Source organism: Babylonia areolata, chromosome 1 (genome assembly GCF_041734735.1).
Source record: "Babylonia areolata isolate BAREFJ2019XMU chromosome 1, ASM4173473v1, whole genome shotgun sequence".
Classification (NCBI taxonomy): domain Eukaryota; kingdom Metazoa; phylum Mollusca; class Gastropoda; order Neogastropoda; family Buccinidae; genus Babylonia; species Babylonia areolata.
In genome coordinates, this window is record NC_134876.1 from 3,063,660 (window position 1) to 3,135,748 (window position 72,089).

At 39.0% G+C, this 72,089-nt stretch overlaps 3 protein-coding genes across 8 annotated transcripts in view; 1 reads left to right on the forward strand and 2 right to left on the reverse strand.

Moving 5' to 3' along the window:
* Positions 1-4,211: 4,211 nt before the first annotated feature.
* On the reverse strand, positions 4,212-11,893 carry LOC143290883 (caspase-3-like). Its single transcript, XM_076600431.1, has 6 exons — positions 11,627-11,893; positions 9,950-10,004; positions 8,423-8,670; positions 6,994-7,220; positions 5,771-5,927; positions 4,212-4,478 (listed from the first exon to the last, which is right to left on the reverse strand). The coding sequence occupies exons 1-6, from the start codon at positions 11,643-11,645 to the stop codon at positions 4,213-4,215; spliced, it is 972 nt and encodes a 323-aa protein (XP_076456546.1). The 5' UTR covers positions 11,646-11,893; the 3' UTR covers position 4,212.
* A 269-nt stretch (positions 11,894-12,162) lies between these two features.
* Positions 12,163-33,712, forward strand: LOC143297172 (caspase-3-like). The gene is made up of 7 exons (XM_076609402.1): positions 12,163-12,291; positions 19,186-19,289; positions 20,717-20,801; positions 25,742-26,007; positions 28,699-28,874; positions 31,214-31,364; positions 33,422-33,712. The coding sequence occupies exons 2-7, from the start codon at positions 19,286-19,288 to the stop codon at positions 33,655-33,657; spliced, it is 918 nt and encodes a 305-aa protein (XP_076465517.1). The 5' UTR covers positions 12,163-12,291; positions 19,186-19,285; the 3' UTR covers positions 33,658-33,712.
* Positions 33,713-40,539: 6,827 nt separating this feature from the next.
* The window catches only part of LOC143296862 (protein transport protein Sec31A-like), a 34,174-nt gene continuing 2,624 nt past the window's right edge, over positions 40,540-72,089 (reverse strand). For 2 of the 6 annotated variants that reach the window (XM_076608956.1, XM_076608868.1), the window contains exons 3-26: positions 71,150-71,239; positions 68,037-68,337; positions 67,440-67,577; positions 66,661-66,803; positions 65,906-66,017; positions 65,283-65,435; positions 64,659-64,790; positions 63,695-63,997; positions 62,402-62,497; positions 60,902-60,961; positions 60,450-60,561; positions 59,810-59,991; positions 59,235-59,361; positions 58,401-58,549; positions 57,344-57,514; positions 56,228-56,368; positions 54,832-55,057; positions 53,531-53,672; positions 51,451-51,670; positions 50,584-50,730; positions 48,705-48,785; positions 46,389-46,511; positions 45,625-45,696; positions 40,540-43,539 (exon numbers count right to left, since the gene is read on the reverse strand). In XM_076608956.1, the coding sequence (XP_076465071.1) occupies positions 43,351-43,539; positions 45,625-45,696; positions 46,389-46,511; positions 48,705-48,785; positions 50,584-50,730; positions 51,451-51,670; positions 53,531-53,672; positions 54,832-55,057; positions 56,228-56,368; positions 57,344-57,514; positions 58,401-58,549; positions 59,235-59,361; positions 59,810-59,991; positions 60,450-60,561; positions 60,902-60,961; positions 62,402-62,497; positions 63,695-63,997; positions 64,659-64,790; positions 65,283-65,435; positions 65,906-66,017; positions 66,661-66,803; positions 67,440-67,577; positions 68,037-68,337; positions 71,150-71,239 (3,610 nt within the window). In that variant the 3' untranslated portion in view covers positions 40,540-43,350. The remainder of the gene's footprint in view (positions 43,540-45,624; positions 45,697-46,388; positions 46,512-48,704; positions 48,786-50,583; positions 50,731-51,450; positions 51,671-53,530; positions 53,673-54,831; positions 55,058-56,227; positions 56,369-57,343; positions 57,515-58,400; positions 58,550-59,234; positions 59,362-59,809; positions 59,992-60,449; positions 60,562-60,901; positions 60,962-62,401; positions 62,498-63,694; positions 63,998-64,658; positions 64,791-65,282; positions 65,436-65,905; positions 66,018-66,660; positions 66,804-67,439; positions 67,578-68,036; positions 68,338-71,149; positions 71,240-72,089) is intronic. The other 4 variants (XM_076609135.1, XM_076609046.1, XM_076609286.1 and 1 more) reach the window with 4 other exon arrangements.

The following is a 72,089-nucleotide window of genomic DNA, read 5'->3' on the forward strand; positions in this document are numbered from 1 at the left end:
AAAACACAATATCAAATCCAAATGAAACACTCTTCACATCCACTGAAATTTCATGTGAACAAGCGATAAGAGGTACACACAGACTTCCAAGCCAAAGTAATAAAGGTGGCATGTAGACACACAACAGCAACATTCATACAGTATACAGCTTCTATACACTGTTAAGATTTCTTCAATTCTTTAAAAAGTTAAAAGGAAACATGTAATCATAAAATCTACAGATAGCTTACCTAGTTTTGGATAAAGAGGGAGGCACATTTCCTCTCAAACAAGGACGACTATTCTCATTAATTTCATTAAGTTTGTGACTTCTTTTCTGCGGGCAAACAGGTTGCATTAAGATTCAGCAAGTTCAATGTAACTTACAATGTTGTGGAGGACACTTTCACATGGACAGCAGTATGTAAACTTTTATTTTACCTTGGATGCAAAAGTTATGACGAACCTAGTTGTATTTCTGATTATGTCATTTTCTAAAATCATCCATGCCCAAACAGGGCTCACAGGTTCATTGAAATCTTGAAGCTCTTGAATCTCATTGTTCTAAGGCTTTTCTGGGAATACATGAGGCACTTTTAGTTACAAACATAATTAAAAGATAAACTGAAATATGAAAATCAAGTTAAAAACAAACCTGAAAAACATAAAAATCCAAACGCTTTCACAGACATCAATTTAGATACTGAGTATTTATGTTATCAATTAGTATATTGCATACAAAGGCTGTAAAATTATTGTCTGAATAATTATGATTTACAGAAAGGTTCTTTCCATGACATGATTTGCCAACTCTTTCCTGTACTAAAGGAAACTTTACATGCACCTATTACCCACTTCACAAAAATATTGCTTAAAAAAGGCAGGGAAACAAATGCTGAAGTAGAGTTGCAATGATGATAATAATAAATAATAATAAATAATAATCATGATAGTAACAATAACACTAACAACAACAATCATAATCATCATCATTATAACAATAACAAGAGTGATAATACAGACTGATGCTCACACCTCCCAGACTTGGAACTCATGGTGTTTACATCAGAAGTTACAATACAATACACATATTTATCTATAATTATTTTGTTTAGTTTTTTGTGTGTGGATATGTAACTTTGCATGCATGTCTGATAAACCTTGTAAAAGTTTAACTGACATTATAATTGATTCTGATTCTGATTCTGATTCATATCCAAATGCAAACACACCCACAAAGAAACATGCAAACACACATTGCTGTGTAAATCTAACTTGATTTCTATGATGTGCATGTGACAAGTCAAATAAACACACACACACACACACACACACACACACACACACTACTCTCTGTTACCCATGCAAGCCTCCCTTCCCACCCCCTTCCCCAAGTGCTCCCTTACACACCCACCTTGGAAAGAAGAACTATGCAATATAAAATTGTTCTGTTTAGAGTTAAAATGTAAACTGGTGATACATGAACAGATAAGCAAAAGTGTATGCATACATATATATGACATATTTATGTGTGTACAAATATAGACACACATAAAAAATGTAACATCTATTGCACCTCCACTTAATTCACACACACACACACACACACACACACACACACACACACACACACATTATAGAAACAATGTTACAAACACATACACAGAACCATATACAACATTAACAGAAATATTATGATACAATTAGAATCTCAAAAACACAAGGTAAAAAAAATTTTTTTTTTCTAAAGCACCCAAAATAAAACAGTTCCAAACAAAAATACAGAAACCAAAGATTAACAATGGCACAACCAAGACTTTAAGCATTAACATCACAATATCCAAAAGAAAAAAAAACATGATGGAAACCAAAAAACTGTTCTGCTCATGTCATGCCATGAATTAAAGTGCACGTTTAAATGTGCAGACCGTATCATAAACACATGACAAACAAACAAAACAAAACCGAGAAAATTATGAGAACGTGAATGGCAAATAAGTAAACATGAAATGAAGAAGGCCTGTGAGAGGCTGAATGAATTTAAAGTCCTTGTAAAAAAAAAAATTTTTAAATAAAAAAACCCTCCACGTTTCACTTACGGAAAACTGTTTCAAAGACTTAAGATGTGCTCGTACTGATTCAGAAGTTGATGTTTGTCTTGTGTATCCAGTTGTATATCTGTCTTTGAAAGATTTTGAAAGTACTGTTCTCGGAAAATAGACAAGTGTTTTTTTAATTAAAAACTGTAAAATATAATTAATGATAAATAATTCAAGATACAAGAATATATATTACAAAGAAAAAAGTTTAAGCATACAACAAAACATTGCACATCAATCATGATGACAAAATGCATCTCATGCTATGGCATCTGAAAAATAACAACAACAACCAAACTGAAACATAGGATGTATACATCTGATGCTATGGCTTTATAAAAAAGTAAACTGAAAATCTGGGAGTGCAAAGTCTGAGACTTTACATATCCTTAAGAACATCAAATTGTTCTCAGCAAAGTAGAAATAACACCCAAAAAACAAAAACAAAAAACCCAGCTGTGTAAGACAATATAATCTGCTATACAGCAACATAAAGTTCAACTTGACTTGAACCACATATACACATTCTACTGCTTTGATTAAAAAAACAAACAAAAAACAAACAAACAAAAAAACCCCAAAAAACAGAGAATTACAGCTGCATCATAACATGACGAATAATCATTATCTGCCTTTGAAAAAACCCAAACTTCAAAATGGTAATGAATAATGAATCTTCATCACCATACATTTTCTTCTTGGCATGTACACAGCAATTCTTTCTTGATAATGATGATGATGATGATGATGATTACAAGGAGAAGAAAAAGATGATGATGAAAAAGTTTACTATTGTCAGTTAACATGAACAGAAGCAAAATTTCTTGCAGTTGATGAATGAATCGTCATCAGATGTCAAACAATCTCAACATCTTTTCACCAAGTGCAAGTCAAAACCCAGGAATTTGGAATAAAGGAAGGGAGATAATATCATAATGTACCAAATGGCAGCAGCCCAGTAAAGAAAGGGGCAAAAAGAAAGATTCTGATTCCCTTGGATTGTTTCAAACACCAGCTGACATTTCCATAAGTGGCAGTAACAGATTTTTTTGTAATACTGAAATGTTTGCAACCATGGTCCAGGAGCTACTTTATCATAAAGAATAAACAAACAATCACAAATATAATCACCAAAATACCAGTGTTGAAATCTGTTCAACACAGAAGTACTCCAATCCGTGAATTTCAAACACACACAATGGCAATGGACAGTTAAAAAGCAACAACCAAAAACCACTTCCCTGTTTTTTAAACAGCTCTTTTACACGCTACACAATATTGCAACTTCAAACATTTCACCAGTTTCATTTTAAAAGGTTGTTAGCAAACATCAAGAAATATATACAAAATATCTCTTTACTTTTTCAGGGATATATAAAAAAAAAAAAGAACCCTCTGTAGAGTCTAAAACATGTGCAATTCTCAGTAGTCTTTATTAAAGCTGGACCAGTCTAAAATGAGAGTGCTGTGTTACAGAATAAAAAGATTGATGTCAAAGAAAGATTAAAAATCTGTTGGAAAACAAAAACAAAGTCTTAAAATGTGTTGGAAAAAACAACAACAAAAAACAGAACTAAAAATTTGTCTATTTTTAGACCTCTGCAAAAAGTAAAGATGTACCTCTCAGCACTGTAGCATACACTTTTTAAAGCCAGATAATGTAAAATTCAATTATCCAACATGCACTGCACTTGTTGCAATATATATTATTTTCAAGGCACCCAAAAGTCAAACAAATTCAAATCTAAAGATACATAAAATATTTAGGTCAACACCTAAAATATACATAAAATATCAGCCCTGAAATTGCCCTTTTGTGGTTGGCTAGGCTATTAGCCACATGATTTGATTTGATATATAAGATATTTTGTTTTCTTAAAAAAAAAATCAAAAAAAAATCAGCTGCTGCCTAAAAAGGAGAACTTCACTGCTGCAAGCTAACATTATCCCCCCACCCCACCCCCACCCCCCTCCTTTTTTTCACAATGATTGAGCAGAGAGAACAACAAACAAACAAAAAACACAGACAAAACCAAATTTTCATTACACTTCACCGCTGCATATCAGCTGTTGCAAAAACAAAATAATCCACCCCAGGCCCCCCCCCCCCCCAAAAAAAAAACCCCGAGCCCTCTCACTTCCAAGTCAGAATTTTCCCCGGCTGCTGTCTCACTCTCCAGTACAGAGTCTTGGTGAGCATGCTGTAGATGCAGGGTGTCTGTTTCTTCTTATCCGTGTCGGCCCGCAGAGGGGTGAAGGACATGTACTGGTGTGCCACGATGTTCAGCGTTTTGGTCAGCAGCTGAAGGATGTCGTGAGAACCATCGCACTGCTCCAGCACCGAGCACAGTGCCTGGACGAACCAGGACCCATCAGTCGGGCGACGGAAGGCATAATAGCCTGAAAAAAAAAAAGCAGTGAGAATGGCTTGGCCAAATCAGATCATCTAGAAGTACAGCTGCACACACGGAATCAGACACAGGGGCATGTACATAATACGCATGTGCATGCATGCGAACACAGACACACACAAACACATACACGCACACACACACGCATGCACACACACACACACACACACAAATAATGCACACATAGAGTAGACGCACTCTGCCATGGTAACAGTCAAAAGAGGTAACGCACAGTCTTTGGAGATGATACCAAAGTTGTCAAAGCTAAAGCTGAATGACGGTCAAATCAAGTCATGACGCTCATAGCCCAGCTAACTACAAAGAAACCATTTCAGGGCTGTCAGTCCTGAAAACTAGTAAAAGGAAACCCAAAATAATGTTAAAGGATCAATTAACTCATTCGGCCTTGCGCCCGAACAGTGCCCTGATGTCAAAATCTGTTATGCATAATTGGTGTATGCATTTCTACATATGCACAAACCACAATGGGAAATAATTTCACAGTATTTCTGGATGTGTACCCATGTGTCAATGTGGAGGAAAAACCAGTCAGTAGGGAGGATTTAACAGATCCACTTTCATTTAATTTTCGTAGAGGTTCCCCAGTTATGTTTAGCAAGAACCACATGCGCGCAAGCACGTCTCCATTTCCTGTTTTTTTCCAGGCCACTGAAAGGCTGAAATTTTGTCACGGAAATCGCTGTACTGATGAAAGGATTCTGAACATTTTCGGTGACTACTCTTAAAAGTTTACAAGATATATTTGGTTCTACAATCACACCCATTGTTTGTTTTAGTCTTCTATGTTTACTTCGAGCGTGTTTCTTGTCACATTTCTGCCATTACGCGTTCGAACTGATCCATTTATAAACTCTGCTGAAAAGTTCTCCGAACTAAGGCAGTGCAAACTCAGAAAAGCTAGTTATGGTGGTGGGCTGCCCATCACATCTTATGACCTACCGCTCGTTTTGCAAGCAACGAAATGTCCACCACAAAAGCGGGCCTGGAAACCCTCCCTACTTTCTGTATATTCTATTCGTTTTTCCACAACAGTATGGCTGGGAACCTGCCCAGGCTGAAAACTCCTTAGGGTTGAAAGGATTAAAATAATGTTAAAAACACCATTTCATTCATTCATCTGACATAAAATCTAATTCAAGCTAAAAAATTCATTTCCTTTGAGAAATGAAAGTGGAAAACTGACTGTGACCTAATAACAAAATCCAGACATTAATCAAACATTTTCACAGCACTAACTACTTTCTTTCACAGCAAGGATACCTGGTGGGGTTGCACACATGATCAGACAATCTTTGAAGCATGGAGCAGGGGAGACAACCACTTCTGGCACTGGGGCATCCACCTCGTCCATCACCTCTCCTGCAGAATGAATGACCTTGACCTCTTGACCTTCATCCAGCTGGTCTCCTCGGCAGGCCTGCAAATGGATGACTTTAATATCAGCAAAACTTACAACCAAGAGCACTAATATGATAATAATGATACCATTAATATGATACTACTACCACCACTACTACTGCTGCTGCAGCTGCAACTGCCACCACAACTGCTGCCGCTGCTGCCATAACTACTATTGAATAATGATAACAACAACAACAATAATAAAAACAATAATAACAATTAAAAAATACTAATGTGAAATTATACAGCACCCAGGCCCAATCTCTAAATAGGGTTCTGGGTGCCTTGCAAAAGCAGGTTCACACTCAAATTGTTGCAGGGGACAACAACTCCATTACAAGAGGTGACACAAAGAGCCTACAGCCACATTTCAAGATCAGTCTCTCTGTATCTCTCTCACCCATAGCTCTCAGTCTCATACCTCCATACATAACCCATCCCTCTAACATGCACACTCACACACACACACACTCACACATGCATACACTCATACACACACACATAAACAAGCACATACACATGATTGTGATAATGATGATAATGATAATGACCTCTTTAAAGAGTTTTTAAAAGATTCACCATGGACTTTTCGTACTACTATTATGCTCTTGCTTTCTATTAAGAATATGAGGTTTTATCAAAATGAATACAATGTTTTCAGATATCTGATTCAATCATTCTTCATGTTAGCAGTTGGTGATCTGATTCAATTTCACATGACGCTCACAATGTTAATAATAAGAAACCAGATAAGATTTGAAATAACGTTGATAATAATCAGGTATCTGAATGAATCTCAATGATTGTGGGTATGACACAATAAAAACTTTTACTTTTCTTTTTTTAATCACAAACATCTTTCCTTTCTTCAATTCATACAATTGTTTTGTAATAAAAATCAGCCATTGTTTTACTTTAAAAAAAAAGGGGGTATGATGTTAGAATAAAATATGATTATTCAAAAAAAAATTATGAAATAAATGAAAAAGAAGAAAGAAATATCGCCATAAAGAAGATGATTAGGAGGGAGGGGGTTAAAGGTGGTAGTTGGGGGCAGAGGGAGGTTGGCACGTTCTTCTCACCTGTAAAAAGAAGAGGCGTGGTTTCCCCTTCAACGTCGGGCAGCTGGTGTCTGAGAAATGAAGAACCAGCTCTCGTGTTGTCAGGTAAAAATCTGTACAAAACACTACATCTTCCCGCACCCTCTCTGCCAGCCGGGCGTCTCTCTTCCCGTCCTGTGTTATCTCATCTCCGTGGCTGGACAAGGCCAGAACGAAGCAGTCCGAGTCAGAGTGGTCTTCTTTGGCAACTGAAAGCAGACGGGCGCAACAGCCGAGTGGTTAGAGCGTTGGACTGTCAATCTGAGGGTCCCGGGTTTGAATCACGGTGATGGCGTCTGGTGGGTGAAGGGTGGAGATTTTTACGATCTCCCAGGTCAACATATGTGCAGACCTGCTAGTGCCTGAACCCCCTTCGTGTGTATATGCAAGCTGAAGATCAAATACGCACGTTAAAGATCCTGTAATCCATGTCAGCGTTCGGTGGATTATGGAAACAAGAACATACCCAGCATGCGCGATATGCACACACCCGAAAATGGAGTATAGCTGCCTACATGGCGGGGTAAAAACGGTCATACACGTAAAAGCCCACTCGTGTGCATACGAGTGAACGTGGGAGTTGCAGCCCACGAACAAAGAAGAAGAAGCAACTGAAAGCATGTCCACACTGCAAGATAATAATCTTGTAGGAATTGAGTAATATGTTGAAAATACTAACGGCACACTCCATTCAAAACATGATGTAGATTAGCACAGCAAGGCAGACAGACAAGCATACAGGGAGAGACTGAGTTTGAAGAGACAATTCAGCAGACTTCCTGTCAGAAAGACTCTCTATTAATGTCTAGCCTGTTGTAATCTTTTGTATGAAAAAAAAAATCTTGTTTTTATCTTTTTGCCTGTACCTGTCTGCCTTTTTAAAGACATTTCTTCATGATACAACTGACACACAGAAAAAAAGAAAAACCTCACACACTAAAATGCATCAAAAGACCAGAAAAAAAAGGCAGAGGAAAGTTATTTTTCTTTTGGTGAAAATACAAGACAAAGAATATATTCTTACCATGTATGCAAACAGATGACAGCAATGGTATTCTTCTAAGTTCTGAATGCATGTGCAACATAAATGTGCAAGGTCAACAACATGTATGACAAAATATCAGCACCACAGATTTGTTCAGATATGTTGGTTTTTAAAGGAAGAAGGATGCAAGTCTGCCTTGGTCTTTTTCTCTCTTTATGTGGGTAATTAAAAAAGTCAATAAATTTGGATAACAAATAAAACAGGCATAATTTCACACTAAAAAAAAAAAAAAAGGGTATAAATTTAAAGCTTTTTCAATGTTTAAATCTCTCCGATCATCACAATAATTGCCTTTGAAATGCAGTCAAAGTAGAGAAGATAGAAAGACAGAATAAATTTATGGAGACAAAAGATGACATATCTAACCTTGCCCCAAAACATGCTTCAGTTCATGCAGTGTACAATCCCTGAGCATGCGCACTTCAAAACCCAAGGATGAGAAAGTACGAGAGAGGTTGTCTGCGTCGAGCTGACTCCCTGTCCGTCCCTTGTGACCGCGGAACGTTTCATTGATGATGATGAGCGCAATGCCGCAGCGACTGTGTGTGGTGTCATACTCGTCAGAATCATCCCACACCACAGGCTCTGAACTCTGGCACTCCTCAGAGGAAGATCTTGGGGAGCAAAACGCAAAGAAAAGTTGTTTTTTTTAAAACTTCATAAAAGATAAAGATGTGACATACAAGAACAGTGAACAATTTTTAACGAAATATATGTATGAATTAGGAGCATACACATCCACTGGAGCAAAATGTTTGAGGATTGATGCCCAATTTCATAACAATAAAAATCTATGTCACGTGGTAAGAATTGTACAATCCAAACAATAGGGCAATCAGAATTGTTGCATAAAACATATATATATATATATATATATATATATATATATATATATATATATATAAAGGCAGAAAAAACAGATTTTTCCGAATGCGAACATGAGAAAATAAATAATCCATTACTCAATTTATAAAGCTTTAAACTGAATCACAAAATAATCATATAAAATCATAATTCAAAAAGGTGACTTTGAAAACATCATGATCACAAAATATGCACACAAAAAAGATTTTATGGGCATTTTGTGTTTGTTTGTTTGTAGTTGTTTTTTTTATGTATTCTAAAAGGCTAAGCACATCAGGGGCTTTTTTTTTTTTTTTTTTTTTTACAATAGTGGAAGAATATTACTAAAACACCAGTTGCCATGGGGAAGTGGTTAGCACTGTGGACTGACAACTGGAATATTGTGGGTCTGAGGATCAGAGGATATTTTTCCTCCCATGGCCAGCGCCTAACAAGAGATGAGTGTGCTATGGGCTCAAATAGGAAGACTGGGACCGCACAGTCAAGGGTCATCCATTTTATGGATAAACCTTTGGAAATGTTGCTCAAATTTCTTGGCCAACACTGCAGGCATCTGTATCTCTCAGTCTGGTTGACTCCGGGACATATTATAAAAGTACAGCATTTTCAAGCAGTGCTAATTAAACCTAAATGTACTGCACCTTCATCACCCCCAAAATGAGTAAATGGAAAATAAAAACATTGGTCACAAAATTTTATAGTTTCAAGTTCAAAGTGTTAAAACATGTGGACCGACCCTCCTTACACTAAATCCCACCTGCTGTTGGAAAAAAAAGCAGATCACTGATCTTCACATAAACCCAATGTATAAATCAAGCGTTGAGAGCCGACCCCAGGATTGTGTAAAACATTAACATAGAATGGGGAAAAAAAGAAAAATTCTGTAGAAAAACAACAGTATCTTTGCTGTAGAAAGAGATTATGTTGAGAACACCAGCACTAAATGAGATCCCACAGTCCTCCCCTGGACAGAAGACCTATGGCTCAAAAGCTAGAGGAAAAATGTTTCTCAACGACAGAAGTACTCACATCAGTGATTTCACAGCTTTCTTGACTGACGATAAAGACATGGGAAAATCTTTCTCTGAAACAAAAAATGCATTCAAATGAAGACACACACATACATTTGTGCATGTGCACACACACACACACACACACACACACACACACACACACACACGAATCAGCTCAGAAGACAAAAAATCATTTTTTACTAATGGCTTCCCCACACTGTCATTCCAGCGTCAGTGGAAATCATGCTTCAAAGGTAGTAGAGCTGCTGGATGGTGTTCAGTTTTGTCTGCTTTGTGGTGACGCCTGGTGGGTTCTGCTCCAGTAGGGAGGCAGGCTGGAGAGGAAACTTCAAATTGTGTCAGGCTGACTTCAAGACTAATAAGATCAGCAGTCTCCACAGAACAGAAAGTAATATGCTGTGAGGACCTTTCAGTGTGTGCTACCAGAGCAGCAGCAGCAGCTAACAAAAGCTCTCAGATCACTCCATTCAATGATTTGGTGTAGGCTTCCAGTCCACACAGGCTGAATATATTTCTGTCGGTGCAGAAGCGGATGTATACTCCTTCTGCTTGTGTAATACGTATATGATGCTGTTCTCCTCAGCATTTCGAAAAACTTGCAGTTATTGAGGTGCATAGCAAACCATAGTAAGGCTTGGAATACAGAAAGTAAATAATTATGTAAGAAGTGGTGTAAAAGCCAGCGTAACCATGGCCGTTTCATGAAGGCCATGATATGTAACCCAGTGGTTCAGTCCCCATTATTTTGGCTATCACTGCTGCTGCTGCTGTTATAAAATACCCTGGTCAGCATCAAAATATAACAGAAAAGATTTCCGCCAAAGTTGTTATAACTCTGACAACAAACCAACTTATTTACATCAAGTACCTCAAAAAAAGTATATCTATCATACATATTTTTTTCTTTTCTTATTTTTTCTTCTATTTTCAAAACTGGTGATCAAGAAAGAATATCTTGCTGTCCTTTCCCGCCATCAGTTTTGCAGAATTCTTTGCCACCATTATTTGTGTGTGTTTTTTTTTTTTTTGTTTTTTTTTGTTTTGTTTTGTTTGTTTGTTTGTTTGTTTGGGGTTTTTTGGGTGGTTTTTTTTTTTTTTTGTTAGCATAATCAGAAAGTGGGGTAAATATTGTGTAAACTAGATAAAATCTTATATCAGTAGGAGTATTCCCACAATATTCTTCATTAATTCCTTTTAATCCATGCAAGTTTCATAACCATTTTCATCAATGTACAACAGTGTAATCAGGCAGAAGACCAGTTTCTACCATGTCCTCTAAACCATACATAAACCTGAAACAAATACATTACTTTGTAATTTACCTTTATCCACAGTCCCCATGGCTTCTCTGGGTTGTGCTATTTCCCTGCTGAGTAAGACTGAATATGTAATGCACACACACACACACACACACACACACACATATATATATATATATATATATATATATATACTCTTGTGTCCAGTTAGTCAGTATATCACATGTCCTGTAATAATTTCATTTTGATTTGCTGTAACCTTAGTTAATTTAACGTGAGCAATACTATGTTTTAACGCATTGGTGCAGTGTTTCTCCAAGATCAACTTGTAAAATTCTTTTTTTGGAGACTTTTATTATGCAAAGAAACTTGTCGATCTCTACCACTGCAGATAATAATCCATATATACATACCATCTGTTGCCTGGTTCATTCTTGCTGGTGATGATTTAAAATCGCGACATGCACGTTTCACAGGGAAAGAAGACAGAGGAAATACACCTGTGTTTAGCTAAATATGCCACATCTCTAAAACTTTCCTGCCAAAACGTAATCGAAAATATTAGAGTTGTAGATCTTCCGTTCGGAGTTACAGCCAATTCGTTCACAAGAGAGTTAAAATGAATTCAACAAGTTCAGGCACACTCTTCGAAAGCGAAACGAAAACAGTCTCTCCAGTTGCAAACATTGTCCTGTTAAGTATACCCAAGTTTGTCTCCCTTTCTAATCATCAAACGAACTTCAGACAACGACAAAACAGCGAAGAAGGATGAACACATCGTTGCACTTTCTATAAATAAATAAAGGAAAATGTTTAAAATATAATTATCGTGAGCAAGATTGGATTTCATTAGCTGCATTTTAAAAATTAAAATAAGAAATATCAGCAAAGGGATTGAACTGATGGTTGAGTCATTATCGTGTTGTAATGTGTTACGTGACGACACTTCCTGCTGACCTCAGCTGACTCGACGCGAGTGCGTGTGTTTGTGTATCTCGGTGCGTCCCACTGGACTGGTGTGTCATTCTCTCCGTTGCCCACACCCATGCGAAGTGTCAACCAAGTGTCGCGCACGCATGTAAGTACACCGTGTTTAAAAAATCTTTTCGGGCCATAGAAATCATGAACACCTAGTAGAAACTAGAATGCCGCCGAATCAAGATCCAGAAACAGTCGTTGAACAAAGACTATGTTCGAATGTTTTGCTAATGGTCACTGTTAGTGACAGAAGCAGACGACGTTTTGATTTTGACCCTGTAGATAGCAGCAGAAAGGGTCAGACAAGATCAGTTAGGCTTTTAGAACTTGTATATTTGTTGTGTTTTTAAAAATGTTTTTTGTTCATATTAAATTTTACACTTTCAACATTTTGATTTATCTTTTGGTGTTCATCTTCATTCGTTGGGCAGTGTGTCACACGAAGAGAGACTATAAGTTGTTTAAAACTTCCAAGCCTCGATCGCAGGTTAAGGAATATGAGCGAGACATAAAATCGTGCATGGACATTATGACAAGAGCACTACACAATTCTTTTTACTCTAAATGATAGTACTCATACCACGGGACACCTACTAACACTGACTACAACATTCACCAAATCAAACGTATTTTTTTCCATACTTTTTTACGAGGGGTAATAGGGTTGTTAACTTGTAGAACAGTCTGTGCCCAGTCACACTGTCACAGGATGGAATCTTTCTTAGAAAAATTATTATATAAACACTGGAAGGATTATAGCTTCCAGATAAATTTCTGCTTTGGAAGCTAGCCCTAACACAAACCGCATGCTCAATAAATCACTCATACAGACAGAAAAAAATGTCAGTGATCAGGCAAAATGCTGATAGTGCCTAAAATCCATGATACAGAATGTATATATATATATATATATATATGGGGTAATCAGTGTGTGTGTGTTGAAAAGATCCTGAACCTAAGGGGCAACCATTCTGTTAATGATGAATTGTTAATCATATATTATAATTATGACCACTATATAGCCTTCCATGCATCAAAAAGACCATCATAAGGGGCATACCCTAGCCAGAACATCATCGGCTACCTACATAGGAGTTTACCTCAACAAAGACTGAGCTGGAACTCAGTGTGGATAAAATCACATAGAGGGCAAACAATATGATAAGATTTGTCTTCAGAAATGTCAGGCCTGGAAGCAGAGAAACAAAAACAAACATGTATTACTCCCAAGTACGCCCTCCCCTTCAGTACTCCTGTACCGTCTGGCATTACACACCATTGTTTTGAACCAAGAAGGTGGTGGCCATTCAAAGAAGAGCAACGAAATATGTCACCATTGCTACACCACCACCAGAAGCATCACAGATATGCTCAGTTAACTAAAGTAGGAATCACTTAAAGACAGTTAAATTCTTCTTTGCTCTTGTGTGAACAAAAGAAGTGTGGATTTGTCTTGACTTTTTCTGTCACTGATTGTGTGGGAATCCTTAACTGTGATAAAAAAAAAAAAAAAATGAAAGACAGAGTGACAAACTGCCAATCTGTGACTGACAAAATAAAAGACAGTGTCTGTCTGTTATTGGCAAAATAAAACACTGACTGTCTGTTTGTAACTTACAAAATAAACAACAGAGTGATAAACTATATAGATTAGTAGGCTGCACTGTTTAAGCTTCCATTGTTGTAAGAAATACATATGATCTTCAACCAGTATACATTACATGCATATATCACAAAACATTCATCTGTCATGTTTGTTGAACTGCCTGCATCCTGCCAATCATTTTATTCCATCATCTCCTCTCCAGCAGATCATGAAGCTGTATAACCTGAAGAACAGCTTCTTCCCCATTGCTGTGAAGACACTTCATAAAGCTCATTCATAGTTTGTGCTTTCATAACTGTGAAACTGCATGTTTGGTGCATATCTGTTAGTGTTATGCATGTGTGGGTGTATGTGTGAATGTGTGTCTTCATGTTTTACCTTTATTTGCTTATTTATCATCATTGTTGTCTTTTTTTGTCTTTTTTCTTTTTTTTATAATTATTATTATTACCATTACTACTACCTTTTTTTATATCATAATTATTATTTATTTATTAACTTATATATTTATTTATTTATGTAAGCGTATCTATTATCTATTCACCTTTTTTTTTTCTCAAGGCCTGACTAAGCGCGTTGGGTTACGCTGCTGGTCAGGCATCTGCTTGGCAGATGTGGTGTAGCGTATATGGATTTGTCCGAACGCAGTGACGCCTCCTTGAGCTACTGAAACTGAAACTGAAACATTCATAGTTTGTCTCTCTCATTCCACCACCCAAGTACACCCCCCCTCCTCCCCCACTTTTTTTTCTCTCTTTTCCCTCAAGTGACATCTGGGGAGTAATGCAGTTTTTACTATGGGTGATTGTATGAAAGGCATGGCTGCTCTTGCATCATTGATGCTGTTGTGCATGTTCTGTAAGACCACATGTGCTTACTTAATACATTTTTATCCTAACCCAGTATTACTGCTACTGATAACAGTATTTACAGAGTCTCACATTTTAAGTCCAGTGAATACAGACTTTTTTTCTTTTTTTTAACAGTACAGAACTTTTCAATCTTTCATAAAAAAAAGAGGAAAAAAACCAACAACAATAACAACTTTGTAATAGAAAAGTTAACTACAGTACAATTCTTGTACTCAATTGAAAACAGTTAACACACACACGCATATACACATGCACACATTCACCCACACACACCATCACCCCAACACACACACACACACACACACACACACACACACACACACACACACACACACTGGTAATATATAGTCTAGCTCACAGATAACTTGGGTGATTGTATGAAAGGCATGGCTGCTCTTGCATCATTGATGCTGTTGTGCAGTTGAGTTACATCAGCATGTTCTGTAAGACCACATGTGATTTGCTTGTTAGCCCACCCATGTGTAGAGAGCAGTTTAGGCTGAACTCTCAAGACCTGTGAATGAGCAGCAAAACCAAAGCAAAACTGAAAAAAGAAAAATCTGAATAACTGCAACAGTGCAATAAGATTCACTGGATTTATTATAGACCACAAGAATGTTCAATGTTAGCTCTTTGATTGCATGTATGTCTACTTCACCTTTTTGCTTTTACGAGGGTTCTGTGACACTGTGTCCAAAGCATGTATGCAACTGTGTCTATCTTTTCACAGGTCATTAGATTTATACTGACTTAAAATCTTCATCCTCAAGTTTTTGTTTTTTTAAATGAGTCATTTAGTTTATCTCTCTAATCATCCAAACATACTGTCTTTTAATCATCGCCCTGCAGCAAAAAAAAAAACCCCAAACTATTCCTAGCAGTCCTGCAGAAGATTTTCTGTTTAATTATCATACAGTTAACTGTGCTTTTGCATCCAGTGATCCACTTGCTACACCTGAACATCTGCAAAAGTAGCATCTTAGTTTTTAGTTACACAGCATCAGTTTTCAGTTGTGACTGGTCAGTTTCTGAACTTTGAAACTTGCATGTTTGAAAAAAATGTATACTGTGACTAGTTTGAGTAATACATGTATATGTTTGCACTTGTGTGTGTGTGTGTGTTTGTGTGTGTGTGTGAGCATGTGTTTGCGAATGCATGTGTTTGTGTGTGTGTGTGTCTGTGTGTGTGTGTCTGTGTGTGTGTGTGTGATATTGATATGAAATCATATCTCATTTCTGAAAATGACGGATATTGAAACAACATAATGAATGATATGCTGAATTTGTACCTAAACAATTTATGTTCCATTCGCCAAATCCAAGTTAAAATTTCTTATGATGTTTATCTGTCACTGTTTTTCATGCATCAATAAGAGATTTTAAAATATTGCCTTCATTTGCAGTTGGGAATTCATCCACAATATCAGAATGATGGATAATGAAATGAAAAAAAAGGTTTGTGTATTGATAGTGATATATATAAACATTGACACCCAGGTCATTGAACGTCTTTTGGTGTTCTAGTTCTTCTTACATTTCCCCATGCAAGGAGATGTAGTGGGTCTCTCTTTCTTTTTCTGGTTTTTTTTTTTTTTTAATTCTCCTTTTTTCTCATTTGGCCCTGGCTGGTAGTTACCAATTTGTCTCAGCAATGCTGTGTGCAAGCATGCATGCCACACAATGTACACTAAAGACAAGTACTTGGAGAGGTAGTGACTCACAGAGAGAGAGATTGCTGAACTTTGTTTTAGATTTTTGTTTTGTTTTGCTCTTTTGTCTCATTTTTAGCAAGAGATGTATTATGGGTTTTGGACTTTTCGGTTTTACTGTTTTGAAAAACGAATTATATGAGAGATTCTTTTTCCAAGCAGTCTCTCCCAGTCCTTTGTCCTTTTCTCAAAAAATATATTAGTTACGTTTTCTCTCAAAGTCCATTTCACTTCCTTCACCATGCCTTCTTTGCACTTGTACATTGTTGTGCTTACTTACTACTTTTTTTTTTTTTTATCCTAACCCAGTATTGCTGCTACTGATAACAGTATTTACAGTGTCTCACATTATAAGTCAGTGAATACAGACATTTTTTAAAAACAGTACAGAACTTTTCAATCTTTCATTAAATAATAAAAACCACCACCAACAGCAACTTTGTAATAGAACAGTTAACTACAATTCAATACTTGTACTCAATTGAAAACAGTTGATAGTGGCATGAAAACCACAGATATACCACCCCTCCAAACACACACATATATACACATGCACACAATCACCCACACACCCCATCCCCCCAACAAATAAACACACACACACACACACACACACACACACACACACACACACACACACACACACACACACACACACACACTGGTAATATATAGTTTAGCTCACAGATAACATCCTGTCAGAAAATGAGAAGGGTGAAAACTTATGTTTTATGATAGATCTATATTTATAAAATACCCAATTGAAGGAGATGTCTTCCTTCTTTGAATCAATGAAAGGAATACAAAAGAAAGAAGAAATCATGCAAACTGAAGCAAAGTTTAGCCATTTCTTTTAGTACAATTTTTAAATCTCATATCCCTCTTGGTAAATAATCTTTAAAAAAAAGAATTGGTGAGAGGAAACCACCCCACCCCACCAGAATCTTGGCAGTCATGTGAAACTTGAACTGATACAAGTGACAGTAGTTCTCCTTCATCCAGGAATTCACAGTCTGTGTCAGTTTCACTGTGAGCCCCATACCTGCTGAACTGTAGTCAAATTAAATCAGTATGACATGAATTTGAAGTGCAAGCACAGAACTACATTTTGTGCTTTTGATCAGTGTAATTGATTTTGCTGACCAAAAGCAATGCTGCCCCAAGAGGATGAAGTCCAGATAAAGTAATGATTCTGTGCTGACTGAGACCCTTACCTGCATCCCCAATATTATCCCAGGCAACAGTCCTTCACTGATGAGTGAATTTATCAGCTGTAGTGAATGGAGAGAGTCACCTCTCTTTACTATCTGTTAATCATTTCATCTCCTGGCCTCATTGTTTGTTAATTTCCAGTTGAAAAACCACTGAGGCAACCATGAGTTTGTTCTGTATTGTCCATGTGTTCCATGTGTTCTGTGTGGCTTGTTCAGGATGAAAGAGGCTATGCCAGTCTTGAATAAAAGCTTATTTGTGTTTGCACATTTCTTCTGTCTTTGCTGCTGTGTGCACATGTCAGATGATTGGTATAAGAACAGGCCCGGTGCTTCCTTTTTTTGAGATGTCTGGGTTTGTTCCAATGTACCTTTTATTTACTTGTGTGCTAGTGGAAGCGGTAGCGTAAGCAGTACTGACTTGAAGTCGTGTACCATGTGAATGGAGAGAGTTACCACTCTTTACTATTTGTTAATCATTTCATCTTCTGGCATCATTGTTTGTAAATTTGCAGTCAAGAGGTTAATTTGAAGTGTAAAGATGTTTTTTTGTTTTTGTTTTTTGTTGTTGTTTTTTTTTGTTTTTTTTCCCTAACGTAATGTTTTTTCTTGCAACCAACAAAATGTCCATATTGTTTTCAGGCCATGCAGTTTCAGTGTGTGTTGTTCTTGTGTCTGTCTTCTCTTGATTATTGACACTTCAGTTGCTGTTCGTTTTTTTGTTTTTTGTTGTTGTTTGTGTGTGTGTGTGTGTTAGAGTTATGGAAATTTGCTCCTTGTTTGTTGTCTGTCTCTGTCTTTCTCAGTGTCTGTGTCTCTTTCACTCCTTTTCTCTGTCAGTGTCACTCTCTTTTTCTCACTTTGCCTCTCTTTCTGCCCCTCCCTCCCTCCCTCACACACACACACACACACAGAGTCATGCAAAGATTAGACTGGGAGTTTAAACTTGTTATTCAAGTTTAACTGTTTTCGAGTATTGATCTGTCCATTCTGTTTTGTCTTTGTAAATGTTGATTTGATTGATTGTTGTTGTTTTCTAACCATGATTTATATACAAGTGCACAGATGCTAATTTTCATTTTAAACGCTGTTTGACATGATAAGAACAAGCACATGTATACATGTATGATATAGATGTACATTAAAAACCTTTTCATGCCTTTATCTAATTACACACACACACTCTCTCTCTTTCTCTCTCTCTCTCTCTCTCTCTCTGTCAGTCTGTCTTACAAGTATCCTTCTACTGTGCACACTTACATTCACACATATGCACATAACAAAAAAATTGTTGGCTGAATAGCCTGCAGGTGTTCATTGGGCCTGCAGCCAGACTTGAGGTGAAGGAAGGTGACAGGTGGTTTGTCGGTCAATTAGCAGGTCAGCAGCAATCTTCCTCGGCGGATTTACCTACAGGTGACCAGCCATGCTTTTGACAAGAGGGGGTGCTGACAGGTCGTTGTCCTGTCAAGTGGGGATAACCCCCCCTTACCCCCCACCCCACCCCCACCACCCCTCTCCCACACACACACGCATACATGTGTGTTCTCTCAGTTTGACCACTGGCAGCAAAACGGGGTTTTTTTTGTGTTGCAGCATAGCAAGTGAAAAGGAGAGGAAAGGTTTCCAAAGAACACAGCCGGCCAGCTTGAACGGTTGAGTGTCTGGAAAGGAGGAGGAGAGACGTCAGCCAGTCATGGGTGAGGGATTGTTGTGTGTGGTCTCTGTCAATATTGACACCTTCCCCGGTACCGGTGCTGTAATATCATTGCCTTATGTAATCCGACGCGGCGTGTGAAGGTACAAAAGGTCAGCTGCTGCCACGCTCTGTGTTTTTTTGCTCGATTCTGCCTGAGGGAGGTATATGCGCTACGTATTGGTGCAAAGGTTCCACTTGTGCTTGCTTTGAATTTTGAGGCTAGGGTGTGTTCAGAAAGATTTGTGCAAACTTTTGTGAGTTAAGAAAAAACATTGTTTTTTGTTTGTTTATTTAATTCTTCGTAAAATTTCTTGTGTATGGGATACATGTGTGTTCTGTGCTTGAAGCTGCTATTCTCAAAGTTATCATGGCATTTGTCTACTTAGTAATCTTGGTATTTGAAAAGGTATTTATGAAGTCAAAACTGTGTCAAGAAGAAGTTTTGTCATATAAAAAAAAAATAGTGCTAACCAATGAGTAAGTGAAAATAGAAACAGCTATAAATCTTAGTATTCTTGCTCTTAAGTTGTAAATATAGACCTGTACTGAGGTCAACATGTTTCATGCTTATAAAGTGTAGCGATGAACCAGTCTACAAATGTCACACTGAATCAGCACTGTTCTAATACTGATGTTTTTTGGGAGTATTTCCACACGACAGATTTCCTTAATGGCATTTAGCAATTTTTTAGATACTGATTTTTCTTTTCTTTTTTTTTTTCCTTTTTTTTTTCTTCCTAGATGTCATACATGCTTTTCGGTTAAGTGACACCTACATCCCATCCGCAAACTTTTCAGTGTAACAAAAATCAGTCACTCCCACCCATGTGAATGAGACTAACAGTGAAAGCATGCTTTGACAAGCAGTGAGGTGAGACCAGAACTGACTAGAAATCCGGTTTTCCAAAGGACAGTACCCTTGGGCACAGAGGGGAAGGGCAAATGGGGTGGGGACCAAAAAAAAAAAAAAAGAAAAGAAAAGAAACAAAAAAGATTCATCCAAAAATAATGAAGAGTATACGACCAAATTTCCCACTGTCATTCTGTGACCATGTGTTTGTGTTGTGTTGAATGCTTGTTGATATGCATTTTTGGCTAAGATTTTAAAGATGAATAGTTTGCTTCAGTGTATGGTTGTTTTTTTATGTTTTGGATTAAGCACACATAGAATTTTTATGTCCTGCAATTTTCAATATATTTTGCATTGCTCCTGTTTGTGCTGTGTATCTGTTTTTGTATGTGTGGTAGTAATTGTATTTGATACAATGAAATACTCCCTGTCAGTGTAAATATGTACTGTTTCTCTGGATTCATCATGCACATGTGTGTGTGTTTTATGTGTCAGTATGTGTGTGTTTGCATGTATCTGTGTATGTGCATTGTGTTGTTTTACATTATGTGGTGAATGGCCGGCCTTTCTGTCGTCAGACGACCAAATGGACGACAGAATGGATGTGTCCGAATCCAGCAGGAATGGGGCTGGGGACGCTGTGGATGCTCGCGGATCAGCTGGGTAAGAGTGATAATGCTTTTCTGCACACACACATGCACATGCATACGCACATACACACATGTTGATTTTTCTGTTCTAATTTTTTTGTTTTGCCTCCTAATGCTTGGGTCACATCTGTTTTCCACCTTTGAGGTTATGTGTTCCGTGGGTCTGTGTGTATTGAGGCCTTTTGTCACAGAATGTGCTTGCTTGCTTGCTTTTCCTTCATGCAGATTCCTGGGCAAAGTTTTCCAGAAGGCTAAAGGATCACCAGCAGTTGCTCAGCCGCAGTATGATTATTTTCGCTTTGCTGTGTAACCACATCTTTCCGTGTTACACCCCCTCACTGACCTGTTTCATGGGTAGTGATGTCTTTATGTTCGCTCAATAAACCTTTTGGCTTCGGGCGCTCTCTCCTGTCTTTTTTTTTTTTTTTTTTTCTTTTTTCTTTTTTCTTTTTTTTTCTGCTGTTAGCTCTGTCAGTAATGTATATTTACACTGTAGTATGTGGTAGGGAAGAAGGGATTCACATGGACTTAAAAAAACAACCCACAAAAAAAATGATTAAAAAGTTATCTTTGTACATATTTGTAAAACAACACACACACACACACACACACACACACACACACACACACACACACAACAATAACTTTATTTTTAACTTAAACTGGATATGTATGGACCCACAATAGTGAGTTATATGAAGAAAAGAAAGGGGTTCAGATTAAAGATAAGATATTTCAAGCAAATATTACTTGAAAACTATTCCATTCTGTTTCAAAAGGTACAAGACAATATTCTGATACAATGATTTTGGATAACACTGAGCAGAACTGCTGTCAGAAATGGGGATATCAGTTGATTAAGGGTGTTGTTGTTTGTTTGTTTTTTTAAGAAAAAAAAGTTGATCTACATAATATCACAGATGTTGAGTGGTTTCAAATACAAATTGTACCCAGGATGTCTGCAACAAACCGGATTTTGAAGAGAATGTGAGTAGTTGATATTATCACCACTGCAGCTTCTGCAGTCAGGGAAAATTATTCCCATGAGAATTTTTCATGGAAATGCTGCTACTCAAGGCAGTTTTGGTCAGATTTTGAGAAAAAAAAAGAAGTAAAACGAGAAGTGTGCAATATGCTGTAATGTGAATCTGATGGAAGCTTTCATCCAGTTTGACACAGACAATAGTACCCCCCAAAATGTGTTTCAGACCCAGTGTTTGATTTCATGATAACATTCACAAAAAAATGTATTTAACCCCGAGGCATTTTATGAAAGAACTGAAATGAACATAAGATTGAAGAGAACAGTGCAAAAAATGATTGAAGAGAACAGTGCAAAAAATTCTAGCTGTATCTGAAAATTCCGAAGAGGAACTGATGTTGCTGTTATATGATTTTTGCATTTAAAATTGAAATTTTAAAACAGAGTGCCGTTTGACCAGGATTAATTTTGTGTATATTTGGTGTCATGATTTAGCATCATGTGCAACAAATGTCACTTACATTTCTTCCCCTTGGCTTGAGTTTTCTTGTCCTCAGTCTGATTAATCCCTGGCCACTGGCTGGCTGCCTGAAAATCTGTTTATTTATTCTGTTAAAAAAAATTTTAAAAATACAGTCCCTTTTCATCTCCCATTCTCTCTTTTTCTCTCTTAAAATGAAAGTTATCATCTGCCTTTTTCTGCTTGCCTGTAACAATATTACTGGTTATGCAAACTGTGCATGTACGAAGGACAACTGCTATTGTAATGCGTCGATGAATAATACAGTCTATGGTGCTGGAATATTCCTGCTTTCTTTTCTTTTTGTATGTAACTCAGTGTGTGTGTGTGTGTGTGTGACATGATTAGCAGCTTTACCATACTTTCATTGAAGAAAGGATTTTTTTTCACACAACACATACCATTGCGTGTGCCAGCATGAACAAAAATGATGACAAATGTTCCTTTTACAATATGTACAAACACATATGATATGCGAACATGTTCAGGTCTACACACATATACATTCATGGGCATGCCTGTGTGCTAATGCATGCACACATGAACACACACACACATGAACACACACACACACACACACACACACACACACACACACACACACACACTCAGTTTTAACATAATGAAAAAAAGTGCCATGTACAAAAACCACCACATGCACAGTCTCTCTCTCTCTCTCTGTCTGTCTCTCTCTCTCTCTTTCTCTCTCTCTCTCTTTCTCTCTCTCTCTCACACACACACACACACACACACACACACACACACACACACTCTCTCTCTCTCTCTCCCCCTTACTCCCCCACCCCCACCCCCCTCTCTCTCAACACACACAAAGAGATACAGATACATAGACACAGACAGACACCCCCAACTCCCCTCCCCAACACACATGCACACACAAATGCACCCATCCAGCCCCCCACCCACCCACCCACCCCCCACACCCCCACACACACAAACACACTCACTCTCCTATGTCTATCGGACCCTGAAAAATGGTAGACCCTGAGGACATGTGCAGAACATTTCCAGGTTCTTGTTTACCATTGACCTCTCCCTCAGCCTGTTTGGCGTGGGGCCCCTCACGGCTGAATTGGCACATGGCTGTCTCCATTTGTCACGGGGCCCCTCCTTCTTGTCTGTGTTTCTTTTTGGTTCCTCTGTTGTTGTTTTATTCTTTTTTTTTTCCCCTCCTTGGGGAGAGAGAGAGAGAGAGTCAGGGTTGGGAGGGTTACATCATTTGTTCCCCAGTAACTCTCAGCCACGCCCCCCCCCCCCCCCCCCCCCCGCCCACACACACACACACCCCACACACACCCCCCCCTGTTTGAAGTAGTTACTTTTTGTCTGCCAGGATTTCTCTTGCTGTCATCTCCCTTCGTTTAATTTTGCTAATGCTTTGTCGTATTCTTCTTTGTTTCTTTTTTTTTGGCAAAATGAAAGAAAACAAAACAAAAACAAAACTGTTTCTTGTAGTTGTATTGTTCACTAGTCCTAGAAGAGTGTGTGTGTGTGTGTGTGTGTGCGCGTGTGTGTGAGTGTGTTTGCATGTACATATATGTGTTTGTGTGTGTGTGTGCATTTTTGTGCTTTCAGGTGTGTGTGTGTGTGTGTGTGGAGAGAGAGAGAGAAAAGGAGTCTATATGCGTCCATAGTTTATTACTGTTGAGCACGCACTGATTTTTCATTTAGTTGGCAGGATCAGGCTTTTAGTTAAGAAAGTGAAAAGAAAGAAAGAAAAAAATCAATTGAAACTGAAAGATAAGAAAATGGAAAAGTGGCAGAAAGAAAATCTTTCACATTCTTCTCGTACATATGGCAGAATATTTTAGGTTCTGTATCTAATATACTCAGGTGTGATACATGATATATATATATATATATATATATATATATAAACTATCAGCTTGACTGAAGTTGTCAGAGTCGCAGTACAAAAGAAGAAAAAAAAGAAGCAAAATATATGTTGTATCTGTTTTTAACCATGACATACCTGATGTGTTACGTTCTTTCCCCAATCTGGATTTTTACTCAGGGCAAAAAAAAAGAGTAAAATATACAATGGCATACCTGACATGAGTGTTATGTTTTTTCTCCAATCTGGATTTGTATGCCCCAGTTTGATTATTCTTTCACACACTTTATCCCTGAATGATGTGAAATGTAATATCATCTCATCATGTATCTGTTCAGATGGAAATTGCAGAAATAAAATCTTCATCAGAGATGCAGTCTTTTGTGCAAATTTCAGTGAATAATACTTCATCAGTTGGGGTCTTCTTCTTTTTTTTTTCCATTAAAATTTGGAAAGTGTGAAGGAAAAACGAAATAGGATACACATATCAACGGTCATGCTTTGTTCAATGTCCCTCTTCATAATTAGGTAATAAAGGATACTCCCTTGCCCCGAATAAATAAATGAATAAATAGATAGAAAGGGGTAAAAGAAAAGACAGTATTACTGACATTTGTGGATGATATAAAACTTATTATCTTCATTTGTGGATGATATAAAAAATATTATCTTTTGATCATGTAAAAAAAAAAAAAAAAAGAGTTATTGTTGACACTTGCAGATGATTTCTGAATTGTAGTCTAAATGAGAACTACAATTTTGTGGATAAAACCATGAGTTTTCTTGAATGCTGTCATGGCATTGTTCTTCATGAACAAGCTGAGATCCTTCAAGAAGTACAGAATCTTGGGGAAAACCTGCTTGATGGTCACAATGTTGATGATGTTGATCTCAATGCTTTACTGCCTGAGGCAAATAACTTAGAAGAAGATGAAAAGACGTCCATAGAAGGACCAGTGACCAGTGCTGAGGCACATCATTTCTGAATTATCTTTTGATCATGTGAAATTACAAAACAATAAGCTGTTGTTGATATTGATGCGTAAACTGTTTTTGACTCACTTGTGTAAACAAAGTGAGTCTATGTTTTAACCCGGTGTTCGGTTGTCTGTGTGTGTGAGTGTGTCCGTGTGTCTGTGTGTCCATGGTAAACTTTAATACTGACATTTTCTCTCCAAATACTTTGTCAGTTGACACCAAATTAGGCATAAAAATAGGAAAAATTCAGTTCTTTCCAGTCATCTTGTTTAAAACAATATTGCACATCTGGGATGGGCACAAAAAAATAAAAAAAAGAAGCCTAATTATATGCAAACTGCATTTACTGTTTATATTTTTTGTATTCTCTAAACTTGGCACTTTGACCTCTTATTCTGACACAACAACAAGAGGAGTCATTATTATCATTTTTTGTTCAAACAGGAACTTCTTTTGCTAAGCATGGAAGTTTTATTTATTTTGCAAAAGTTTTGGTGCAGATAGTAAAAAAGGGAAATTACTCTGTAATTAATGCTAAGGGACTTAATTTATCACAAGTGAGTCTTGAAGGCCTTGCCTCTCTTGTTTCTTTTTGGATCCCGCAAAAAACAACAAAAGAGCCGGGGCAGCTGCAGGAGGATCGGCAAGCGTTGTGATGAAGGCATCGCAGTTCGTGTCAGACTGCTACAAGATGGACCACAAGGAGAGGGGGTGTGCCGTCATCTTCAACAACAAGCGGTTCCACCCGTCCACAGGAATGGGGGAGCGGTCAGGCACTGACGTGGACGCCGATCAGCTGTACATGTTGCTGACGGAGATCGGTTTTGATGTGCTGCTGAAAAACGACTGCAGTACGCGGGACATGGAATCGATACTGGCAAAGGGTGAGTTTGTGTTTCTTTTTTTTGTGTGTGTTATGTGTGTGTGTGTGTGTTTGATCTTATGTGTGTGTGCTTGTTTCTGTGTGTGTGTTTGTGTTTGTTTTTGTGTGTGTCTATGTGCATGTTTGTGTGTATGTGTTTGTTTTTGTGTGTGTCTGTGTGCATGTTTGTGTGTGTGTGTGTGTGTGTGTGTGTGTGTTCCTGTCTTGTATGTTGGCATTTCTTGGCAGTGTTATATGCTGTTGTTTTTCTGCACTGCATGTGTTAACACTTCGTGTGGTGTCCTGTGAAATTGGAGCGTCGTACAATCTGCATGATTGTACAGTGTTATTCTTTGATATGTCTTCTATTCTGTGCACATATCACATATCACCAACAAGAAGTGGGCTTCTGCTTCTACTTGGGCTTCTATTTGCTTGGCAGCTTTTACATCATCATTTAGGCATCCATTCTCCCATTTTTTAGGGTGTAATTTCTCAGCATGTTCTTGTTTCCATAATCCACCGAATGCTGATGTGGATTTCAGGATCTTTAACATGTGTATTTGATCTTCTGCATGTGTACACACATGTAAGGGGGTTCAGGCACTAGCAGGTCAGCACATCTGTTGACCTGGGAGATGTGAGAATTCTCCATCCTTTACCCACCAGGCAGTGGACAGGGATTGAAAGCCAGGACCCTCACATTGAAAGTCCATCGCTTGAACCACTTGGCTGGTGTGCCCTCTGTACAAAAAAGTGCCCCAGGATGGAAATTTTTGTCCATGCCCTTTTGGGTTTTTGGGGTTTTTTTTTCCAAGATAATCAATTTCTTGTGAAATTGTCATAACTGGATAGTGTGTTCATTTTCATTCAGCAAAGATAGATTATTTATTATGTATTTTCTTTTAGTACTTTGCATGCTAGAATTTTTTTTTAAATTATTACCCTTTGTAACCAAAACATCCCTCCCTTGGCAAATAGTTTGTCACTGAGCATTAGAAATAGGCTTGGCACTGAAAGGGTTAAACAATTGTGGGCAGGTCTGTTCAGAGGCAACCCTTCAACTCAGACAAAATACAGCTTGCTCACAAAACAAGTCCATGTTTTGCTGAGAATTTCTGAGAAAAAAAAAGTGGGTGTGCATGGCTTGCACGACTAAAGGTAGAAAACTGCAGGCTGTTGCTCTGTACATGCTGGCTTTGCATTACTTGTCAGCTCCTGTTACAGACTGTGCCTCTTTATAAGATCTGCTGAACTGTCATTCTGTAATTGGGGCACCCTGTAATCAGAAGTGTTACGTGTCATGTTATCAGTGCGTATATCAGTTATCAGTACACAGAAGCTTAGAGCTGCTGTTGAGTTCGTACTTGTTCAGAAAAGGAGAGGAAGAAGAGGTGTGTTGGGGAGGGGGAGAGGTGGGCGAGGGTGGGGTGGGGGGTATGGGGGAGTGGGTATGGAATGTGACACAGATTAACAGTGGTGGTGGTGATTGTGGTTCCTTCCCATCACCTCCACCCTCACACTTATACTTTTATAATGGAATAACTGCTCTCTGTGCGTGTGTGTGTGTGTGTGTGTTACAGTAATGAGCTGTCTACTCTCTTTCTCTCTCTCTCTCTCTCTCTCTCTCTCTCTCTCTCTCACACACACACACACACACACACACACACACACACACACACACACACACACACACACACACACACACACAGATGCAAAAAAGAAAAACATGCCTGATAAACTGGCATTGTTTTTTGTTTCTTAGTTAAAATTTTTCTTGTTCATTTTTGTTTGTGACCTATGAGGGTGCTGAGGACATTCGCACCTGGAAATTCTACACTAGATATTTTTTCTGTCATTCTCTTTGTTTCTGGCATTTTCTCTTTTCTGTCATTCTCTTTGTTTCTGGCATTTTCTCTTTTCTGTCATTCTCTTTGTTTCTGGCATTTTCTCTTTTCTGTCATTCTCTTTGTTTCTGGCATTTTCTCTTTCTTTTTGTCGTCTCTTCTGTTCTTTTCTGCCTTGCTGGTCCATTAACCTGTACTTTGACCTGAAAACCTTGATTTTTATTTTTGTTTTTCTGGACTTAATAACTGAATACTTTTAGTGTGTTGTACTCTGTTGTTGTTTTTTTCATGCCCAGGACATGTGAGTTGCCTGCTGGCATTTTTGGTTTTGTGAATCAGTTATATCCCCATATGTATAATTATGTTTGTGTTCAGGTTACTTTTATATATATATATATATATAATCCTCTGGTGAAAAAGAGGAGGAATGAATGGTCAACATTAGAGGCATGGTTTGTGTGCATGGATATGACTGTACTTATGCCTAATTTCTTTTCCAAGAGTCTTTTTTTTTTTTAAGTACCTGTTCTAGGAGATCAATGTTAACAGTGACGTGGGCCTCAGTAGTCACCTGGGCTATACTAAAGGCAACAGTAACAATGATGATGACCTGTATTTGATTAAGAAATAGTAAAGAGTGGTAACTCTCTCCGTTCACAAGGTACACATCTTCAAGTGAATGGAGAGAGTTACCACTTTTTTGCTAACTGTTAGGAGTTAAGGACCGAAACACTTGACTGAGGGGGGCTTCTTCTCTAAGACCTTGTACTGTCCAACTCTCCATAGAGTTTCTTATCACTTTGTTCATGATTTGAGCTCCTGGCCTCTTTGTTTATTAATTGGACCTGTGTTTGATTTTTTTCCAGTGGCAAAGAACGATCACTCCAATGCAGACTGTTTCACCTGTGCCATTCTGTCCCATGGAGAGGAGGGTTATGTCTATGGGACTGACGGGCGGATAGAAATTGACAAACTGGTCGCCCCTTTCAAAGGACACAAGTGTCAGTCGCTTGCTGGAAAGCCTAAGATCTTCTTCATTCAGGTAATAACGTGTGGATGGGATTTATGTGACAAGTATGTTTGTAAAGGTCCTGATTTCCTTTGTAAGGAATATAGAATGATTTACATCAAAAGTTTGTGAAGGTGTTGATTCACTTATTTAGATTGCAAATTTATATGTAAAGGTTTAGATTCACGTGATTTACATTACATATTAATTTGTTTGAAAAGGTTGGTTTGTAAAGATCCTCATGGGCTTAATGTACATTACATGTTTGTGAAGGATCAGAGTCACTTAAAATTTATGTTACAAGTTTGTTTTGAAAAGGTTCAGAATCACTTGATTTACATTAGAAGTGTGTTTTGTAAAGGTGCTGAATCACTTAGTTTACTTCACACATTTGTTTATAAAGGTCCAGAATCATTTGATTTATATTACAAGTTTGCTGCTTGGTTGTAAAGGTCCTGATTCAAGTAGATGATTTATACATTTTGGCAGTTGGGGATATTGCATCATTTCTAACTTAGTAGTGGACAGTTAATATAGACTGACCACATTGCTTAAAAGGCACTTGTATGTTTATGCTAATATATATGTCGTTATGTGAATTTGACTCATGACCAAGCGTTACTCATTGTGGTTAGAAAAGGAATCAAATTTTTATCTCAGTTCATTTTTTTCTTTCTGTTTTTTTCTGCTGCCCCATCATCTGCACCGTTTCAGTGGCATTACTCCCACGCCGCTCATTTAGATTCTCCCATACACGGCCACACCCGGGTTCGTCCTTCGCAGTTCCAGCGTCGGCAGTCCACAGGAAACCATTGATGTTAGGTCGCTAGGAGGCCACACAGCAGAGGAGACCCTGCACTGCTGCTAAGTCACTTTTGTGGTGTTCAGTGGTGCCTGTTCTGTTTTAACGTACTTAGGACACCACCTACTAAGCCCCCTACTAACGACAGTAATGGCTTAGTTGCGGAGCGACTCAGTTCTCGCGATGTTCTGCAGCTCAGCAGTTATTGTTCATTAAAAGTACCATTTTGGGTTTGTTTTTTACATGAATGCATAGAGCAACATTCGTTTGCTGCCTTTTATTTACAGAGTTTCTTTTCTCTTTTATTAAAACACAAAAGAGGATAAAAGCAAGGTTTGTCGGTCTTACAGCTGAGATTAATCATGGCTCAAAGAAATTTGCAAAATAGAAAAGAAGTTTAGCTGATCAGACTGTAATACAACATGTCTTGTCTTGTAAGTGGGAAATAAAATGTTTCTGCATTCGAACATGTTCTGCTCCTCTTCACTTCAATTCAGTTCACTTTAATTTACTTTCTTTGTGTGTGTGTGTTTGTGTGTGTGTGTGTGTGTTTTGTTGTTTTGTTTGTTTTTGGCAGATGTAGCGTAGCATGTGTGGATCAGTATGCATGCTTGGACACTTCCTTGAAATAAAACTCTCTCTCTCTCACTCTCTCTCTACAGGCTTAAGTTAGTATGTATTTTACATTTTGTTGTCACTGTGTGATCACCATATTGTGTACTTTTGACCTCTTTCTAGGGGCCAGAGGCCTGGAGATTAAAGTTTTTGTTCTTCTTGTTCTCCCTCTCTCTCTCTCTCTCTCTCACACACACACACACACACTCTCTTTCTCTCTCTCTCTCTCTCTCTCTCACTTATATATCCTTACATTTACATACGCTCACACTCAAAATTATATGAATCATGTCCTTCAGTAATTTCTTGTTCACTGTACAACTTTAACAATAATTTCGTTTAGCCACCTCTGAGTGTGTAAGTGCGTGCAGCTGAAACCTGATTGAATGACACAGAAAAGAATGACAAGTGCCCAAAGGCAGCTGTCAGTTGGCTCTACCCAGGCAGGCAGCCTGTCGAGCAAATGACTCCATGGTTCGACGGGCGAAATAGCCGAGTGGTTAAAGCGTTGGACTGTCAATCTGAGGGTCCCGGGTTCGAATCATGGTGACGGCGCCTGGTGGGTAAAGGGTGGAGATTTTTATGATCTCCCAGGTCAACATATGTGCAGACCTGCTAGTGCCTGAACCCCCTTCGTGTGTATATGCAAGCAGAAGATCAAATATGCACGTTAAAGATCCTGTAATCCATGTCAGCGTTCGGTGGGTTATGGAAACAAGAACATACCCAGCATGCACACCCCAGAAAACGGAGTATGGCTGCCTACATGGCGGCGTAAAAACAGTCATACACGTAAAAGCCCACTCGTGTGCATACGAGTGAACGCAGAAGAAGAAGAAGACTCCATGTTTGTAAAGCCCTTAGAGTTTGGTCTTCAACTGAGGATAGGCGCTGTATAAGTACACATATCATCATCATCACCTCAGGCAGTCAGCGTTCTCTGTGTGTTGTGCAGGCATGCCGAGGTACCCAGCTGGACAGTGGAGTTGGGGTGGAGGTGTCCGACGCGAAAGGCACGGGGCCACAGGAGGAAGACATGGACACCGTTGACGTGCGAAGAATTCCCACTGAAGCAGACTTTCTGATGGCCTACTCTGTTGTTCCAGGTGAGATGGGCTCCTTCCTGGTTTCAGCCTTCTCAAGGCCTGATCAGCATGTTTGGTTTGTGTGAAGGTCGGGTATCTGCTGGTGTTTTTTATTGTGGGGGGGTGGGGGGAGTTGACAGCAGATGTAGTGTAGTGTATATGAATCCATCAGCATACTCTGACACCTCTTTGAAACTGGAAACTAAAACCGAAACCTGTCCTCTGCAGGCTCTGGACAAATGATTCGAATCTGACATATTCTGACGGTTGCAACAGCTGAGTGGTTAAAGCGTTGGACTGTCAATCTGAGGGTCCCAGGTTTGAGTCCCCGTCACAGTGCCTGCTGGGTAAAGGATGGAGCTTTTTCCAATCTCTCGGTTCAAGAGCTGTGCAGACCTGCTCATGCCTGAACCCCCTTTGTGTGTGTATGAATGCAGAAGATCAGATACGCATGCTTAAGATTTCGTAATCCATGTCAGCGTTGGGTAGGTTATGGAAACAAGAACATACCCTGGTACACATCCCCTTGAAAACAGAGTATGACTGCTTACATCATGGGGTAAAAACGGTCATACACATAAAAAGCCCAGCTAGTGGCAGCCTATTTACGTAGAAGAAGATCTGACTCATTCTTTTTTTTTTTTTTTTGCTGCCCCATCATCTGTGCCCTTTCAGTGGCATTACTCCCACGCCGCTCACTTAGATTCCCCCATACACGGCCACACCCGGGTTCATCCGTCGCAGTTCCAACGTCAGCAGCGTACAGGGAACCATCAGTGTTAGGTCACCTGGAGGCCACACACCAGAGGAGACCCTGCACTGCTGTTGAGTCACTTCGGTGGTGTTCAGTGGTGCCTGTTCTGTTTTAACGGACTAAGGACACCACCTCCTAAGCCCCCTACTAACGACAGTAATGGCTTAGTCGCGGAGCCAGACTGAATGAGCGTCCCTCCCAGAGTGAAGACCGCCACCACGTCCCTCAAACAACAGCCCCCCATGAATCTGCCGACACTGACGACATTGACAGGACTCACCCCAAGCACGGAAGTGGAGGGGTATCGAAAATGAGGTCACCATGAGAGCAGGGCATGAAAGGCCACAGACTTTGAAACTATTTTGTTTATATTGATGACGATGAAGGGATCTGACTCATTCTTACCTCTTGAAAGGTGAAGGGGTTTGGTGGCTTGGTGTGTGGCATGCTACCATCCTCACATGATTTAGGCTATGGTGTTTTCATGCCTTGTTTTGTTTGTTGTCATGTATGTTTTCTCCTGCTCTGTTGTGGGTGGCAGTGTGGTCAATGATGGGGTGACCAGGAGGCAGGGATGTATGTGCTTTCATTGTGTTTTGATTTTTTTTTTTTTTTTTTTTTTTTTTTTTTTTTTGTTCACAGTTTGCTTCAACAAGTCCCTCTTTAGGCTGAGGGCTGGACGTAAAAATAAATAAGCGTGCTCCTTGATTATCTGTTGCCCTTTTTGATAAAGAGTTAGCCTTGCCTTGTCTGGTTTTGTTTTGTGTCGGTATCAAACACCTGCTGTTTGGTGTCATATACCGTACCATGTCAAACTGATGCAAACTAGGCCTGTTGGTTTGCTCTGCTTGGCCAAATTTCACGCAGCTAACGGTGAAAAGACGACCTGTCTTGCCTGGTCCGCTCTTAGCCACTCCTGCTGATTGACTTCTTGTTGTCCAAGATCGGTATTGATGTTTTCAGCTGTTTGGTTGGCTGGGCTGTAAACAACAGTGACAATAACAATACTAATACTACCATTACTAGTACTACTACTAATCATAATAATCATAAAGTTTGTGTTTGATTGTGTGTGTTTGTGTTCTTGTGCACTTTGTGTCTCACATGTAAAGCACTTGGAAGGTTGGAAAGCGTTATGAAAAAAAAGAAGTTTTTATTATTATTGTTATTATCATCATTATTATTGTTATTGTTTTATCATCATCATCATTGTTGTTATCATCATTATCATCATCATCATTATCATTGTCACCATCATCATCATTATGTTTATTATCATTATGACTGTTATCATAATTATTATCATTATTATGAACACCCACAGGTTACTTTGCGTGGCGCAACTCGACCCGCGGTTCCTGGTTCGTGCAAGCTCTGGTGGAGGTGCTGCGAGAAAACTGGAAGCGCATGGACCTTCTGACGATGATGACCCGCGTGTCCCGGAAGGTGGCCTTCGACTTTGAGTCCAACGCCAGCAAGGAGTTCATGAACCGCAAGAAGCAGATCCCCTGCATAACGTCCATGCTGACGCGTGACCTTTTCTTCACGCCCAAGAAATAGGTCGCTTGGTGATCTCTCCTTAGAAAGATTAAATATTGTTGTTCAGTGAGTTCAATTATGTTGTACTGATTTATGTTGATTGTGTCAAGATATGTGTGTGTGTGTGTGTTTTGCGGCTCGCCAAAGTGTAATTCAATGAGACTGCTTGATTAATTTTGGTCGCAAGTATTCTCCATGCAACAGGCCTGTTTTTAGAGAACACAGATTTTGGGTTTTAATGGGGTTTTGACAAATGCCTTTTGCGCGAACTGTGATAAAATAGTGTCATGAATCCTTTTTTTAGGGTTGAAATGATTAAGTGCATGTGGGTACCGTGCCCTGTAAAAAAAATATGTATTTGTTTTGTCCATCTTGACAGCATGTACTGTTTAAAAGCAAGAAGCTACACGCTGATTTGTAGATCTTATATCTAAAGTCATTTCATTGCTAGACCTGCAGAGACTGTTATATATCTATACATATATGCATATAAACAGTGAGTGAGAATGATTGTTGGCAGAGGACTGTCTTTTGAAAGAGTCCAGCTTGTGAGGACTGAATTTGATTCCACTGAAGCTACCATTGAAGGAGGAGTAAGAAGTACCGGTGACCCCGTTGTGCTCATGGTGTTGACCTACTCTCCCGCTTACTCAGGCACGAAGAGCCTTGACCACGCCTGGCCCAAAACCAGTGATCTCTTTGCCTTTGAGCTGTAGAACCATAGACTGCAACATTACAGCCATCGATTACATTGACAACATAATCAGTTGTAAAGTTGCGAGTGACCTTGCTAGGCCAGTCTGATGACCCGCTTTGTAAATTGGTATAATAAGATGTAGTTCAAGATGAAAAAGCGGAAAAGATAGGAGGTTGGAGGCCCACAAAAAAAAAAAAACAAAAAAAAAGATAACAGAAGAGATTTTTTTTTTTTTTTTTTAGTGAAACAGCTTTTCTGTTTGTTTTTTGCATGTTGACAGAAACTAGGTATGTATTGTGAGTAGCCAGTGCGCCATGTTTTAGCTCAGTTGGTTAAGGAATGTTTTGGAGTGCATTTTTTCAGATGATCAGCAGACAGCCTTCCAGATTGGGTAAACCCTAGACACCTCTACTCAGGGTAAATCTTATGCACCCTCTCCATCCCCCCATGCCCCCACACCCCCATCCCCCCACCTCACTCACTGTTTCTTCTGCTGTTTCAGGTGTGTGAAGCTAACTTCGGTTCAGAGTTCAGAACAGTTGATGATGAGTCAGTCAATCCTGATGCTGCTGTTCATTTTCCTGTCAATTATTTTTTTCTCTGTTTCTCCTGTCACATGTTTTGTGACTGCATTGTGTGAAGTTTAGGATGTTCAGATGATCTCTTTCGCACATTGGTTATTTTAAGATAAAAATGCACTTTAAATCAAATATCTAAAGTGTGCAGAGGGTTTATAGTGCTTTGGGTATTTTATAAAAGCAATTCACGCCCTTTTTTTTACCTCTTAAAATGTATGAGGGGCTTTAGTTAGAGTGTTTTTGAACCACAGCATATCATCACATGGAAAGTTTACTAATTGTTTGTAACTTCACTTGCAGTGTTTCAGTTTATATGTCTTAGTGGAATGAGTAATTAATGTTTGCTGGATGTTCAGATAATTTGTGTAGAAATACATTTTTGTCACAATAGATTTTCCTGCCTGAAAGTTGGGCAGCTCTTCCCAGGGAGAGTGCATTGCCATCCCCACTCCCTTTTTCTTTTTTTCTCTAAGACTCTTCCTAAGTCAGCTGTTTACTTTCCTAGTGAGTGATTGCCTGTGCAGACAATGATCATGCTTTTGACTTATTCGAATGAAGTTAGTCTAGGCCAGTCATCCTGTGTGTACACAAATCTCAGGACTGAACAGTTCAACACTTTTAACTCCTATTTGTGTTTGTATTTGTATTTCTCTTTTTGTCACAACGGATTTCTCTGTGTGAATTCGTGCTGCTCTCCCTGGGGAGAGCGCATCACTGCACTGACAGCACCACCCATTTTTTTTTTTTTTTTTCTGCCTGCTATTTTTTGTTGTTGTCCTGTCGAAGTGAATTTTTCTACAGAATTTTTGCCGTGGGTTCTTATACATGCGTTAAATGCATTCTGCACACGGGACCTCAGTTTAACGTCTCATCCAGATGACTAGCATCCAGAACACAGTTCAAGGTCTAGTAGAGGGGGAGAAAATACTGGCAGCTGCCGGTGTGATTCGAACCAGATGCGCTCAGATTCTCTCGCTTTCTAGGCGGATGCATTACCTCTAGGCCAGCACTCAACATCCTATTTCTCATTTGTTGTGTACATGATAATGTGTCTCCCCATGGGGATGCCAGGGGCTGTTTCAGTATAAACTGAAACCCCACCATTAGGAAATTGTGTGCCACAAATGTCCTTTTTTATATTGATCTCTTTGTGTCTTGGTTTTTCCATACCTGTCTGTTGTCTGTTCCTTACTTGTGTTCTGTCTTACGGGGGTTCATTCACCTTTATTTCTTTTCTTTTTGTACAGAAAACCGTGGATTTTTTTTTTTTTTTCTTTTTTTGGGGGGTGGGGGTGGGAGGTTGTTGGAGGAGGTGTGGGGGGGTGGGAGGGGGCTGGTTTTCCGACTTGATGATTGGGAATTCTTACTATGTTTATTTTTTTGGGGTGGGGGTGGGGTGGGGTTGTTTGTTTGTTTGTTTTTTGTGAGTTGCCTTTTGGCGTGTTCTGGCTTTCTATGCCTGGTATTATATATAATATTGTTCATTATTTATAGTTTTAATTGTATTATGCATATATTACATGTTATATGTTTGGGGTTAGTTTTTTTTAATCCTCTTGCAAAAAAATGTTCATGGTGTGATCAACACCATGTATGTCCCAGGTTTATGTGTGTGTGAATATGACTGCACTGGTGCCTAATGTTTTCCAGGTTGTGTGGTTTTGCTTTTCTTTTTGGGGGTGGTGGTGGGGAGCTTGTTTCTTCAGTTTCTACAAGATTGATACTGACAGTATTTTCAGCCCTGATATGACTGTGTGTGGTTGACTGGGCTGATAGCAATAATGATAAATGAATGATGAATCTGTTTCTCATTTGTGACACAGTAACTAGTGGATTGTCTTCCTTAGAATGTAGTGAATAGAACAGTGTATTTGTACCTTTATTCACGGATCAGATTATTTCTGTATATTTATAGACATTAACTTAAATGCTTGGTTGATTAGTAGGCAGTGTTTTTTTTGTTTTTTTCTTGATAAAACACAGAATGCTGGTAATTGTGGGACTTTGGCATTTTGTGTGTGTGCGTATGTGTGTGTGTGCACGTGACTGTGAGTGCACATGCGCGCATATGTGTGTGTGTGTGTGTGTGTGTGGCACTCCTACTTAAAGTGAGCTTTCAGTGCACTTTCACCATATCTTCTCTTCCAGATATGAAAACCTAGTAAGAAAAAATATGAGTCATTTCTTGACCATGGACAGTGTTCATAAAAACACGATGCATTTTGCATTCCATGAACATCAAAATAAGGATGTACTTTCATATTGTGTTCAAGGGGTTTTATGTGTTGTGTCTGTGTAATGAACTTTGTCTAATCATGTACATACACATACACAGGTGCACACACTTGCATGCACACACACACAAAGTTATGATTTGGTAAAGTAATGATTTATGGTTGGATGATTTGTGTAGGCCAGTTTACCTTTTGCTTCTGCTTGTTTGTATGATATAATGTAACATTTAGATAGGCAGCTTGCAGATTCAGTGCTTGTGGCACATACTCTGCATGAACTCCACAATTTGGTAGAATGGTTTTGTTATGCAGTTTTGGTTACACAGCAGATAGTGATTGACTTTTAAGTTCTTGGAATTTTGTTTTAATCCCGTTTTTCTGCACTGACAGATTCATTGAATCATATTCCATGCAAAGTCTCAGTATAGAAGAGAAATGCAGATTCTTTTTAAAATTTAAAGAACACCTGGTGGTGTATGTTCATAAGTCTGGACCTCTGAGTCGAGTTTATGAATTGATTTTCTGCCATGCAAACTCTTATTTGGTGTGTGTTTAATTGTTGTTGTTTTTTTGTATTACTTTCATTTTCTCATCCGCATGACAATCAGTTTTGCATGTTTGTTGTTTGGGGTGTTCTTTTGTTCAGATATTTTGTGCATCCTATGTAATTTGTTTTGCTGCTTCAGCTGAACTGTTCGCAGAGTTATCATCTGAAGAAATTCCTTCAGATTTGTTCACTCTATGCTTCTGTTGATGATTTTCTTGTACAGTGCTTTGGTTCATTTATGTATTTTTAAAATCAGTTTTTTAAGTCAGTAATTTTCTCAAGAAGACTTCAGATCATGGAATGTCCTCCACTTTTTATATTTATCAAAATTAAAGCATACAGTATAAATATGTCATTAAATATGACTGTAAGACATTGTTAGAGGCAGTGTGAAATTTCCTTTTTTGTAAGTCAGTGTTATGATTGTCATGGATCATTTTCGTCGTGCCTGATAGTATTGCAGTTTGAGCATAATAGTAAATGTGCCAGATTTCATTTTGTCAGCGGTTGTGTTAGCGAGTGCTTTGTTATTTGATTTAGAAACATATTTCATGTTATCTTCTGTGGGATAATTTGTGTACAGGGTAAACTTACTACAGTTTTAACAGATGGTGAAGCAGAATGCTCAGAAGGAATTGTAAACCACAGAGGGGAAGATTGTCTGCAAGGCTTTTTACTCACAGTATTGCAACTGAAAGAGCTGTGATGCAGACAAATTTTCTAGTACGCTAACGTGACGTCATATTCTGTTCGTTCCTGTTCATGTTGTGCAGAATTTCATTGTGAACATTTGTCAGCTACTATGAAATACATGAGTTGCTCACAGGACATGTGCACATGTATCCATTTTGATGATTAACCCTACACTGTTTGTTTTGGTTCATGTTGTTTCAACTTGAAGTCAGCCATACAAACAGTAAATTGTAGATGTGGAAAAACACATAGAGAATGAGCTCATAAAACAGTTCTAATGAACATACAGCTCTAATGACCACTGTTCTGTTGGAGACTGCTAACTTTCAATGAAGCGGCAGAACTACTGGATGATGTATCTGCTGAGGAAGTGAGAAAGAGTAGGGATATCCTTCATACCCTGTCCAGTTTTCACCCTGTCCAGTTTTCACTTTCTTCAAGCCCTGTATTGGTCCGGGTGCTAGTCTTTTCGGTGGGATGGTATACATGTACACTGAGGTCCTGTGTGCAGCATGCACTACATCACTGAAAGAGAACAGTAAAAAAAAAAATAAAATAAATAAATTTTAGTGGGTCCCTGATAAAATTCTTTTGAAAAATTCAGATAGGTAAGCAGATATATAGAAAGACAAAAAACATTAAATCACTGAAGAACAGTAAAGAAAAAAAATGTCCCTAATACAATTCTTTAGAAAAATCCAGTTCGGTAAGCAGATATATGGAAAGAAAGAAAAAAGAACACTAATAGCTCTTCATTCACAGCAGAGTTGGGCTCTACCTGGGGAGAGCACCACAAATTTCATAGTAAAGTGCTTTGACAGAAAATTGATACCTCTATGGTTGAGGCATGTGCACTGGAATCGTCTGTAGCAGTTAAACTGCCAGCCACATGAGGGTTGTATTCAAGTCATTGGAGAGGCAGTTTAGACAAAGGGTTGTATTCAAGTCATTGGAGAGGCAGTTTAGACAAAGGGTTGTATTCAAGTCATTGGAGAGGCAGTTTAGACAAAGGGTTGTATTCAAGTCATTGGAGAGGCAGTTTAGACAAAGGTTTTTGTTGTAATGTGATGATCAGACACTAGTACTGTGTGGTTTTTGTGTAATTTGTGTTTTGTTTTATGTTTTCTTTATCCATCACATTTCGGATGGAGTTTCCTTGCTCAATACCTTATTTTTAAATCAGTTTTTTTTTATGAATGTTGCTGTTAGCCTGTAATTATTTCCATCTCTTGTTGGTAACCTTATTTGTTAGGTTGTTGCTGCTAAATGTTGTCAAAAGAAATGGCACAATTACATATTTTGGGAGGGGGTGTGGTCATGGAGAGGAGGTGGGATGTGTGTGACAGCATGCCAACCTGCTCAGTAAAACAACTGAGAATAACTGCTTACAATCATATATATCACTTATAATGCAGGTTGGGTTATGCTGCCTAGTAGATGTGGTGTAGCGTATATGGCTTTGTTCCAATGCAGTGACGCCTCCTTGAGAAACAAACTACAATGTATGAAATTACCTGAAATCTCATCATTGGAGATGGAGAGATTTTCAACCAGGGGTTGAACTGTAGTTCTTTTTAGGAACTTTTTTTTTTTTTTGGTCATAAATAATATTAACTTAATTTCACAAACCTTTTGTTTTAGTGACTGAACTTTTTTTTTCTTTTTCTTTTTTTTTATTAGTTCAAAGATCATTGCTTTCCATTTGGGTTTATTTGGTTTTAATGTCCCCCCTCCCAATTTTACATGAAAAAGAAACTTGGACTTAGGAAGTATGTGATGGTGTACATACATATTTCTGTTGTGTCAGTGTATAAAAATTAAATGAATCAATGAAACATGAACTGAAAGTGAGCGGCTCGACTCGATAAAAGATTTCAATGCTTCAGGTGGGCAAACAGATGGAATGTTGGTCAGCAGCAGTGTCCAGAGTCCAGTGAAGTAGTTGCAAAGGGTCAAGTGGAGGACACTCACACAATAACCACTGTGGTCTTTTCAATCTGCAGTTTGAAGTATTACCACTATATACATTTCAACAATTTTTAGAGACCCACGCCGTGACACACAATCAACAGACCTGGAAGAATCTTGTGAACAATTCTCCAGAGTTAAAGGAGAGAAAGACAAATAGACACATCACATTCCAACACAAAAAGATTTGGTGAAATCAATTTATTCATACAGAAGCATTTTCTGCAACGGTCATATTTGGTTAATTCTTTCCAAGAATTCACATCCATGCAGAATGCTTGACGATTACACATACAACATTATTGTCTCATGTCATCACAGTCAAAGAATATTAACATCTTGAAAATTATAAGGAAAAAAAACACAAACCAACAGTGAATTTCTGAATGCATAACCTCAAACCACATACACGTTGAGAAATAGGTGAATGCACAACATACCATACTCCTACGTAATATATTTATAACATGTCTCTAGCAAATCAAAAGCTGATTTAAACATTGTACATTTTGTCTTTGTGAGTGCTTGGGTTCTATGTGGAGCTAACTCAAACAAAGACACCAGAAACTGCATTTCATCGGATGAATCCTCATGACCTACAGACAAAAAAAAAAAAAAGCTTCAGCAAAAGGATTCTCAGCAGTTACATATTAAGTATTTCGATAATTTAATTTGCTCCAGATGACTAGTGCATCAACAACATGCGTACATTATGTATTTCAATATTCAGGGGCCACTCATCCATAATCACATAGCACTTGTTTATCAATAGCTTTTCACTAAATTACATCTTTATACCAAACTGGTATACGCCTGTGCGCACGTATGCGTGTGTCTCTGTGTGTGTGTGACTTAATCAGTTATATGTCAACTGGAAAAGTATTGGGATGTATATGATTCAGAGTCCAAGCAAAACGGTAATGTACTGGAATACTGTCTGTTATTGTTGACAATGTTAGGAGTCTGATGACTTGTGAACATTAAACCATCTGGAATCTTTAAACCAAACTGAATATTGCTTTTATTTGAATAACCTTGGTCACTTTTTTTTTTTTTTTTTTTTAATTCCCAATCAGTCCCATATTTCTGCATAACCTGGCACAAAAATGTGAGAAAAAATTCCTCTAACTCATAAATGTCTAAAACATCTTTCCAATAATACGCATGGATTTGAAGGTGAACAAAATCTACTGCTACAATTTGTAGCAGACAAAAACGTGGTTTTATAATGTTTGCCCATGCAAGATTTGGAAAGATCTTGTCAAAAACATACATGATTGTTTAAAAACACACACACACACAAACCACATATGCCCTTCCTGAAACCCTGTTGCATAAATAAAGAACAGTGAACTCACACAAACCTGGCCAACCAAACTCTTACACTGTTTTCTCTTCCAATGCTTAATAAGAATTTACATTAAAAACATATCATAATGCGCATGTCTCACTCCTTTTCTGGATGTCAGCATACATCTGTACAAGCTGCAGTGACACACTACAGCATGTTGTTACGACATCATTCACTTTCACCAGCATTATCTGTACACATACCATCCATGAGTAATGAAGAGCATACTGAAGGCAAAATAATTTCCGCACTGACAAAACAGCACAGATATTTACATATATAAATCCTCATCCCATCCCCTCTAAATTTCTGTGATCTTTTTTTTTTTCTTCTTCACTGTGGTCACTGAAAAAGCTAGTGTCAAAAGCAACACACATGCAAAACTCCCCTTCCTCCTAATCCCTTTCATCCCAGGTAAGCTGAAACTGGAATGATGCATATCAGGTACAGCAACACACAGCTTTTCATAAATGTAGAATAAATGCTTAGACAAGATCTTCCTGAAAAACTATTTTTTGCATACCACGCCTTTTCCTCTGGGCTCAACTCCCACACTGACTCATATCTGCCAGTGGGCTTTTATGTGTATTGCAGTTTTCACCCTACAATGTAGACTGAATACTGTTTCCCAGGGTTGGACCTTTTCCTACCAATTGAAACTGCCCCCAAAACACTGTACATAGCACCTCTCTTTCTAAATACATACTAAAGGGCGAAATCTAATGTCCTCTTTGGCATTGTGCCGTACATCAGCAATCAACAAAATAGGGCAGCAGGTAGCAGCAAAACCACCTAGCTTCACAATCATCACCCTACAGACAGGACAGTCTGATCCTGCTGACTTCACTTCCACAACAATGTGAGAAAGCCACCTGAAGACCTGGGCTGGACTGCATGAGCAATCTCTGAAGCTTGTGGAAGAAAGCTTCTGAATGCAAAATGCTACACACAGCACTACACTGCATGTGTACATCTTCATGTGATCTAAATACTGAATAGCTTTTTTTTTTTTTTTTTCAGAATGCATAGAAGCACATACAACATATCAAAATCTCTGTCTACATCAGCAAAAATAAAAATGAAAGCACACCAAAGCAAACAGTAAACAACTAGTTCTGGTGATTGATTCCACACATTCAACGTATTTTTTTGGAATATGATTTCTGATGATCATTTCTGAAAGTGCATAATTCTTTTATGTTCCACTTATTTCCAGTTCTTTTGTCATTAACACCGCCAGACTTACCATAATTATTTATCTACGCTTCAATAATGGGGAGGAAATACAATCATACATGAAATTCTTCAAATTCAAAGAGTATTTTTCTGATCAAATTATCAACCCAGACATCCTACAATCAAATGCAGATTCCTATTCTTTCAAGAAATTCTATACATAATTATGTACACATTCAAGAGATTTGTCTGACGTTAGAAGTTCAGTAAGAAATGACAACGCATCAACCATCACACATACATTCTCACACAGATCTGGACAGTTCTATCAACTCGACTCAACTAGTTCAGTCATGACACATGGTGATACACACTGATCTAGACAGTTTCCACAGCACCCTAACAGTTCAAACAACAAGACACATGGTGACACACAAAGTGACACACATCATGACACATAGTGACCCACATCATTGCACATAGACCTGGAGCTGGTTAGCGATCTGCACAAGGACCTTGAGGGCGGGCATGAAGGCGCTGATCTCGGAGAAGTTGCCGTGGGACACCAGGCCTGTGTGCACAGCCAGACTGGAGCCGTAGTCATACTGCTGCACCGCCTGCACCATCTGGTGCAGCCCCAGTAACACTGCCTGCGATAACTGGAACACACACACAGCACACCGGTAAGTAACGGCTTATTGAAGTGGTCGATTAGAATGGGCAAGAAACTGAATGAAACTCGCTGTACTTGACCCATTAACCCCTCTCCTCTCATTGTGTGTATGCCCACCCCCCTCCCTCTTCAATGCCCTCCAAATCTTGAGTCACTGTCAGTACCTTCTTGCTGGTAGCAGATACTTTATTCAACGTCTTCATCATCCTCATCAATGTCAGAACCTTCAGTGTGAAGCATTTCAATCACTTCAGCAAGTAAAAAGCCGCTGCCGTGACCTATTTTGCTAAAAAAATTTCCATTATATCACCTTCGACGCCATTTTTGATACATACGCAGATTAGCTAGTCATGTGAGGTGCCAAAGTCAGTCGGTCGCCAGTAAGTATGTTGTTGCGGAATCTCATGATGCAACTTTCCATTTGACCCTTGACACGTTCGCAATGCCCCATGTAGCAGCGATTGTTTGCTACCTCACGAGGAAAACGTGGAAAAATATCTAATTGTCGAAACCACTACTGCGTTCTGTTGTCTAGAACCGCACCTTACGTCAGGAACGCTATAGCATTCTATCGTCCGAAGTGAGTTGATAAATAAGCCTGTGATAAACAGAGACATAGCCTACTGTTCAGTTATACTGCTGTAATGAAGATGAGAAAGAAGCATGTTTTCTTTTTTTCCCTTCTTTTTTTTTTTAACTAAACAGGTCATGTCTATCCACCTCTTTCCTTCTTAATGCAGCTGAAAATATCCAGAAAAAAAATCTAAAAGGCTGGAAAGTTCTATGCATACTGAACTTTCCTTCCTATGCATAAGAACTTGTGCACAATGAATGATTTTCCTTTAGAAAAAAGAAAAGGCAATTCTGAAAGGCTGGAAAAAGTCATGCCTGTCCATCTTTCCTCCTTTCTGAAGCTAGGAAACTGGTCACCCAAAGATGACTTTATATCACTGACAACACAGAAATGTTCAAAGAACACCTCATCCCTCACATCTGGAATGCATCTCATCTGGTCTTTTTGCTTCAGAAACTGGCTACCTATCAGTCTGAAGCCTGTAGTAAAGTAATTCATCCTTTCACTCTGTACAAGATACACTGATCCTTAATTACTTTTCTTTTTTTCATTCATTCACTCTGTACAAGATACACTGATCCTTAATTACTTTTATCTGAGAAAGGAGAAACAGAGGAATGGCAAACAAAGGCCACAGTTGTAGCACATTCACTCTGTACAAGATACATTGATCCTTAATTACTTTTATCTGAGAAAGGAGAAACAGAGGAATGGCAAACAAAGGCCACAGTTGTAGCAACATATTTCTTTGGCATAATAGTTACCTAATTAAAAGACCCACCATAATGGCAAACTGGTTGCATCACACACTGCAAACTCAAGATCGGGGGTTTAAACCCCGGCACAAGCATAGCACTGAGTGATTATTCCACCTCAGCCACTCCAACCCAGTGTTGTGTGTGGGCTGAAATGTTAAGACTGAGACCACACAGCCAAGCGCCATCCACTTCATGGAGGATTCTTCGACAATGTTGCTCAAAATCACAACTGACACTGCAGGCGTTCTTGTTTGGCTGATACATGGATACATCAGGAAAGAAAACACTGAATAGTATGCTCTGTCATGTGGTCTCGGATCATATCATGTTGCATTTAACCCAGCCAACTGCAATGGGGCCACTTCAGGGCTAAATACACGTCAGTTGACATGTGGTCTCGAACAATTTGTTTCCCTGGCAGCATATCCATCCTCATAAAATAAAACTTCATGTTCTGCAATCCAGTGACCAAAGTAATTGTAGAGTGCAAGTCTCCTCTTCTGGGGGGTCTTATTTTGACCTGACATGACAACTCCTCAATGACTGCTGGAGACATGAAAGACTAAGACAGACTGGGGGTGGCTCTACGCAGGCACTGGGATGTGTGGCATGAGAGCAACGTCACTACGAAGGCACACAAATGAGGCCACCAAAACAATAATAATATATAATATAATCACAAATAAATATACATAATGAAATAAAAACAACATTAAAAAAAACCATAAAAGGTACTTACTGCTCCATCTCTGAGTTTGTCATAAAGAATTTCCAGCTTGCGAGCAACGTCTTCCAGCTTTCTCTTCATTTGCTGAAAGAAGATTCACACATTTCACACATGAAATAAAACATGGCTGAAAAATACTTCACACTCCAAGCTGCAGAACAGTCTAACATCACATGCTCAGTCTGCTCATCTAAAGAGACAGAAGAACATCTGATACTGGCCAAAAGTTATCCCACCTGAATTTTAAGATCCCAGTCGATTATAAATTACAACAGAAATCCAAAACTAAAGAAATAAAAACCATTTTGACTTTTATCCTCAAGAGTATGGTAACATGAGCGTTAAACCTGAAGAATCTGACAAGTAGACAAACATTAGAAAAACTCACCACTCAAAAAATATTTGAAGTCATTTGATCATGAGCAATATCTAATCATAACAATTTATTTGATGATCTGCATTCATCTTAAAACATAATCACTGATAAATCCTGCACTGATATCAGAGGCAAAAGAATGCAAAGATCTGAAGAGTGTGTGTGGAGAGAGACAGAGGGAGACAGAGGGAGGGAGGGGGAGAGAGAGAGAGAGAGAGAGAGAGAGAGAGAGAGAATGAGACAAGAGTAAAAGAGTGAGTGAGAAAAGACAAGAGAACGAGTATATGTGTGTATGTGTGGATGGGGAAGGTGAGGGCACGTGCACAAGTGTGCAAGCGCATGAGCATACTGCATTCATGTGTGAGTGAGAAACTACCATCCCATGTCAAAACCAACTCACGGCATTGGCAGCCCTGTCAGAGCAGGCCTTGAGCAGGTTGTCAAAGATGTCCTGAAGCACCTTGTGCTCCGATGGAACCGGACCTTTCACCACCGGGGCTGGGGGTTCTGGGGCCTCAGGCTGCTGCCACACACACCACCAAGGTCACACACGTCACTCACACACACTGAACACTAACCTTATCGTGACAACCTAAAAAGATATGTGCAACGTGAACAACAGATGCCGATCAATAGATCTGTACATCTCCTTCCTTCACTATGATGTACTGAAATCTCCCTTGTATTGCCTGCCACACACAGCACCAAGGTCACACACGTCGATTCCACACTGAACACTAACCTTACTGCAACAACCTTAAAGGAAATATGCAACGTGAATAACAGATGCCATCAATAGATCTGTAGATCTTTTTCCTTCACTGTGGTGTACTGAAATCTCCCTTGTATTGTGCTGTTGTTTGCTTTTTTTTTGCTTTTTTTTTTCGCTCTTCTTTTTTACAGAGATACTTCCTTTTTTTTTTTTTTTTGGCTTATAAGTCACTATTCTATATCTGAGAGCTCACAATGTGATCCAGATATGAACTAGACTTTGAACTGAGTAATGATTTGTTTTTTTTGTACAATGTCTTCTTCACCTTTATAAAACAATATAACAACAACACTGGTGATCTTTTTTTTTTCTTCTAATTTCCCTTTCATCATGGCTGTTGTGGTGGTGATGTTGTTTCCATTGACGTTCAGGGGGTCATCTTTATATATTTGTTTTGTTAATCAGTTTGTTATTTTTTCATTTCTTTGTTGCTGATTTTTTTCATCACACCTATGATGTAATTTTCATTCTGATTACACTTAATTTTGAAAAAAAAAAGTAAAACGATACAAAACATACTTAAAAACAAACAAAAAACAATCCAACACACCTACTTTAATTCCCTCTTGCAGGACACATGACCAGCGTAAGCGTATCCTAAATGCACAATCTATATTCCATCTTTCTGCACCACACCCACACACATGAGACTTCAAGCAATGACATTTTGAACCTCACTGACTGTACCCACATCACTACACTAGAAGCAAAGAACCACCACCACACCACACAGAACACAGGATAACCCACTTCAGTCCAGGCCACGAGTACTGGTTCACTGGCAGACTTATCTTAGAACTGACATCACTTCAGGCCATCAACACAGGCTGATTTTGCATGACAGACTTTTACAAATGTCAATACATCAACTACACTCACTGATAATATTTCATTCATATAGTCATTAATGGTCCCTGCTACCAATCACACACAAGCGGGTATTCTCTCCTCCCACACGTCCACACATGCCCTCACCTTCTGCATCAGTGGGCTGTAACTACCAAGTTTACTTGTAACCAAGAGTGAGTTTTTATGTTCATTGCCGCTTTATACTAGCACACACACAGAGATCATACAATTCTCTTCCCTTAACCCACCAGGTACCATAACTGATATTTGAACCCAGGACCTACAAGAAAAAGTCTAACGCTACTTGACTGACGCGCCAATCAAAAACGTGTATGTGTAACTAAAAAGCTTTCCATCCAGTGCATAAAAAAATATCTCAATGCTCATAAATACCAATCAAGGAAATATGGCATCAATACTTAACTGTGGTTAGTAAAACGATCAAAAAGCAATCCATGCAGCTATTTAGTGTTGTGTTTAGTCATGTTGTTAACTACCTTTACAACTAGTTAAGTCTATCCAAGTTGAGAGCATCCGAAACTGCTGCAGCCAAGTGGATGACAAAGTCTGGCTGTAGTGACAAAGGGGGAAAAGGTAATTACAACAGTGCTTTAAATGATACAAATAGCAAATGTAGGCATTAAACTGACACTAACCATGGCAGTTGTATGAAGGTAGGTGACTACAAAGCATGTATGTAAGCAGATCTGAAAAACATGGGTCTAATGAATCTAAACTAAATGTGTGTGTATGCGCACAGGTGTGTGCAAATGATCACACACATGTGTGTGTGTGTGTGTGTGTGTGTGTGTGTGTGTGTGTGTGGTGTTGTGTTGTGTTCCACTGTGTTGTATGTCGGACACTTGACACTCGGTTAATGGGGTGAAAGCATCACAGACCTTGATGCTGAGATGAAGTGCAAGTCTTCCAGACCCTGGACGTATGTGAGAAAGTCTCATGGACCAGAAGCTCAACGGAGGGTGGAAGTCACACATATACCTGAATGCTCACTGCTCACTAGCAGCAAGTCTCATGGACCCCGATGCTCACTCGGAGGGGAATGAGGTGTGGGAGTGGGGGAGGGGAATGTCTCACCTTGACAGGCTGTGATGGCAGGGTGGAGGCAGGAGTCATAGTGCTGGCAGGTGGGGGGTGGTAAGAGGGGATGGAAGGGGGCTGCAGCAGAAAGGTGGTCAGGTACAGACAAGAGTGCAAGCCAAGACAGTGCATGATCCCTGGCTGCCTGCAACCCCACTTTTGTTGTTTTGTTTTGGGTTGTTTTTTTTTCGGGGGGAGGCGCATCCGCAGCTAACTTAATGGCCACTCTCACATCCTGTCTGTCCCCTGATGACTCATATATATATATTATATATATATGTATATATGTTCCTCACTACCCTCTTCAGCTTAACCACCAAAGAAACATTTTAGGATGAGGAAACAAAATATGTCTGATATATATTTTTCCAAATCCATTCTCCCACCCAACACAACCCCAACCTCTTTTCTTCTTTATAACCAACAATTACAATCCAAGACTGTCAGCATTCGCTGATGGTGTATTCCATTACCTCAATTTTCATAAAGATTCCTGAATCTCCATTATCTCAATTTTGACAATCAACAAAAATGTGACAGCTGACAGTGAAAGTGGCCATACAGTTTTTTTTTCTTCTATTACTGCCATTAATGAAACATCCACATTAATAACTAAGAATGTCAGGCTGAAAACAAAAACTGAAAAGCTGATGTGAGTCAAAGAAACAATAACGAAAAACAAGCAATAATAAAGGCAAGAACAGGCTGCCAAAAACAAAGCAAGCATAAATGGGACAAACTCTCCAAAGGACATGGCTGTTAAATCAGACTGAAGTATTTTGTTAAAATATTACTTCTTAAGATGTAAAAAGAACAATAAACCACTCCTGCATTACTTCTTAAGTTGTATAAAGAGAACAATAAATCACTCCTAAGTCACATTAACAGAAGAATATCCCATTTTATCACTGTCTTAAAAAGGCCGACATATGTGTACAAAGAACCCAAACAGAATAAAATAAATTTCAAATTATTTAACAAATAAATTATACACTCTAGTAAAGGCTGACAAGTTTTCTTCTTCTTTTTTCAAGTTTGAATACAGAGCTTTTAAATTAAAGTTATAAAAAAAAAAAAATCTTTCTGAAACAGAAACAAACTGAAACTGAAAACAATTTGTCCAATATCCATTTCTTTCTCTAGTTCTTACTTTATTACAGAAATGTTAACCATAAAAGTAACAGTCAACAGACTAGTCACCTACAATAAACATAAAATCTGTTTTACAAATATATACAGCTTAAAAATTCAGGCTGATACTATAAACATATCCTATACAATATTCTTATATATGTAAGAACATACACAATACAGTATTCAATCATTTTCACAGTGATGTACTTGGTGTAGAAATAATACAAGTTTCTTGTGCGAAGAAGTTAGTAATGTCCAGTCATGCCAGCTGTTAGCTTAAGGCAGTAACATGCTCACATGGATCTAGAATAAGACAAAAGTCTATTAGTGTTGCAGTTAGCTTGGTATTGCTTTATGTCAGTCTAATTCAAAACATCATAATAGACAAATCTAAGTGAGAAGATAAAAAAAAAAAAAAGTGATAATAATACAAACAGCAATCAAAACTGACCATTCTCCGTTGATAGTTTTTTTTTTAATTCAAAATTTTCTGTGCTTTGGACTTTTATAACAAATTTCTTGTGTGTGTGCAAATGTGTCTGTTTGCATGTGTCTGTATCTTTGTACCTCTTTGGGTTTGTAGTGTATGTGGGAGCATGCATGTGCAAGCAAGCGTTTGAATGTTTTAAAAAGCCAGCATGTGCATTTTCTGACAAGGAACATGTTAATAAATGTAACGAGGAAAAAACATTAACGTAAAAGATGTACATGAATATGAAGTTCAAGAAATCTAGTGTTTCACCTGCTGTGGAGCCGGCTGGTGCTCCTGAGGATTGTACAGGTTGCCATAGTTGGCATAGTTCATGGGGGCTCCAGGGGGAGGTTGTTCTGGCTGCACTGGTTGGGGCACACCATAGATGGGTGCTGTGATGGCTGAGGGCTGTTCAAACTGCAAGAACAAACATACTGACTACTTACAGAGCTTTCCAAGTGCTTTGTGACAACGGAAGGCTGTTCAAACTGTAACAATGAACATGCTGACTATTTACAGAGTTTTCCAAGTGTTATTGTTTAAACTGTAACAACAAGTAATAAATGCTGAGTATTCACAGAGCTTTTCAAGTGTTTTGTTTAAACTGCAATGATAGTAATAAATGCGGAGTATTCACAAAGCTTTCTAAGTGTTTTATACAAAAATGCACCTGTTAACATGCAGACTATTTGCCATTTGAATTTAATTCAAACTACATCAATAAACATGTTGACTATTCACTGAGCTTTCCAAGTGGGAGGCTGCTCAAGCTGCAACAATGGTTTTTTCATCTGTAGACACATATAACATATGCATACCACTGAGAGTGTAGATGTTCTGAAAACAAAGTTCTGAAAGATGATGGGGTTTGGGTATGCATGTGTGTTGTTAGAGGACATCTGTGAGACTTACTTAATAAATGTGCATTCTGTATCTCTGAGTGAGTGTGTGTGTGTGTGCATGAATGCATTCACAAATGTATGTGTTTGAGTGTGTGCCAGCTTAAGCACCAGGTAAGTCACAACAACAGAACCTGCAAATACTTTTGATATTCCCACACATAAAAAAAAAAGACAACAAATAAATCCACTGCACGAAAAAAAAAAACACCTACACACGCACACACAGAGAACTCACACTCACAGTGGTGGGAGCTTTGGACTTTTTGGACTCATGGACCAGGGGGGGGTCATTCCAAGCATTCTCAGCTTTGCGGTCCTGGTAGGACATGAAAGGGGTCTGACCAGACGCCGCCGATGATGGAGCATAAGGACCCCCAGGGCTGGTCACTGAAGGGTTGTACTGTGGTGGACTCTCCGGTTTGTAATAGGGCTGCACTGGCTGTGAGAAGTTGGGGCTGCAAGCAGAGTTGGCGACCGGTCTACATCATGTTCCAGTGATTACATCTTTAAACACATCTATTACAGGTTCTTTTGAAGAATGCTGTTCTGTCACTGCCAAGCACAGTGGGATTATCATTGTGCTTCTTGTGCTTTTTTTGGTGTGTGTGACTCTTCTCTTCCCAGTATTACTTTTCTTTTAGGGAAATCTGAAAGAATTTGAACTTTATTATCAACATCTTTGCATTTAACAGGATGATGGAAAATCATTTAAGATTAAAAAAATTTTTTTTTTTTTTAAGTGCAAATATCCATGGTATATAGATTGCTTCATTACCCAGTGTTGAAGCATAAAGTAGAATGACTTCATAAATGACCATCAACACATCCACATATATGCAAGCACACATCCACTTGCACATCAGGCATGAGATTGGGAAATTGTGATCAAGTCTGAAAGGTGGGTGCCGCAAAAGGCCTCCAGTGGGGGGGTCTATGTGGCAACGCCCCTGGTGGGGGGCAGGGTGCTAAACTGAAGTGTTTTTGCTTTCAAACCTGTAAAAGTCAGCCTTGTGTGCATGGAGGGGGGTTGGGGGAGGCAGGGAGGTGGGGGGGGGGGGGGCGTGGGTATGTGACGAGATATATCACTTTTAGCAGACAGGGATTCTCAGCCAGAGCCAGTGGTCAGTGTCTTGGCTCAATACTTAAGTTGCTACAGTCACTGACAGTGGTTTTATTCCCCCACCCCTCCCTCACCACTGATGGGAGAGACTCAGAGAGAGGGGAGGGGAACCTCAGCAAATCATGAAAGAGAAGTCTGCAGTTGGGAGGGGTTTGGGGAGGGCGCGGGGGAGTGATATTTTTCCCCTCTGAAATCAACTGCTATTCTGCTGAAAATAGTGGATAGGTGGGAAGAAAGAATGCAAGTTGTATTTGTGCATGCACTGCTTTCAAATTCAATAGATCTGTGTGTGTGTGTGTGTGTGTGTGTGTGTGTGTGTGTGTCTGTGTGTCTGTGTGTGTGTGTCAACACGTGCCATATAGGGATCCCCTTCTGTTATCCGCATTTTGACAACTAGTCAACAAACCACACTTTCAAAAGAGCATTCCATTTTCATTTTTGACAGTTCATCAGCAAATGATACAGAACAGCCCATCGACTTTTCTTTTTTTTTCACACAATGGACGGTCAGTTTTTGATGTAAATCTGAAAACAGATTTCTGTGCTTAGATGGAAGAGTTGCACCCATACAATCTAACAACTATCACAGTCGGCCTTGCCCACGGCGACGATTTTGTGAATGGCGCCTAACTGTAAAGTTATTTATTTGTTCCTCTGTTTTCATGGTCTCATCTCACCAGGCCCAGTTCCACTTATTTTTCACTCCTTTATCAATCTCTGCTGCAAGAATCTTCTTTACCTTTGTGAGTTTTCTCATTTTGTCGATGACTGAAGACTATAGACGAAATCAGCTATCTTTGCAAGTTGTGAAGCCCGTGAGCGGAAGTTCTGCAATCACGACCGAAGACAGATAAGCTGAATGATGACAGAGAAGCAATGGAGCACTTATTCTCAATTGGTTCTTATCCAAACATGGGGATATTTTGGCAAACGCTGTGGGTCTGTCTTGTCGATGGGTCGGACAACAATCGTGCAACCTTCATCGTCGGAAACCCCCACACCACCCCCCACACCCCTTCATGGGAATCTCAAAAATGGCCTCTGGAACCAATTTTTCCTCAGAAATCGGATTACTGTTGGAAAAATCTCATGCCTGCACATACAGATACTGCCAGAAAGAAAGAAAAATGTAAAACAAACACAATCAGTGAACTCAGGCCAAAACTCAACAAAAGAAACTGCTTGAACACTGTACCTGTACACATTGGAGGCAGAGTACACAGAATTGGCTGAATAGTCTGGCTGCATCAGACTCGGCTGATTGTAGCTGTCCCCATAGCCAGCAGGCTGGGTCGGCTGCATGTAGTTCGGTGTGGGGTACTTGTGAGACAGGGGCCCTGTGAAACAATGGCGTCACAACTGTGTCACAGGGGATAAATCAGGCTTCAAGGTTAACAGAAAGAGCAACAATGCATCATTCATTTCCAATAAAATGTATCGATCATTGTTACTTATAGTACAGCCAGCCTCACAGGACCATATCAGGGCTGGAAAACTGTAAATGTTCATCTCTAAGAACAGGGGAAAACAAAAAAAACCACCACCCCCAAATCCAAAAAACCCTAATGGGATGCTGGGGAAATGCGTTGCTTGGGGTTCTGAAACTTGGACATTTATGGACTAGTTACTGCGTTCTCCTTTGAAAGTGATCTCTTCATTATTTGGCATAAAAAAAACCTTTTTTCCCAAGACTAAGAACATTTCAATAAATATCTTATTTTCATATATCTTTTTGTATGAACAAAAATATGCTTCAGAAGCCATTCATTCCATATTTATTATGTCACTGTTGAAATTTTGTATATTTAATATATTCACTGATTGAATCACATTTTGAAGATATATGAAACTGAAATGTGCTGAACAGGATGGCAAATCAAAGTGCATGTCTCAATACCAAAACAAAGGGGAAATACATATATATATTTTCTTAATTGCCAAAATGCCTCTATGGACATCCTGAGACCACTCTCACAGTTGTCATGGTCTTGTGGTAATGTGTCTGCCTAGAAGTGAGAGAATTTGAGCACACAGGATCAAATCCCACACTCGCCAGTATTTTCTCCCCCTCCACTGGACCTAGAGTGGTGGTCTGGGCGCTCATCACTCAGATGAGACAGTAAACTAGGTCCTATGTTAAGCATGTACTTAACACACGTTACAGAACCCATGGCAACAAAAAGGTTGTCCCTGGCAAAATTCTGTAGAAAAATCCACCTAGATAGGAAAACAAATACACCTGGATGAGAGCGAGCAATAGGAAACAGACTCCTGCAAATGGTACGGTACCCAGTAAATGCACACCCCCAACTTTAAGATGAAATTTGCGTACAGAGAGGGTTGGGTGCTTACCAAGGTAGTTTGCAGTTTAGTCATATTCATGTATGTAATCCAAGGAAACACCTCTGACATTCAACCTTCCATCAACTTTTCACCTAGGGATTAAAAAAGAAAAAGAAAAAAGGAAACAGAAAACAAACAAAACTATCAGCACACCTTTATTGGCAATGCCGGGAGCAGCAGCAGAGCTGACAGGCTGGGGGGTGAAGGTGGTGCTGGTGGTGGCGGGGCCGTTCATGGCAGGGGCGTACTTGTGCTGTTGCCCGTAGTAGCCGGAGGATGGCACCGTGGTCGTCTGGAAGCTGCCAGCCTGGGCCTGGTGCCCAGCGCCTCGAACTGCCCCCGCACTGCCCTTCTGCTGCTGGTAACTGCCGCGGGACGTCTGCCAACACACACAGCCCGCATGACCACAGATCTGTTTACTGGATGATATATAATAATCTATTCTACATGGCACTATAATACAACTTCGGCTGCATTAATATCATATAAAAACAATGTCCAAAACCTACAAAGTGATATACTCTCGATGCATCAACAGCACATAAAAAAAAACAACTAAGTACAGTGAGTGCCAACATTTTTTTGTTTTGGATGCTGTACATACCTTTTTTTAAAAAGTGCAATTTCTAACTTTATATTCTTATGATTGTGTTTACATCATTCTTGATATATGTGTATATCCAGACACAAGAATTTCCCCTATAAGAGATTTATAAAGTGATATCTTATTGGATACAGCATGTATCTTGTTTGTTGTCCAACTTGTCATTTATTAACAGCTAAAATCTCCATCATTTTAATATTTGTGTAATAATGAATAAGTCAAAATTAAACACACTCAATGGCTGCTCATAAAACATGTAAAAGCAACAAAATCAATTCTAAAAGCAATTATGACACCTCACAGAGCACATTTGTGGATATGTGATCCTATCCCTCAGGCTGTGACTCCTCAATATCAACATCTCCTGTGCAGGATATATGTATCCAGAACAACAGTATTCTTTTGAATTTAAGCTGTTTCAATACTTATCAAGGCAACACTGATCGAACCAAACACAAAAACAATCAATTTCAACCTTCAACACTGATCAAACCAAATACCTCAACAATCAATTTCAACCTTCAGCACTGATCAAATCAAACACCTATACAATCAAATTCAACCTTCAACACTGATCAAATAAACACCTATACAATCAAATTCAACCTTCAACACTGATCAAATCAAACACCAAAACAATCAATTTTAACCTTCAACACTGATCAAATGAAACGCCTAATAATCAAATTTAACCTTCAACACTGATACAACAAAACACCAAAACAAACTATTTCAACCTTCAACACTGATCAAATCGAACACCTAACAACCAAATTAAACCTTAAACACTGATCAAATTAAACACCTATCAATCAAATTCAACCTTCAAGACTGATCAAAGCAAAGACATAATCAACCTCAACCTCCAAATTTCACAATCAAAAACTCTGCTGTCCAGCTGTATACAAGAGACACACACATAGTGCATCATGCAGGTTTCCTTACCTGCTGCTGCAGAGGCTGGCGCTGACGCTGACCCCCCTGTGGCAGAACGTCCACAAACTGGAAGGGGAAGGGGGGTGCCGCTGACTGGGACGCCTGACCCAAAGCCCAGTGCAGGCGGTCCTGTAGCACTGCCAGCCGTGTCTGTGATGCACCAGCATTTGGGTCACAACTGCTTTCTTTCCTTACAGTGTTAATGTAATATTCATCCTAGAATGTTTGGGTTTTTTTCAACAAGCTGTTGTTTGTTCCCTCATTTTGAAGTTCTTGACATTCAACCTCCATTATTTTGTTCAAAAAAGAAAAGTGGTAGTGGTATTCGATTTAAAAAAAATATAAAGCACACAGTAGAATTGAAAAAAACATGGCAGGAAATCTGACCAGTCATCAAGTATGAAAAAGTACAAAACTGTGAAATCCGATGTTGAGTTTATTTCCAAACACTGTCAAATTCAGATCTCTGTGTGGTCACCAATACTACATTATGCTTTCTTTTATTAAACATCACACTTCATAAACACCTTATGCAAACTATGCAGTCTATTTTGAGAATGCAATGTACAAATGACTGCCAGTATAAATAATCTACTTACATGAAACTGACATGTGATCAATTCAAATGATCATAAAAGTAAAGAACATATATAAACTGTTGATCGTATATTTAAGACACTGAATCGCTGATATGACTTATCAAAAGCTTGAATGGCAACACGCCATCCATCAGGCTTCCTGAATCTGAGCTGATATTCATATGTATGTATTTTTTGTTTAATTATTTATATGTGTCTATATACATATGTGTGTGTGTGTGTGTGTGTGTGTGTGTGTGTGTGTGTGTATGTGTGTATTTATACTTGATACTTAACAACAACAAAATCAGTTACTGTTTCTGTTGTTTCTTTTTATTTTGTTGCTTTTGTTTCCTCGCTTTAAAAATTTCTATGGTGTGAATCTTGTTTTCTTACAATCATTATCATCAATACCTCTGTGATCATGTAAAATTTCTATTAAAAATGGTCGAAAAAGAGAAAAAAGAAAGAATGGAGAAAACAGAGGGACAGAAAGACAACAACAACAGAAAAAAACAACAACACGAAAACCAACACAACCACTCACATCCGTGCTGGCGTTGACGAGGTAGGAGCTGGCGGTGGACAGACTGCCCTGGGCAGCCAGCAGCCCTGCGTACTGACTGAGTCGCTCCGACAGCGCCTCCCCTCCCTCCGCCACCTGTCCACGCGACAGCTCCACAGAGCGGCGCAGTATCATCACCTTCTCCACCAGGTCCTGCAACACGGAAAAGCATTGTCATGAGAGGGAGTGACCTTTTAAGAATACTTTTTTTTAATAGTTTTATTTATTTTTATTTTCTTCTTTTTTCTCATTCAAAGGTTCACAGAATCTATAACGTTTTACACAATGTGACTGATTTTTGTCATACTAGAAAGTTTGCAGCAGGGCTTAAGTGTGTGTTTTAATACCAAAGCAAATCAAATTTTTTTCACAGCCAAAGTGATATTAAGGAATTCCATATAAATGGAAATACTGCTATTGATTCAATGTCATTGAGTATGTTTGAACTGGTGAGTTCCAAATAAATAATTAAATCATTGTTTGAATTTTGGAGAAAATGGACATGTAGTTGACAGTAATTTCTTACCATAAAACAAAACAAAAAAATAACAACAGAATTTCATTAAAGATGCAAGCCCATTCAATCTTAACCAAATCAGATATGTTTCTATTCTTCATAAAGAGGCAAAAAAACATTCAGATTTATCCTAATAAGAGAACACAATTCTGTTAACTTTTCGCCTGAAGAGCTGGAATTGCGTTTTAAACCGCTTAAGATTTTGAGTGCTGAAAAATCTGAAAGACTTAAATACTTTTTCTCCCCTTCACTAAAATGCTTGCGATTTCATGAGTGCTTTGAGATTTCATGCATGTGTCTGGACAACCCCACAACATGCATAAACATTCTCACAACAGCCATTTTTACCTCTGACAAAAACCATATACGAATCTCACCAGAATGCATTTTTCTTCTTCAGGCTGAGTAGCCACAACCAACATGCTGATTATCATGTAACTATCACTTAGAGGAATGCTGTATTCTACCTTGGTGGTGGGGAAAACCAAAAGGACACAGACACACAGGGCACTTCTCACTGACCTGGAGGGCGAGTGGGGTGTTGTTGCTGTCTGTGTTGCGGACCCAGTTCTCCACCAGCTTGCCCAGGTTGCCAGAGCAGATGTAACACAGACTGGCATACAGTGACAGCTCCCCGTTCTTCTCCGTCTCCAGACGAGCAGCCAGAGCATCTGTGTCAGAAGGGGACAAGGAAACATTATTCTGTGATCAATACAACGTGGAACCACAAATGATTCAGAAAAAAAACATTTCTATGAATCAAAGCAATTCTGAACAACAAATGTAACAACAAAAAAACTTTTCTGTGAACAATACAACTATGAACCACATATAGTAAGGAAAACGCTTTTGTGATTAATATATCTGACAGATATTAGCAACTAAATCATCTGCTGCATTATCGTCAAACTTGAGCTAGATCTCGGCAATAAAAAAAGAACAACAACCCAAAAACAACAAAAAAACATGAATCTGTATTTCATTCCTCATCCAAGAATGACTCATCTTGTAATATCTCAAAGAGAAAGCCAAACAAAATACCTGTAAATTCTTCAGCATTCATGACTGTCTGAGACAGTCAAAACATCCATAGTAAAATAAAAAGGGATTGGACTGAAAATGAACACAAGTACTAAAAAGCAATGAATTTTTTGTGCAGTACCAATGTCATGTAAATCCACTCTAGAAACCGTAACTTCCTGAATTATTTCACGCAACCATGGATATATAAATAATAAAAACTTTTGACACCAAAGATACATTGCATTTTCTAATATAATCCAAATGTAGATATTGTCTTGCAACTTAAGTCGTTGTGATTATGTAGCAAGTAAATACCCAATTCCAGTCACTCACCACAGAGTCCTGTGAACTCTTCAGGAAGGGAGTAGGTCAAAATGACAGCCAGTGCCTCCTTCCAGTTCTCCAGCTCACAGGTCTCCACTATGTGCGACCAGTCATGTGTGATCACCGATGAAATCAGCTGTAACAATGCCTTATCATGTACACTTTTTATAAATACTCAAAAAAGGAAAAAAATCAGTAAATTATACTTTCTATTCTGATCTTTAACTAAACCCAAGTTCTCTCACAGAACTGAGAGAAACTTTCAGAAAATGTCTACATCACAAATAATACATGGAAAATTTAATGTCACAAGGACAATGTTGGAAACAGGAAAACAGGAAGAAGATTTGGAAGAATCACCAATGATGACTTTATTAATATTGTCGTCTAGAATTTAAACATGCAAACTGAAATGCATAAATATTTATGTAACAGGGCTACATTCTTGTTTTCAAAGTTGAAAAAGAAAGCAGGAATCATTAAATGCAATAAAAGTCTTCTTGCACTGCAAGTAAGAGAGCTGTAATCATTTTTGATGATTTATATAAAACCTGAATCAGCAAATTTAATAAAAACTTTCTTACTCTGCCAAGATTGCTCTTGTTGCGCTGGAAATATTTTTTCTGGGTCCGGAGTAATAGTTCAGGACCTCCGGCAATGGCCAGTAAAATTGCCTCGGCCATTTTATCCTCAGCCAAACACATTTCCACTGCAGCCTCAAAGTTGCCCATCAATAGTGCCTGCGCCATCAGACCACTTGTATCCCCTGCAAAGGAACAAAAACAACAAAAAATATGGAGTTTTGTCAACTAACAATTGGAACGATAATTGAATGGGCAATAAACGGTCATACACATAAGAAGTTACATGTTTGTGTGTGTGTGTGACTGACTGAAACCAGACTGAATGATACAGGAAATGAATGATGAAAGGCAGCTGTCAGTCGGCCAGTTAGGCAGCCTTTGTGCAAATGACTGTTTGTAAAGCGCTTTAAGCTTGGTATGTCAGAAGACAAGCGCTATGTAAGTATATATATCTTATCATACTGTTGGACTCTCAATCCGAGGGTCTGGGTTCAATCCCAGTAACAGCATCTGCTGGATTAAGGGTGGAAAACGGGGTTTTTTCCCCCCTGATCTCCCATCAGCATAAACGGCAATTAGACAGTGATGATTAATCAAATCAAATTAAACTCTGCCACCTGCCATATCCATTAACACTCACCATTTTCAGTGGGTATAACCAGAGGGGTCTGTAGTCCAGATTCTTTGCTCTGATTCCCAGCAATTTCATCAAATGCTGAACTTCCAGATAATTCATCTCGGCTGTCTGGAGTCTGAAATGAAAACAGATACAGTGCTCGTGATATTTAATGAAAATATCATATACAATTACAGCACAACAAAAAAATCAATAAGCAAATTCCAATCAATGCAATCATTAATGTTCTTATTTCCTCAATCATTTCTTATTATCATCATCTGACACCATCACTATCAGTATAATAATTTCTTGCATTTGAAAAAACCTCTCAAAGGTGAAAATGTATATGTACTTATTTAAAAAGTAAAACATACACAAATTCCCTGGTACCAGTGTAGTAGAAGTACAAATAACACAAAACCAGACCCATGAAATACCATGTAGTAGCAAATCACAGTGTACAGAACTCTCACCTTTGAGCCAACATTTGGGGAGGCCTGACCACTTGCTGATAACCCTGAGAATCCGCCATCCTGTTCATAGAAGAAATAAAATTAACACAGTTACTACTCTGAACTAGACATTTCAAGTCATACTCATTTATTCATGGTCCACAACCATGTAGCAATTTTTTTTAAATTCTTATTCCTTAAATAATTATCTCAGATGATAGTTTTCATCATCTATTAAAATTTCAACTTTTTATTTTATTCAGCTTCTTTAAACACAGTCCTCAGCCTCCCTATTGGATGACTTCCCTGTCTAACAGCATGTAACAGTTGAATTATCCAGGATTTCAAAGGCAATCATTCAACATATAATAGCACATAAGCTTCAAGCCCATTTTTTAAGTTACGTTTTCATTTTCATCTCGGCATTCACACAAAGGATAAAGAACTCTGTAAGTGCACAACAACAAACAAGAGACTGAAAACTGAGGGCAGAACAAAGCAATTGCAGAGATGCCAACCCCTGTCAAGTGTCTGTAGGAACAATCCGAAAATTTGGTATGATCATTTTGAATTTCATAGGAACACTTGGACTGTGAGCCACATCAGACGGGCACAATAGCTGAATGGTTAAGCGTTGGACTTTCAATTTGAGGGTCCCGGGTTCAAATCTCAGTGACGGCGCCTGGTGGGTAAAGGGTGGGATGTTTACTATCTCCCAGGTCAACATATGTACAGACCTGCAAGTGCCTGAACCCCCTTTGTGTGTATACGCACGCAGAAGATCAAGTACGCACATTACAGATCCTGTAATCCATGTCGGCGTTCAGTGGGCTATTTAAACAAGAACATACCCAGCATGCACACCCCCGAAAATGGAGTATGGCTGCCTACATGGCACAGTAAAAAAACAAAACAACAACAACAAAAACCCAGTCATACACATAAAATGTTACATGGCTGTCTGAGTGTGTATGTGTGTGTGCCAGAAATCTGACTGAATGACACAGGAAACGAATGGCAGCCGTCAGATGGCTGTACCCAGGTAGGCAGCCTGTTGTGCAAATGACACCAAATTTGTAAAGCGCTTAGAGCTTGGTCTCCAACTGAGGATAGGCCCTACTTAAGTATCCATATCAATCAATCAATCAATCAATCAGCAATCCACCCGACACAGATGCTGTCTGACCAAGACGTAACTTGATTTAACCAACTTCTTTCTTGTTTCAGCAAACGGTTAAGCTGACTGGTCCACTCAATGCTGTTTAAATGTAAATGCGCACGCGATTAGCTGAGCATCATCACATGAGACCAAGGTAAGTAGTGACTGCCCTGGCCTCATGATCGGTAAGTCTAGAGTGCCTGGGTAATGTTACGATAAGAAAGCATCTAACCATGCTATGTTGTCGAAAATGGACTCCTCGGAACAATTTTGACGTTGGTGTAACGTCAGAACAATCAGCAATCATCCCAAAAATAGCTGTATTTTCCCCCCCCTCAACACCAAACAAAAAAGGAACATACCCCAGCACTGAGCTGTGTCATTTTCTGGGCCAGCTCCTTGGCATCCACCCCAGGACTCTGGGGCTGAGCCAGGTCGGTGCCTGTGACATCCGCCACCTGAAAGTGAAAAATGTGTACAGAAGTTAAGGTATCACATCAGTACCTGCATGCAATCATGAAGCATCAGTTATACCCTCATGGAATCATTGTGTGATGCACTGATTCAAGGCTTATTACACTACGCAGAACGCTCCATATAAACAACAAGTGACCACCAAAAAAAAGGATTTCGAAGATTGTGTGAACTGAATTGCTGTTTAATGATTTTGCCCATGGAAAGCGTGTTGAGCTCTAGTTATGAAAAAGCACTGAATAAGTGTTCATTACTGTTATTACTATCATTTTTTTCTACTGAAATAGGAATATCTCATTCAATTCTGCCAAATGCAAGTAAGGTTAGAACTCCCCAACCCTCTCTCCTTTTTCTTTTTTTTTGGTTGTCCAATCATTTGCATTATTTTAGTGGCATTACTCCTACGCTGTTCATTCTGAGTCCCCCATACACAGACACACCCAGGTTCGTCTGAAGCAGTCCCAGTTATCACTGTTAAGCTGCCAGAAGGTCATACACTCGAGGAGACCCTGCACTGCTGTGGAGAAACTTCAGCTACTAAGCCCCTTACTGACAACAATAATAACTTAGTCAAGGAGCCAGAACTGAGTGAGTGTCTCCCCAAGTGTGGTGACCATCACCAAGTCCTTCCAATGACAGTTTCTCATGAATCTACTGACGCAGATCACCTTGACAGGACTCATCCCAACTGATAAATATTGCAGCAGAATTATTTTCTTTTATTTTCAGTTTATTCACTTTTATCTTATACTCATGTGACCTTCAACATCAACTGGGCTTTAGCCACTATGTAATGTAACATACTAAAATAAAAACAACTTTCCATTGATACTGACAGAGGGGTATGCAAAGTGGAATTTGAGGTCAATTTTCTTTCATATACATGATGATGATGGTATTCGAAAAGAAAATCCTCTCATCATCTTGGTAGCAACACGATGATATAAAACCATATAAACTGGTATGACTGGAACTGCATGTTACTATAATGTGCATAATTTTGAAATGGCAATTATGTGTTGTGTTTAATGCCCTCTTAGTTGTAAAGCTTTCAACTGGTCAAAAGAGCTTGTGAATGAAATGCAAACTTTTCCACTGATGATAGCTCTTGTGCTAGATGCTGGAGCCTTGATAAATCCTCTAGTGTAATATATCCTCATGAAAATAAAAACTTCACTCACCTTCTTAGCAAGCTCGTTCTGGTCATAGCCAAGAAGCTGCAGGAAGCTGGCACGAGGTTCACTCTCAAAGTTGACCCTGAGGAAGTTCCAAATGTTCTCTTGCATGGCGTCAGTACTATTGGCAGCCTTGAGGGCACAGAACTCAGAGTACTGAGCTGCATTGAGTGCCTGCTGCAGCTGATCTGAGCGAGTCACCAGCTCGGTTTCCGTGACAACCTGACTAATGGTCACCACACGAGGGCCTGCAGGCTGTTGTGGATTGGCTGCACGAGGACACTCGAATGTCACCAGTTTGCCTCCAAACTGAAATACAAAAAACAGTAAGCTTTAGTTTTGAATCTAAAGTTACTACTTTGGCATGCTTTCACAAAATGTTTTGCATTAACTCACTCAGTACGGCCAGTCCTCTCTTCTCCTCTACACAGACCCCTCGGATGTCCAGTGGGTGTCTGAATGACCCAACCTTTAGCTTCCGTCGTCAGAATTGTGGTATTCTTTGTCAACATTCACGTCTTCAGTATAAGAGCCTTCCGTTTGCAATATTGTGATGATGGTAACTGGGGTGAAATGCTGTTAACGTCGTCTCTTTCGCCGTTCGTATGGAGAGAGTTAAGCACAAAAATAAGTCAATCTCGCTTTCACAAACACCCTTTATCATAAAACTGATACACAGTCGATATAGCAACTGTCCACAATGAAAAAGCAGAATTCTTTTAACACTTTTCTCTCCAAAAAATCTTTTTTCTTCTTCTTTTTATTGGTCAAAAATTTTCATTCCAACAGAACAGATAAAGCTCTCTTAACAGTGCTGTAAGCATCAGAAACTTCACTCACAGGTGAAATCAAAGACAATACAATCTGATTCAGCAATGACACCTACTCATAAACAAAGACCACCTTAACACCACATAGAAAATTCAACAAAACTACAAAAGCACTGACAAAACTCCTGGGAAAAACTCACTGCAAAGGAAGCTCCAACAGGTTTCCTGATCCACTTTGGTGGCTTCTGCAGTGACATGACTTTTTCCTCCACGTGAGGAACCTGCACTGGAGCCTGAGAGAAAGGGTCTCCTGTGTTGAACGACTCAGCAACCTGCACACACACAGTTCCTAAGTTCATCTGGCTGAAGATGCTAGCAACATGTATTAAAACCCCTCCCATCATCATCCTACCCTAGAGATCCACATACAAAACATTTCATGTATCTCTTATAAATCTGAAGCCACAGAAAACAGCAGAACAATATCTTTTGTACTTGAAGTGTTACAAATAGTTCAATAAAGCATTTGAAATCATGTTATGAGAATTTTTAAGTGCTGTGCTAAACCAACCAGTACATCTATTTTTACAAATAAATTTCACCAGTGATGAAACCCAATATTCATACTGCATCTCCCAACATTTGTCCCTTGTAAACCCTTTACTTCTCCATTTGTGGACTATGATGAAAACTGGTTATGAAAACCTTTGAAACATGAGTCAATCCGTACTTCTCTACTATTCAATACACACAAAATCACAAGGGAATGAATGTACTAAAACCACCAAATCAACCCAAAATTCAACAGGAGCACCAATACTGACCTTGTTGCTTGGCTGAATAGGGTGACCACCTCCCATCAGCGAATACACTCCTATATGTCCATCAAAGGTGGAACTGGATATGAGGCCTGGGTTACGTGGGCACCACTGAACATCAAAACTCCACTGGTTGTTTGTGGGAAGCTCATACACCACCTGTAAAACATTCATTTTACCAAGATGAACGCCACTGAACAAAAGATGACAAACTGTCAACACACACATATATGAACTCACTGAAAAAGAATAATACATCCACATATGGAATGCATGGGAAAAACCACATCACTATTAACATGAACATTTAAAAAAAAGCATACACATATTCTCATTCTCAACACAGATACATACATCAATAATGATAATAAAAATAAAATTAAAATCATAAAAATAATAAAATTAAAAATAAAAATAATAATAATAAAGCTTCAATAAACTTAAACATATTCTCATTCTCAACATAGATGCATACATCAATACTTTATTGTGTTAGGCATCATACTCAGCCAAATACTGCTCAATGGTATCAAAACAAAGTGTTTAACTAAAAGGACACCTTCACAATGTTTATTCCAGCTGCATTATCTGATACATTTACTTGTGTTCACAAGCACCATCAGACATACCTCTCCACCCTGCACGTTAGAGTTGGGGTTCCAGCACAGAATGCGGTTGTCTTTGCCACAGGACAGCAACAGATCAGGATCACGCTGGCACCAGGCCACTGACAGGATTCCTCTGTTCATTCCACACAGAAACCTCACAAATACATATAGGAAACCCAGAAATCCACCTAATCAAAGCTAATATCTCAAGAAACACCTCTTATTAAATACTTGTAAAGATTTTATTCCAAACAACTTAATTATTTCAAACCAATAAATTCACTTCAACGAGGCTTGTACTTAAGGAATGCCACTTATAAATTACTCGTAAATACATTTTTTAAACCTCAAATTTCAAACAAAGAAATCCATTTTAACATGGTTCATATTTTCCCACATATCTGTCAATCTTTTAACGTCATAATACTGACAAGACCTATCACATGCCTGATGCATATAGAAGCTGAAAGCCAACAACAAACTCTAATGGCTAATATTCATAAACATTTTTTGGTTGTTGAAATACACATTTCACACACTGACAGAATAAAAAATACACCAAAGATATGACAAAATCCACACATTCAGTGATTCACACACACCAAACACACTGAGCAAATAACATAACAAAACAAACTGAAAACCATTCCAGTCTCGACAATTATTCTTTTGCCATTAACTCATCGAACATACATAAAAGATTAAAACAAAAACTCTCAACAATGATCTTTTCACCAATAATAAACATTCTTTATGCTAAATTCAACACCACTAACCTCTGATGATTCTCCAGTACTTTGAGAGGCGAGGTGGCGTAACGCAAGTCCCACAGCTGAATGACTGGTGTGTGGTCATCTTCAGATGACAGACACATCTGTGTGGCTACCTCTGGATGCCAAGCTACCTTGTTGGCTTTGATCTGTCACAAAAACAGATCTGTCAGACAACCAAAACAGAAACCATTCCCTGACCAACACACGACAGAGTCAGGTCAATCACAGCTTTTTGTGACTGGACGGGTTCATTTTCAAAATCTCTTTTAACACCATCTTTTGATCTGGTTCAGCTAAAGTGTCCGGTATCAGTTCTTTTTCTCTGCTACTTATTTGCAATATACAGTTGTTCATGATATGTAAAAATTGGATAAGCATTCAAAATATAAAGAAAAAAAATAAATTATTATCAACAAAATAAAAGAGTAGTCATCTTTCAGTATCGATTATAATGAATCAGATTCTGGACACTGCTGTACCGTAATCTCTCCGTTAATTATGTGGCAGAATTTCAAGAACAACATCAGAATTATAAAAACATTATTACCCTTCAAATAACAATGCTTATTCTCAGTGATTATTGTGAAGCAAAGCCTCAGAAGCTGAAGACAGACATGGTTTTCTTCTCAAGTAGCTCACACTTACACAAAGATAAAAATTCTCAACATGATTCAAAATGAACTATGATCATGTATAATTTCCTTTCTATTCTTTTTGTTTGGTTGTTGTTGTTTTTTTAAATATATATATATAGCAAGAACATGTTTAGTTTGAAAACTCACTCGAGACATGCTGTCGCTGACTTTGATGATGGGTTCGTTTTTGCGCAGGTCCCATACAACACATCGAGCTGCAAAGTTGGAAGCCAGGATATGCTGCACTTGCCTGTTCCATGCCACACAGGACACCTCCTCTGGGGGCTGAAAAAGAACAGAGTGTGAAATGAATGAAATAAAACTTTCCAATCATCAGGACAGTGACACAAAATACCACAAATTACCTGAAAAATGTGGGCCATCTTCAAGATTACTAATAATATTCTACATTTACCAAAGAAAGAAAAAAAGGGGATTGGAGAGAGTTAAAAAAAATTTTTTTTAAAGGTGAGAAAGAAGATGGCAAGCAGCAGTTGTCGTTTTCTTGTTCTTGTGCGTACACAAGGATTTTAACCAATGCATAACCATATCAAATCAGCAACTACTGTTATTATTTTCAAGTACTGGAACAGGATAAAAGTTTACTGTTTACCAAAACACAAATTATCTCCTCCTGTTAACTGTTTATCTACATAATTCAAGAAGAAAATGAAAAGGAAAAAACTAAACAAACAAAAATCAACCCATTTTCAGAAAACAAACAAGAAGCACATATTTCCTCACCTGCGATTTCTGTCCTGGCGTCATTGGATTATCTGATTTATTCAGATCCCAGATGTAGATTTCAGATTCAGAGGCACCTGATGCCAACAGATTTGTCTGAAATGGATTAAAGTCCAAGGCTTTGACAGCGCCTGTGTGTTTGGTCAGCTGCAGTAATAAGCTGTCTGCATCTCCAGTGATCATTTTCTCCGCAGAGTATACCAACACACTGCCATTGTCTGCTCCACCGACAATGACACCAGATGACATGCCACTCTTGTCTGTCCCAAAGCCATAGGAGCCCCATAAGACTTGGTGAAATCTGCAACAGATGCAACCACAAGCATGAAGATAAACATCCTGATTAATACTTTGTACAGTTCAACCCCTTGAATACCGAACTTTGGTAAAGTGAGATCAGTGAGGCATGTGTTTGAAGTGCGATGACTTCATTTTATGTACTTTTCTATGATGTAATATTTTTTGCTAAAGAAAAGTAATACAATCCCAAAAGGAAAAAGTCCCAATAAGGAATGCTGACTGACATCCTGACTTCCTGTAAGCTCAGTGTTGTCTCACTGAGGTGAAAGCCCTTCACTGACATGCATACTCGGCAGCAGCACACAACAGGTTAAACTGGAAGATGAGAGGCTGTCACGCGTCGACATATCCTGAGTGTGAGACTCCCCTTAGCTGACATTTTTTCTGTAAGCAAGCTGCCAGGCAGGCAAGCAACGCGTTCAGCCCACACCCCACATGCAAAGCAACTCATGTCAGTGAGTTGTGATTCAGTTTTAGTTTGTGCATGCATCAGTCTGGCACTCCACTGTCAACTGCTGTGAGAGTCACTTTCGACCAGGGGTTTGGGGGGTTGATTTCTCCATGTCTTCTGCTGTGGTGAAGCAGCAGGTTGTCGTCGTTTGTTGGCGGGCATTGCAACGGCTGGAACACCAGTTCCAGGTCTTTTACATAACCTGAGGTAAGGGTGTGTGATGTTTCCTTGGTCGGCTGGTTGCTGGCACTTACAGGAATGGTGGTGGTGGAGGGAATGACAGAGGCTGTGAATGCATATTTGTTTTGTATTTGCTGTAGCTGTTCATATTATTTCATGTTGTGATTAAGAGATGCTGTGAATACATGTGTGTTCCTATCATTACTGTTGTGTTCATGAGAAGTATCAATGATAAATGTTTATTATCTTGGGAGAAATTAAATTAAATTGAGCTAAGTTCAAATGAGTTACTGTAACGGCAGGTTGAATGGGCGGGATGATAGGTTGTGTGCGACTAGCATCTTTTAGAAGGCAGAACTGACACTTTGCCAATCTTAGGTTTTTTCCTGTTGTTCCTGTTGGACAGTTCCGCTTCTCTACTGGTTGCGGCTGTGGGCTGAAGGGAGGTCTGCATGTGAGGGACTGGCATTGTGCTCTGCGGTGGTGGCGACAACAATGTCAACGACAATAGCAACAACGACAACAGCGTCGGCTAGAAGGATTTGATTGCTGTGTTTGAGTAAAGTGCTGTCCCCCAACTACCTCCCTTATCCCATCCATTCCTGACCACTGATGTATTTTTGGACCCCAGCGGCAGAGACTCACCAAAGCAGACAATGTCTTTGAGTGGTGGTATGCGTTGAGTGTGGTAGTCATGACAATACTGTTTCGCATGTTGAATTTCATGTTCTTAAAAACCCCAATTTTTTTTTTTTTTTTTTTTTAATAAATGTTATAATTTCAAGTGTACTTTGGTTGTTCTGACTGGTGTGGAGGCCTGACAGATTCGCCGTTGAGTTTTTGTCAGCCTTTGTCCATCTTTCTGTCAACCGTAGCGTGACATCTTGGGGGCTCATCCAGGACAGTTGGCGCAGTGTCTGGTGTTGGTGTTATTCCCTGTCGGGTCGTGTGCTAACTTTTCTGATACAAGTCACACCAACCAGAGTCCAACTTTCTGATTTGTTTGCCTTGTGTCTGTCTGTGTATTTATGTGTGACGATTCATATGAATATTCATGTGTATTTGTTATTTTGGTTGTAATAATCATTGTTGATGCTTTTGATGTTGCATTCAGAATTTAGCATGATACATACTACATTGAGTACTCCTGTATCAGTTTCTCCATTATACTCAGGTTCAGCTGTTCGAACATGAGCTAGACTGGCCACTCTTGATTCGCTCACTCCCACTTCCAGAGTTTCTACTGCTATGACTACTGCAGCTTCTTTGAGTTCGGCGGTTAAAACTGTTTCCAGTACTGCCAGAGAAACTGCTGCATTGTCCGCTCTGCTGGTATGGCTTTTGGTAGAGCAGATTTGCCTCCCATTTCGTCACTAGGGTGAGATTTGGGGTTGCTGAATCAAAATGTATCAGGTGCAGGCAGTTTTCTGGAATCTAGCCCACAGGATCGAGAGACAGCAGATGTTCATAGACAGGCGCTATGTTCGGGGGTTAGAGGTAGTGATTTGGTACAGTTTGTGACAGCTGAACTGCATAACAGACAGAGAGCTGCGGTTGAGAGTGGTAGTTGTGTCAGTATTGTTTTGTTGTTGAATTTCATGTTCGTAAAAACCCAAATAATATTTTGTTTGTTTGTTTTTTCGAATAAATGTTATAATTTTGAGTGGACTTTGGCTGTTCCGACTGGTGCGGAGGGCTGACAGATATTTGAGTTTTGGTCATCTTTCGTCCATCTGTCTGTCATTCTGTCAGCCGTAGCGCAACAGTGGCACAAACGGTTATCAAGGAATACCTCTAACAAATTTCAAAAACAACTATGTGTCAGCGTAATACAGTATACTACAAAAAGATGACTGTACATAACAATATGCTGCTAACCATGATCATGTCATATGAACCCATCACCCATGTCTACAAAACTCTTTCAAAATGGTTCACACTACCACTGGTTATCATGCACACAAAAGATGCAGACAAAGATTACGCGCGAAATTTGGCCAAACAGAGCAAACCATAGGCCTAGTTTGCATCAGTTTGACATGGTACAGTATATGACACCAAAAGGAATGTCTAGCGATGAGCAATCAACTGGATAATTGGATCATCGGTTATCTCCTAAGCAAAAAGAAAAAGAAAAAGAACATAATGCTGTCAATTTCATTTTGCAAAATCAAAAGTTTACCTGCACTGTGAAGGTATTGAAGAAACCAGAGGCATTTCCAGAGTGGCCTCAGCAAGGTTCAGACTGTAGATCTCTAGGGCTGCTGAAGTACTGAAAACAAGAGGAGTCAATATAATCAGGGTTGCCATCCGTACACATAATATATGTATACAATGTACCCTAACGAACCCTTGTAAATCAAGCAGGATACACTAAAAACTGACAGAAGCTTCACAGGCAATAAGAATCATGTAATACTAATACTGTCAAAACTGAGCCTGCTTGACCACTTGGTGCCTTTACAGATATCCTTTAAGTTCAGAAATGCATGTGTACATGAAAGCACACCAGATGCAAAGGCTACAAGACACAAACTTATGTACACCATGGCCTGTCTGAATGAAAACTGAAAAGCTGCAACTTGTACAAGGCTATTCCTGTCACTGCAGTGGCTGCAGCATACACACACAGTGTCAGTGTGAGTGAACACAACTGAATGAAGTTAAAAGCTGTCACACACTACAAACATACTGCTCCTACAACAGTGTTTTTCAAAGTGTGCATATTCAAGTGTGCCTGAGTTGTTATTTACTATGAAGACTATCACTCTGAAACTGGCATGTGCCGTATGTGCATGTGTTTGTCAGTGCATGATACTCAGATTCAATCAATGCTACAACAAATAAAGCTGAAACTTAACATATGACTATTTACATTATATTGAGTAACTGATGTAAATGAATTTTCACCGCTTTACTATGCTTTCACCAACACTGATTCCAATGTCTAAAGCATATTCTTTAGACTTTCAACAGCTTTGGGATGAACATTATGTTATACAGCTGCTGGATGTGTGTATTTCCAAACACGTTTTCATGAGATGCTTTCAGTTCAACTGGTTCCAGGTCATGTTGACAAGTCAGTATTTGAAATTAAATCACAACAAACAAAACATCTCTTT

Bases quoted from the DNA above. Each gene is read 5' to 3' on its own strand.
- LOC143290883 (XM_076600431.1), bottom strand. The intron at 5,928-6,993 runs GTGAGAAGAACG...ATCCATTTGCAG, and splicing joins CACGCCTCTTCTTTTTACAG to GCCTGCCGAGGAGACCAGCT. The intron at 4,479-5,770 runs GTATCCTTGCTG...TTTTTTTTTCAG, and splicing joins CATGTGTGCAACCCCACCAG to GCTATTATGCCTTCCGTCGC.
- LOC143297172 (XM_076609402.1), top strand. The intron at 20,802-25,741 runs GTAAGAGTGATA...AAACAACAAAAG, and splicing joins GATGCTCGCGGATCAGCTGG to AGCCGGGGCAGCTGCAGGAG. The intron at 28,875-31,213 runs GTAATAACGTGT...TGTGTTGTGCAG, and splicing joins CTAAGATCTTCTTCATTCAG to GCATGCCGAGGTACCCAGCT.